The sequence below is a fragment of the Urocitellus parryii genome, chromosome 2 (genome assembly GCF_045843805.1).
Source record: "Urocitellus parryii isolate mUroPar1 chromosome 2, mUroPar1.hap1, whole genome shotgun sequence".
Classification (NCBI taxonomy): domain Eukaryota; kingdom Metazoa; phylum Chordata; class Mammalia; order Rodentia; family Sciuridae; genus Urocitellus; species Urocitellus parryii.
The window spans coordinates 150,572,992-150,645,080 of record NC_135532.1 but is presented as its reverse complement, the minus strand read 5'-3'; the positions used below and the strand labels follow the sequence as shown (position 1 = coordinate 150,645,080).

General features: G+C 37.3%; 1 protein-coding gene across 1 annotated transcript; it reads right to left on the bottom strand.

Annotated features, from left to right (window-relative positions):
* Window positions 1–15,631: 15,631 nt before the first annotated feature.
* Window positions 15,632–68,779, bottom strand: Nxpe3 (neurexophilin and PC-esterase domain family member 3). The gene is made up of 8 exons (XM_077794463.1): window positions 68,679–68,779; window positions 65,606–65,682; window positions 65,287–65,462; window positions 61,108–61,395; window positions 33,167–33,921; window positions 28,663–28,736; window positions 22,864–23,055; window positions 15,632–19,630 (listed from the first exon to the last, which is right to left on the bottom strand). Exons 4-8 carry the CDS (start codon window positions 61,198–61,200, stop codon window positions 19,080–19,082), a joined length of 1,665 nt encoding a protein of 554 aa, XP_077650589.1. The 5' UTR covers window positions 61,201–61,395; window positions 65,287–65,462; window positions 65,606–65,682; window positions 68,679–68,779; the 3' UTR covers window positions 15,632–19,079.
* Between the last annotated feature and the right edge of the window lie 3,310 nt (window positions 68,780–72,089).

Here is a 72,089-nt window from a genome sequence, read left to right as displayed (position 1 = left end):
CATGAGTTTTGAATTGTGCACCATTCTGCGTAATGTGATGAAATCTTGATCTGCCCCTTCTGTCCCATTCTGGACATGAATCATGTCTGGGTCTAGAGTCTCCTTACTTTACCCACTATCCTCTCTTAGTCACTTAGTAGCCATGTGGGTTATCACATCAATGGTATCACAATGCCTGTGTTCAAGTAACGTTTACCTAACAGCCTATAACACAACGCCTCTGAATTTCACTACTTCATCTCATCATATAGGCTGTGCACTGTCTCACCTCATCACAAAAAGAAGGGTGCGTACAGGTCAGTAAGATAATTTGAGAGACAGACAATATTCACATAACTTATATGACAGTATATTGTTGTCACTGTTCTATTTTATTGTTGTTTGTCTCTTCCTGTTCCTAATTATAAATTAAACTTTATTGTGGGTATGTATGTATAGGGAAAAAAAAAACACAATGTAATAGGGTTCAGTACTATTTGCAGTTTCAGACATCCACTGGGGGTCTTTTAATATATCCCCCACAGATAAAGGGAGACTACAGTAGTTGGGATCTGAAATATTCCAAGGCTCATGTGCTGAAAGTTAGGTCCCCACTACAACAATGTTCATTGTATCATGAGGGCACTAACCTCAGCAATGGATTAGTCTGTTAAAGGATTCATAGCTAGATAGACTAATGGAAAATGTAGGAGGTAAGACCTTGTTGTAGGATGTGGGTTCTTGGGGGTATGCCCTTGGGAACTTTACCTCTTATCCCCAGTCCCTTTCCTTCCTTCTGTGCGTGCACTGCACTCCCACCCCCTTTCTCTCTCTCCTTCCCAAGCAGGAGGTGTGCAGCAACTTTGCTCTGCCACACACTCCTGCCATAATGTTCTGACTCACCATAGCCCAAAAACAACAGTCAAGTGACTGTGGACTAAAACCCCTTAATTATGAGCCCAAACAAATCTTTTCTCATTTAAGTTGATTTTCTCAGGTATTTTGTTATAGTGATGGAAGGCCATCTAACAAATGTTAAAGACCGTCCAAATTATCTGAAAAGCTATTAAAAATTAATTTTTTATTTTAAGATTTTATTTTAAAGCTGTTAAAAATATTAATTTTTTTCTTTTTTCCAACTACCTATCTGAATAAGGCAACATTATTTTCATGTTCTTCACCAAAAACAGCACACTGCAACAAGTTCAATGCAGAAATAGACATGAGAATCCCTCTTCTGTAAAAACAGACATTAAGAGATTTGCAAAAATGTAAAATAATAGTTTTTTCACTAAACATTTTCTTCTAGTTTAAGAAATATAGTTATTTAAATGGTAAGCAAAGATTTAAATAATTTTTAATGATAGAATGTAGAAAATGTTATATTGTCCAACTAAATAGTTCCAGATTGGACTATTAGTTGTTGAATACCTGGTTCTGGAAACTTCCTTTCTACCCCATCTCTATTTCCACTGTTCAAGACAGAAGAAAAGGTTAAATTGAACTCATTGCCTCATTAGTATAGAAATAGGATATTGTTTGTTTAAATCTTCATATCTTCATTATACAGTTGCTTAATAAACATGTTTATTATACTGATTTACACATTGATTTATGTTTTTCAAAACATTCATATTCATAATCTCTTATCCCTTTCACTTTAAACACAGATAACACATATTTATCAAAATAGATGAAAGATAATCAGATAATTTTATTGCTTATATAAAAGCATGAATACTTTATGTGCCACATCTTTTTAAGAAGAATTTTAATTGTAGAAGTTTTATTTTTTATATAGTAATCTTTATCTAGAAGGACTTTGAATTCAGAATTTAAAATTTAAAATTTTTGGTTTAGGGGAGTTTTTTTGTTGTTGTTGTTGTCTTTGACATTGGTCTATAAATTATTCTGAATTTCTATCAAAAGGACAGTAGGTCCAATATAAAAAGTCCAATTATAAAAATGTTTAAGAGAAACTGATGTGATACAGCAATTTGTATACGGGGTAAAAGCGGGAGTTCATAATCCACTTGATTCAAACCGTGTAATATGATGTATTAAGAACTATGTAATGTTATGAACGACCAATAAAAAAAAAAGATAAAAAAAATAATAAGTAAATATCTGTAATTTTCTAAAAATCCAAAAAAAAAAAAAAAAGAAATCGAAATTGGCCTGGATCATGTGCAAAACAGATATCATCACTAATGAAACAATAAAAAGTATAGACCCACAATATAATATATACTTTGGCAAACTTATTGATATCACTACTGAAAGTCCACCATATACTGAATGCTATGTTAGATAACTTGTACACACACTATCTCTAGTGTTAAGTAATAACCTGGGAGAATGGTCAAAGATTGAAGTAAAATACACAGTTATGAAATCTTACCAACCACAACCCCTGAGAAGCAGATAAAATAAAACAAATATGCATAGCTACAAATGGGAAAATGTTATGATACAAAGATGATTTAACACTGAAAGTAATGGAAGAAGAAATCTGTACTCTAATATTAAACAAACTATGCAAAATTAATACACAGTTAATGACAATTATTCATTTGAACAAATGCCTCTCTTCCCATAAAATTGTTTTTGCTTAAATTTTCAGGATACTTTAGGCCAGCAATTGGCAACTACCACCTGCAGGCCAAATCCAGCCTGTTGGACAACCTATTACCTAAGAATGGTTTTTGCATTTTTTAATGGTTCTATTTTAAGTGTTTATATAAGTGGTGAAGTAAGTCAAAATGGTTAAATAAGTGCCTACATAATATCCTCCATCTTGTCTCTTGGGTCACAAAACCTAAAACAAAAATCTTGTCTACTTGGCCCACAACAGAAAAAAATCTGCCAACCCTATTTCAAGCAAAAGTGCTCAAAGGCTTTATGGTGTCATTACTTTGAAGCCTACAAACCCAACTCTAACAATTACCAATTGTATGACCTTGGGCAAGTCCCTTAACTTCTGAGCCTCATTTTACTTCTATAAATTGAGATGCTAGCTTCTAAATCAAATTGCTAAAATTACATGAAATAATGTGCAATGTATGTAATGTATTTGACATATCCTAGAAACTTAACATTAATTCCATAAATTATTATAACCACTGTGTATCTATTGCTGTGGGAAGCAGAAAGGATAGATCACAAACTAAAGCCTGGACAAAAACCTCTTGTTATAACTTATGTCTGCATAGCATTTCTCCCCCAGAGTACTTTTACATTGTGCAATCAAACTGGTTAGGAAGGAGTCCTGTGTATTTTTCATTCATAATTGTTAAATTTACAAATCAGACAACCATTATAATGAACAATTTTAAAGATGCACTAAGCTGGCAATGAAGTTTAGCCAACAGGTTCTCCCCGTAACATCCTTCCACTTTTCTCTATTTCCAACAATCATATTCAAAATTTTATCACTTAATCTTTTTCTGGATTTTACCAGCTTGTCCTTTTGCCTAGAAAGTAACTTTTTCCTGTCAGCCTACTCATCCTATACAGGATAAAAGTTCCACAAAATTCCAAACAAACAGGATCTGGGAGACCAAAAAGCAATTCTATGGTAAAGAGTGAAGGACAGAAACAAAGAAAGTCATCTTTCAGCATTTTGTGTTCAAACCTCTCAGAATCCTTGATAAATCTCTCTCTCAACCGTTTTCTTTCCAGTGTGCCCAACAAGAATGACATGCTCCCATCAGAAAGTACTGTCCAGCCACTGTGATCTTCAAAATGCTCTGCGGCTCTTGAAAACACTTCTTCAGCGACTTTCACAGTTCTTTAAGGAGGACTTCCCCACATGTTGGAGAACTACTGCTCTAAATCTAAATGACCCAATCATTCTAGGGTCATTTACACCACTCAGACTACTGGAAGACAGAAGTCATTTGTACTAGGTCTTACCTACATGAAACACATGTACAGTCAGATTTAAATTTACAAATTTACAAATGCCTATCCTATCTAAGGTTATAATTATGACAACCCCATCCCAGGGAAAAGTATGGAGAATGGTCATAAAAAGAGTTCTCAGGTTTGTGTGGACTGATGACATCTACACAGGTACCATGAGATGGGAGTCTTTAAATACAGGTATGGTGGGTAAAATCAGAAAAGATCTGACAAATAACCTTCTATGAAAATAACAACAAAAAAGTGTAGATGCAAACAGATAAGCTAAGAGTAACCAGACTGCCAAAATGCCTGAATTTTCAGAGTCACTTCTACTTTCTTATTAAGAAATGCTATAGAGAGGTAGGAGGGGGGAGGGAAGTGCTGAGGAGCTATATCAGCTAAATTTTGTTGTTGTATTTTGTGCACTATGGATATGTAACAACAACCCCCCTATAATGTATATAATGCACCAATAACAATGTGAGAAAAAAGATATACTATAGCAAAGAAGAGACTGGGTGATCTTAATCTGGGGAAGGCAGAAGTTGAGGGAAAATACGAACAAAAATTAAATTTTCAGGTTGGATATTTTGTTTTGTTTTGTTTTTTTTTAAAGAGAGAGTGAGAGAGGGAAGAGAGAGAGAGAGAGAGAGAGAGAGAGAATTTTTAATATTTATTTTTTAGTTCTCGGCGGACACAACATCTTTGTTGGTATGTGGTGCTGAGGATCGAACCCGGGCCGCACGCATGCCAGGCATGGCGCGCTACCGCTTGAGCCACATCCCCAGCCCCACAGGTTGGATATTTTGGATTCTCAAACACATTTGTCTGTATACTCATTTACCAAAAAGTTTTTGTTCAAAGAACAAAATTTTACTTCAAGAAAAGATAAAAAGGCAATGTCTGGAAATATAATTATCATCAACTTAAATTCTATTGATAAAAAAATTCACCTATTTATAGATTCATTGAATAATGAACACTCCTCCAGGTAGTAGGAGTATAGTACTAAAGAGACAGGCAGTCTCTGCCCTCATGGAATTTACATTCTATGAGAAAGATAGGCAATAATCAAATAGCTGTATGATACAATATACAATACAGTGCCAGGTTGTAATAATGTGCTATGAAGAGAAATGGCAAGATGAAGGAAGACAGTCAGAGGGGCTATTTTAGATAGATCTTTAAAAGCCTCCCTTATCACCTTCCAGACCTATGTAACAACAAAGCAGTTCAAGGCCTGGGAATCCTTGCCTCCTGTCCTTTTCAAATTCTGATGTTACTCACTCACACAGGCTCAACTCTGACCAGGGCAAAGACTCCAAATGCTGATCCCTAACTCTGGCCTCTTCTTTAAATTCTTATCCCACATTGACCAAAGTATAATTGACAGGTCTAAAACCAAACTGGCCACACTCATCCTTTGCCCCTGTATCCCCCACCAAAATACTACCTTCGCTTTTCCAGAAATCTCTAAAAGACTTGTTAAAGATTCAACTCTTTTCTGCTCCTTCACACCACAATAGAAAAGTCCTAACAGTTCCTTTTCCAAAGTGGTCCCATTCACCTCTTGGAACGCATTTGAAAAAAAATCACATTTAAGAGTAGCTGGAAGTTTAGGGAAACATTGCTCTGCTCAACCACAATTAGACCCTATACTCCCATATTAAAACTAAACCCTTATCTGTTGGTTTGCACATCCTCTAAAATCCAGCCATATCAAATTTACCAGTTATTGAATGAATTGTACCCTCCAAAATAAATGCATATGTTGAAGCCCTAATCCCCAATATCTCAGAATGTGACTATACTTAGAGACAGGACGTTTAAAGAGGTAATTAAGTTAAAATGAGGCTTAGACTGAGCCCTAATCTTTTGTTGTCAAAAGAAAAGGAAGAGCCATCAGGGATACGTGTGCAGAGAAAAGGCCACAGGAGGACACAGGGAGAAGATGGCCATGTATATGTCAATCAGAGGGGCAACTTAGGAGACATGAAACCTGCTGGCACCTTGATATTGGATTTCCAGTCTTCAGAACTATGAGAAAATTCTTTTTTGTTATTTAAGTTACCCAGTGGGAATGGGGGTACTGTGCCATGACAGCTCCCACAAATAATACTCAACCCCACAGTCCTTCCAATTATTCCTTACATGTAGATCTTATGAATGATCTTCAAAAAACACAACATTAATTTTTGCCATAAACTTTTGTCCAAGCTAGAATTCTTGTCTGTAATATTCTTTATCCCTTACTTAAACATAGTGCTATTTCTGTTTTGTGGTTTTGGTTTTTGATTTGTCGATTGGTTGGGGTTTGGTTTGGGATGGTTTGGGTAACTGGGAATTGAACCCGAGGTGCTTTTTACCACTGAGCACATCCCCAGTCCTTTTTATTTTTATTTTGAGACAGGGTATCACTAAGTTTGTGAGACTGGTCTTGAATTTGTGATCCTGCTACATCAGCCTCCTGAGTTTCTGGGATTACAAGTGTACACCACCACTCTCAGCAAAAAAAGGTAGTGTTTTGAAGTCAAACTTGGGTTCATATGCTAGCTCCTTTTACTTAATAACCTCCTACCTTAATTAACTTCTCTAGGTTTCTGTTTTCTCATCTTTCAAATGGGCATTTTAACTGCATTAAATCATTATGTAGATTCAAAGAGATGGTGTACATGATATGACTAGCATAATCCCTGGCACACTGTATAGACCCAATGATGACAAATATTATCCATTTTTCTAAGCTATGCTTATTACTTGATTTTTGAGCATTCTGGCATCTTTGGTCCACCAGCCAAATCTGAAGAGAACATTTGGGAAGGGGAGAATCATGGAGTTGCGTTTTGAGCACCATTCCATAGGGCCTTGACACTGCCTGAGAACTCTGGAGGGGTCATGCAAGGAGCCCTAGGAAGCTATTCAGCGTTTCTAAAAAGGGTAAAGACATGCTCAGAAGCGGTAGCTATGTGAATGCAGGTAACCAGGACAGAAAATACGCAATAGTCAATGGAACAGGTCATAAACAGTTGAACTGGAGTCGGGCCCATGGGAATGGAGAGGGGGAAATATTTAGAGAAATATTTCAGGCAAGTAATCTATAGGGCTGGCACCACACTGTCCGACCAAGCGAGTGAGGAGAGTCAGAGGTAGCTCCATAACCTTGACATGACTAGAGGGACAGCAGCAGGGACAGAAATAAGGAAGCCAGATGAAGGAGAACAGGGGGCCTGAATCTGATTTCAACCTTCATATTCGGTTCTCTGTTCTGCTCCCACCACTGCATCTTACTTTTTGTCTGCAAACTGATAGGGCAGTCTCTGTGTCCTTCTCCTCCAGAAAAATTTCAAGAAAGGATCTCAAAATCTAGTCACATCAAGGCATAAACAGAAACCTCTCCTAAAGGCTATTTGCATTTTAAAGAGAGGCTCCCCCAGAAAGGGAAGAACTGTAAAATTTGAGAAGTGACAAACCTAAATCAGATGTGGTGTGAAGAGAGGATGTCCTTTAACATTATTATCCCCTCACATTTCACCTCCTGCCTGTTACAAACCCTGGCTGCGATCTTTCACCATGCCCTAGATTTTAAATGAGTGTTGTTGTGTTTAAGAATCCCTTTCTTATCTTCATGCTGGATGCTGTACAATACCACATGCAAACAAACAAAACTGTTTTCACTGACTATTTAAAAGAAATAAGACATAAGCACAGAACAGCAGGGCTGGGAAGGTCCCCACACTAGCCTCTGCCATCTTTCAGATGACACTGGAGATTCCGAGGCTAAATTCAGAAACCTGGCCCAATCACTTTCAGTTTCCACAATTCTTGTCTTCTACCTTAAATTAAACCTACCTCCTTTGCCCTTACCAGAGATACAAAATAGGAAGTTCTTATATCCTTCATAGTAGCGTTTCACAGCTATTGTGATTAGAAAATAAAACCTTCTTTCACTTTTGTTTCACATTATGGATTATTTGTTCAACCAAAATTCATGGATTTTGCAGTGCTACACTGCAAAGATAAGGGAATGGAGTGGAGAAAAGGAGCAGGGCCACAATCATAATTCTCATAATCTGTATCAGGATTTTTTGGTTCATCTTCACTCACAAGTCCTAATCCCCATATCTGTAGGTCACCTTTGTAGTTCTGCCCCTTTTGAATCTCTGACAAGCCTTCTGGGTTTCTTTAAATGTGGAATTTCATGGAAAGAGGTGAAAATTTTACAAGAGGATCTGACCCATATGGAATCCAAATGCATTAACTCATGATTCTCAAAGGGATTATCTCCAACTATGCACTCATTTCAAAATGTATACTTTAAATATGCAGCCAGGCAAGGGTGTGTGTGTAGGGAAGGTTGTTTTGTTTCAATAGTTGTCTTGCTGAATCACTCAGCAAATTATTTACTCTGAACTTTGCATTATTTTCTGTCATATTCATGGTGTGCACACTTAGACTCTGCCAAACACTGTACAAACTGAGTTTAAAAAAAACAAAAACATTGTGAAACCACTGTGGAAAATGATATGGCAGTTCCTCAGAAAATTAAACATGGAATTATCATTTTCCAGCAATTTGACTTCTGATCACATATCCAAAAGTACTGAAAGCAAAAACTCAGGTAGATACTTATATGTACATATTCATAGCAGCATAATTCATAATAGAAAAAGGTAGAGGCAATCCAGTGTCCACTGATAAATGGGTAACAAACAAAATGTGGCATTTGTACACACACACACACACACACACGAACACAGAGAAATACTATCCAGTTTTAAAAAGGAAGGAAATTGTGACATACATTACAACGTCAAAGAACCATGAAAACATTATGTTATGTGAAATAAACTGGTCACAAAAGAACTTATGATTTAACTTATGTGAGGTATCTACAGCCATGAGTTAACAGAGACAAAAAGCAGAATGGTGGTTGCCAGAGCTGAAGGGGGAAAGGGAATGGGGAGTTATTGTTAAATCAATATGAAGTTTCGATTTGGGAACATGAAAGTTTCTGAAGATGAATGCTGATGATGGTTATAAGGTAATGTGAAAGTACTTAATGCTGCTGAACTATACACTTAAAAATAGTTCAGATGGTAACATTTATGTTGTTTACCACAATTTTAAAAATATATTTAAAGGGGCTGGGGATGTGGCTCAAGTGGTAGCGCGCTCGCCTGGCATGCGTGTGGCCCGGATTCGATCCTCAGCACCACATACAAACATTGATGTTGTGTCTGCCGAGAACTAAAAAATAAATATTAAAATTCTCTCTCTCTCTCTCTCTCTCTCTCTCTCTCTCTCTCTCTCTCTCTCTCTCTCCCTCCCTCCCCCTCTCTCACTCTTTCTTTAAAAAATATATATACATATATTTAAAATATTTAAGGACATAATAGAAAAAAATTTTTTCCTCAAATAAAGAAATTAAAGAAAAATTATTCTCCTTCTGGAATCCAGTATTTTTAAAAATTATGGCAATGATTAGACACAAAGCAAGACACTAAAACACAATAGCCCAGATTAAAAAAATGTTTTACATTAAATGAATAAGTACATGAAGAGCATTTATAGCAGCCTTTCTTTCACTATCAGACTCCCTCAGGAAACTTTTTACATATTTTTCCCCCTAAATATCCCTTGAGGAAAAGTTTAACTGCACAGATATACTGTGTATCCATTTTTTGTACCCTGGTTCTTTGCAAGCCCACAAACCACTGCAATTATCTTAAGATTCTTCCCCCAAGAACCAATACTTGTCCTTTTGGGGGCGACATCGCCCTCTTTGAGAATGCATGATTTAAAGTATTAGTCATTTTATAAAAACAGGTGCTGTACAAAGAGCAAATATGACTGAAAAAAAAATCGGAGGACTGAGGGTGCACATATACTACTCAATGCTAGAATGTGTACAAAAGTCTCATATCAGTATTAAAAGTATCTGAACATTGATAAACATCTAAACAAAAAGAGAAATTCATTTCTACTGTCTCCAAATATCTGGAGGTTAGCATTGTATAGTTATAGCATCTAAGTGTTTAACAGAATTTTGGTAAGTTTAATTCAGATATTTGGCATTATGAATAGAGAATGTAGCATTACCATTGTTAACATATCCATGACAGGATTTAATTTCACACATGGTAAAATGATATATGCAGAAAAACTGAATAATTTTTCTTATTAACAGAAATTTATGGAGCTTTATAATTTTGCTACTCAAAGTGTGGACCTTGGGCCAGCAACATCAGCATCACCTAGGCTTGTTTAAAAGGCTGAATCAAGCTCCTCCCCAGACCTGCTGAAATGGAGTTTGTAGTTCATCAAGATCCCTAAGTGACTCCACTCACATTAATTGAGAAATATTGCCTTAAAAGACCAATATAAAACTGGGTGTAGGAGCACATACCTGTAATCCCAACTACTTGAGAGGGTGGGGGAGAAAGATCACAAGTGTGAAGCCAGCCTGGTCAACTTAGTTAGACCCTGTCTCAAAACAAAATATAAAAAGGGCTGGGGATGTAGCTCAGTGGTAGAACACCCCAGGGTTCAACTCCACTACTGTTTTACATATATACCCTTCCTTAATTCAACGCATTTTAATCATTCAAGAGGTTCACTTATTACTCCTCTCAAATGAATTTATTTCCTATAGAGAATATAGAAAATGTAAACCAGAAAGGGATCACAGGAGACTTCTTAGAAATCACCAGGGACCTAACGCATGCAAATTACTAACCTGGGAGCTACCTCTGGAAGATTTTTATTCAGGTAGTTTATTAACTGATCCCTGCTCTGGCAGGGATGATTTGGAACAGGTGAATAGGTTTGCTAGATGTCCAAAGCTTTACTCTTTAGAAGCAGCTGTCATGGACCCTTCACCTGAGCTGTGACTCAGAATGCTCCAACATTTCACTTTCCAGCATGGAAGGAAAGGTCCTGCCAGAAGCAAGAAAAATGTGTAGCACAATACCCCTTTCTTTACAATCCTACAATTTCTAAAAATGGCTTAATAAGTAAAAGGCTGCCTTTCTCCAAAATATTAGTCCAGCCACCCATATAGTTCTAAAGCATTTTCTGTGGTCTTCTTAAAATACAGAGGGTTATGGCAGTTATCAACTCAAACTTTATTAGTAGAGTACGAACAGGGAGGAGGTGGTGGCGAAGTGTGTGATTTGGGGAGGGGGGTTAGATAATTCAGGACCCTGGGAAGAATGGACCTCTCCCTATTGTACTTTTGCCTGATAGCCAAACCAGGACTCTGCTACTTACTACCTGAAGGACCCTGAGCCAATTGCTCAATCCTCCTGAGCCTCAGTTTCCTCATTTATAAAATAAGACTAATTATACTCACCTCAAATGTTATTATGAAAGCTCAAGGCACTCTTATTAGTCGACTCCTAAAAAAAGTGTTTACAAACACTTTTTAATCCCCAGTCCACTAACTCCTCCAGTAAGATCATTTTAACCACTAAGCTTGAAAGGAAAATGTTTTTCCTCACAGAGAGCTCCAAGTTAAAGGAACAGGAAGTACTTTGATCAGAAACCACATACGCTAGCTTTAGTGAGCCTCTTCACCAAAACTCTGAGGATATGATGCTTTAGGAGCCTGTTAAAAATTACCTAACCCTGAAACCGTTGGTCAGCAGAGAGCTGAATTTCCCTCTGAGATGTATTCATATGCTCTCCCCATGAAAAATAATGGAAATTCAAAAGTTATTGAAAAACTGCTAAACCACCAAAAAGCTTTAGTTCACAAGAAATCATAGTCACATGCCTATAAAGTAAAATTCATAATAGTCTTGAAACAACTTCAAAAATTAGTTAAAAAGACAAGAATCTTAGAACCTTTAGAAAACATCCCACTCCTAATTTTGACTTTAGCAGCCAAGACTTGAGTGATACTTAGATCCTCCTTGGTTAGAAAAATCTGCCTTTCTCACCCTTGGGAGTTCAGCATCAGGCCACGGAAGTCAAAAAGTGAAGTTCAGCCTGGGCCCTCGTGATCTTCCTATTAACCTGAAGGGAAAAAAAATCAAGAGGCCACCAAATCAGCATCAGGTTAAGAGCCAAAAGGAATTTTTTTTTCCCCCCAGGAGTAATTCATGGTTGATCTTAGAAAAATCAGAAAGCCTTCCCCTTAGTAATGTTCTCAGGAGTCTGCAGCTTCTTGGAGAGTGTCTTTTGATTTCTGGAAAGGAGGACCTATTTCAAGACAAAGTATAAGGACAAGAGTTTGCATCCCTTCCCTTAGTGAGGAAAAGTCAGTATCTGAACAACTCAGTTGGGCTGACGGTGGTCCTCACCTCCACACTAGAAAGGAAGCCAAGGGTTTAATATGCTAACTCCTTCCAGATGGACTCTTCCACCCCTGCACCTGCACCTGCCCAACTGTATCCTTAGCCGGAGCAAAATGATGCTGAAGAGACTGTGGAGCCGCTGCTGGATCACACCTTATATTCTGAAGCTAATAAACAGACTTCAGGGTTACCTGCATATTTAGATGATCCTGTTGGTGGACTCCCTCCTCTATCAAGGAATACTGAGAGTGGTGAATGGGCCTTGGAAACTTTACTCTCCTTTCATTGTGAAACAACCTACTGTCTGACTAAGAGAAGCAAAAAAAATTCCACTCAGCCAGATAATGTATTTCTTCAGATGCCAGTTTCAAATTGAGAGTATATATACAGAGATATATAACCATGTACTAAAATTTACATAATAAACGTCAGCCTTTTGGGGACAACACCCTCACTTACTACAGCCAGTTTCCTATCCCTGTGAAGAAAATCTTAAGTGATCCTACATAGAAAACATACTTTTATTTGGACAAAACACCTTAAAATACTGATACAGATTGTTATGAAACTGATGATCCAGCCAAGTCATCAAATTTCACATTTCCCTCATTCAAAAACGGTCATTCATAAATTTTAATTTTATAGAGGTAATATAAAAATTTTTGAGGGCAAGCTACCAAATATTCCGATATACTTAGATATATTTTTCCATAAAAACAGTGACATGCCTGCCCTTTTTGGAAAAGCATACCTCTAAGGCCATACCTCTGACTTGTGGCATCACAGGTCTACGTCACTAAAGCTAAACCCTTTACATGAGATTTAGGCTGCCTTCGCCACTTGTCCTATCCACTTCCACCATCAGCATCTTAGTCCCTCCTAAGCCTTTAAGATAAACAGACACCATTCATGCTATTAACAAACTATAAAATCACCCCGGATCTTCCCCCCCCCCAAAAAAAGAAAACCTGCTCCACCTCACCCCCAATATTTTGCCCCAAAGCAAATATTACTCAAACATCAGAAAGTGATTCCCAAGGAAAAAATATGGGAAAAAGAAAGGGGCGGGGACTTAGCATTTTAAGACACTTCTTCATACTAAATATCAAATAATAAAAATATACCTTTGTGTTTGAAGAGTCAAGTCATACAAATACGTAAAAGCGAATCAAATGTTTCCAACTCTGTAATCAGCGATAATTAACGAAGTACGTGAGAGCATGAGAAAAGATGATCAGTTTCCTTTTTGAGGTTACATGATAAGGAGCAGAGACCGCCTTTCCTCTACCAGCTCGTCTTCTGACCTCGTGGCAGCAGGAGGCTGCCGAGTCCCCGGCCCCCTTTATAGGGTTCGCCTTCTGCTCCCCACGGGAGCGGGCGGTGGGGGCGGGGAACGAAGCGCGAGCTTTCTGAAAGGCCGAACCGGGGTCCTCCTCGGGTTCCATCCTCCGCGTGGGCACAGAGGGCCCGGGGAGGCGGGAGGGGGCAGCCGGGACTAGGTCTGTGGATTTTTTTCCGCACATTGGAAATTCCCAGACCGAAAAGGTACCGACACGAGTCCGGGACATTCCCCCCGAGGGCGGGCTCCAAGACCCGGCCTGGAATCACGCGAGGGGATCAGAGGCCACGTCTAGCAACAAAACTTTTTTCTGAAGATGCGTTTCTTGAAGGTCCCGGATGAATCTCCAGCAGGGATTGGGGCTGGCTTCTCTTTAGCGCCGCCTCTTTCTGTACGGCCTCAGTGTGGGTTGCAATGGGTATTGGGGGGGGGGGGGGCTTGCCTTCCACCTCCCAGCTTTTTAAACACCACAATCAAAAAGCAGTATCCCCGTCATGTGCTTTCATTGACGAATTAAAGGACTTGGACTCTGCAGCATAAATAAAGCGATGGTCCTGGAACACGATTATTTTCACTGGCGATGGGGGTGGGGTGGATTTAAACAAAGAATGAGCCATCGGAGCACACTGAAAGGATTTCTCCAATCACATTTAGTTTCATGGTCGCTTTTCCTTTTGGGACACTTGCTACTGTGAACTCTAGTGTTTCCTTTTTCTTTCTCTTTTTGTTAAGAGTTGTCTTCTCCAGGTCGTGTTATAATCCAGGAGATGCCCATGTCTGGTTCTGCAGTAGAAATGGGCCTATCTATAGCTACCTACAGGTCCCTTAAACTCCAGAGGCCTACCTAACCTCCTCTCACTTAATGCAAGATATTAAAGAGGAAATTGTATATTTAATGTATTTTACACTTTTAGAAAATAAAGTGCACTTTCAACCTGAAGTTGGGGCAGTGCATTTGCATTCTTCCAGTCTGTGTCCTATTAAACTTCTGCTCTCAACAACCTGCTGACCTCCATAACCTCCCATTCTCCTCAGACTGCCAGGTGCCCCTAAGCCTCACTGCATTCTCACTTTGGAAGAGAAAAAACAGCAACTTCCAAATCTTATTTCTTTATTGCACACAGCAGTGCCAGATATTGAGTGCACTGAGACTGCACTGTTGAATAAACCGGGGAGAATAATGCTTCACTCAAGAAAATGAATACATTTAAAAAAGAATTTCTGGTGTTAGTGACTAGCTAACATTTAAAAGCTGAATTTACCCAGAACCCACTAATATAATGCTAATCAGCTTTTTTGCTGGGTTGGGGAGTCTTATTTTTGTTGCTCCCTTGGGAGTGTATTTCCCTGTACTACTCAGTGATCACCATTTCCTTTATCAGATCCAGAAACAGACTCACTTCTGACATGTAACACATGACTATGTAAAGATTTACCATATTGTTCTTGTCATGAACCCTGATTTATCAGTCTGAAACCTAAGACCTGCAGCCAGGAAATGTCAGTGAAGTGGTATTTAATAGAATTATGGAATGATAAAAATGTATCATCCTGGGGGCTGGGATAGTAGCTCAGTGGTAGAGCACTTGCCCAGCATGAGTGAGACACTGAGTTCCATCCTCAGCACCACAAGAAAACAAATAAATAAAATAAAGGTAAAAAAGAAGAAAGAAGTTTAGATTTAGAAGTTTAGATCCATTTAGAAATGGATCATACTGGAACACCAAAGGTCTGTTTGCTATCTGCTAAAGGTTACTTTTAATAGGTAACTTCTGTAAAATATAATTTGCATAGAAGAGCCTTATTAGAGTTCTCCCTTTCACAATACCATTAAATCAATCATTTTAGTTCTGGAATATGAGAATTCACTAAGTTATATTAATACTGTGACTCCAAAATAAAAGTCCATATTTTAATCCAATGAAATTATATATAAAACATTGCTTTAATATTTTATTATAAGCCGAAACATTCAACCATAACGGCCAACTTAGGTAATATTAACATCATTAATATAACTATTGGGCAGATCTTTATAATTTTTAAGGCTATTTAACAGAAAATATTTATATTTTAAATTAAAAAAAACATAGCCAAATTACATATTCTCTATCAGCTACAGTTGTCTCTCTGTATTTTGGTTCTAGAACCCTTGCAAATACCAAAATCTGAGGCTGCTCAAGTCCTTAAGATGGTATTATATAATTTATGTTCATCCTCCCATCTAATCTAATAAGTCATCTCTAGATTACTTGTAATATCTAATACAATGTAAATGCTATGCAAATAAGTGTTGTTCTATGTTGTATAGAGAGTAAGAACCAGGAAAGTCTGTATGTGTTCAGTACAGATGCAATTTTTCCCAAATATTTTTATCTGAAGTTTGTTGAATCTACAGATATGAAAGGCCCACTGTATGTGGTTTAAAATCCTAGAAGAAAATATATAAAAATGCTGATGTTCATTGCATTCATGTGATAGAATTATAGATTTTTTAATCCAGATTTTTTCTTCTAGATTTTGTACTCTATGATGGCCTTAATTTTTATAATGAGAAATATAAATATTTAAAACCACTTTTGGCTGAAATGCTAATACATAGAACTATGTGATGCTGTCCTTAAATAAAATTTTCAGAAAAGTATTGTGCAGGTTAAATTTTCCTCATTCAAAATGCTTGGGACCAGGGGCTGGGATTGTGGCTCGCCTAGCACGTGCGAGGCCCTGGGTTCAATCCTCAGCACCACATAAAAATAAATAAAATATTGTGTCCAATGACAACTAAAAAAAAATAAATATTAAAAAAATGCTTTGGACCAGAAGTGTTTCAGATTTTGAAATATTTTGGATTTTTGATCATCTGCATATTTATATGAGATAGCCCAGTGACATGATCCAAGTCTAAACATGAACTTTGTTTCACATACAGTTTACACATGTTGCCCTAAAGGTAATTTTATGTAACTTTTTTGGTACATCTTTTTTGACTATCATATGAGGTCAAGTGTATAATTTTTCACTTGTGGTATCATGTCGGGTGCTCAAAAATGTTTTGGTTTGTGGAGAATTTTGGGTTTCACATTTTCAGATTAGAGACACATGACCTATGTCTAATTGTTTTAAGAAAGGTTTATGTAATATTTCAATCTCTATCAAAGTTGACACACAGTGCAGAAAGACAAAAGAGGAATGAAAGTGACTGAAACTACCTCAAGAAACTGTGTCATCAAATCTTTAACCAAATTAAAAAGTAATTAAAATATGTAAGTAAATAAAATATATAACCAAATTTAAAAGTAATTAAAAACTGGACAAGGTCACAAGAAAATCAGTTGCAGCAGCCTCACTCCAAACCCTTGGAGATACAGTGTTTGCTTTCTCCATGAAATTGCCCTGAAAAAGTGACTCCTCAGCCTGCTCCAGCAGTTCTTCTAGAGAAAATGCCAAAAAGTTATCAAAAAAGAAAACTTCTGCCAGGCATAGTACCAGTAATCCCCCACCCCAAGGAACTTAGGAGGCTGAGCCAGGAGGATCTGGAGTTCAAAGCCAGCCTCAGCAACTTAGTGAGGCCCTGGGCAACTAGATGAGATGCTGTCTCTAAATAAAATTTTAAAAGTTGGTGGGGGGGAGCCTGGGGATGTGGCTCAGTGGTTAAGCACCCTTGAGGGCAATCCCCAGTACCAAAAAAATAAAAATAAAACTTCTTTAAAAAATTGTAAGAAGCTGGTCTCCCATATACCTTAATTCAAATCTAATTTCAAGTTCTTCATCTATAAAATGGAGCTAATACCACCTACACTATTGGATCATGATTAGAATTAAGTAAGTTGTCGGGAAGCCCTTGAAATAGTAGACAAGCAGTGTTACTTTCCTGGTTCCGCCTTCCCTCTTCCCCTTCTGTGTGTTTCTTCATGTGCAGAACCCTACTGCTGCATCAGAATCACTGGCCTCTTGTCACAAACATTAATTCCCCAATTCCTGGAAGCACAGACCCCAATTCTGAAATTTTATCAAATATAACAAGCTTAAGGTCCATTAAAATTAATTTAACTCCTTTGGTCCTCTTCAGGCTCAGAAAACAAAAATGCTCTTTACCCGTAAAATGTATTATAAACGATGATCTTTAGAAGAAAAGGAAAGGAAGATCTGAGACACTAAGTTAAAAACTCAAATTATTTGACTCATTCTTCTAAGTGTGCGTACTTCTTATGCTTTAAGCATCCATCGTCATCTCTAAAACGACCTATGTTTCCTCCTGTGTCTACCTAATGACAACTAAAATTAGACATGGGACAGTACTTAGTAAATGACCCCAAATAAACTTCAATTCTTTAAAACTAGTAAAATGGGGCTGGGGTTGTGGCTCAGTGGTAGAGTGTTCGACTGGCATGTGTGAGTCACTGGGTTCCATCCTCAGCACCACATAAAAATAAATAAAATAAATGTACTGTGTCCATCTACAACTAAAAAAAAATTTTTAGAAAAACGTAAGATAAAGTCAAAGAAAATTAACAATTGAGAATGGGAGAGAATGTGTATACATATGCCTAAATAAGGAATACCTGTCATGAATTTTAATTTCTGATTTTATTAATATCTAATTGGATTCTAACTTCTAATTTTGGTATGTAGTTCAAAATAACCAAAAAGGAAACACTTGAAATTGGCAGAAAAAAACTTCTACATCTTTATAATAATAAATAGCATTCTTTACATAAAAGTCAATTCTTAAAACCCCTCAAACTTTAGAACATAAAAATAAACTTCTGGGCATAGATTTCCCCCTTTCAGTTCCAAAAGTGGTTGTTTTAGAATAAATATTCATCACACAAAAATTTAGCTGATCCAAATAAGAAACAATCATCCAATGCAAATATCAATTCAAAGCACAGATTTTATCCATACTGCTTTCATATTTCCCCTTCACTTCTTTCCTAGATAAAAGTGGGAAATTATTAATATCCCATACTATAAAATTCTGACCAAGCACATTAGCCTTTTCAAGTAATTCAGAAAAGGTAGATTAAGAGAAACTCCTGGGTCACTGCAGTCTTCAGTATGTTCACAGGAGCCTATAAGTATAAGCCCTCTTTAATTCGCCCCCTAAAGAAGGACCACTTGGACTATTCATGCAGATATATTCAATTTCCTTTACCAAATAAGCCACAAACACTTCCACTGACAACCAAATTTGTCCCTTCCATTTACATCAAAACATTTCTCACATGCTTTAACATAGTAGTCTCCAGTCCCAGAAGAAGCTAGATCAAAAAAACTCATTAGCATCTTTGGTTACAAGGGCAATATAGTGTGTAGATGCTGTTAATAAGGATTCTACCATGGTTAATTCAAGATTGGAAAAAATCCTATAGGTAGATATAAATGTAGCCTGCGTTTTCCAAGGTCCTCACAGGTCATTATATAAAGTACGGCATTTTTTGAAGTTTTATATATATTGATGGTAGCCATCTCATAATGGGGCCACCGACAAACTTTATGCACTGGAAGTCAATTGGGGAGATCACAGATGTTATTCCTCTAGTCCCCTCCAGGGCAACCTAGGTCTCCAAGGGGCACACAAAAGATAAAAACATGTCCAGCTGGTTCTTCACAATAACCTCATCTGGGTGCAGCTTGTGGGGTAGATAATGGGCCAGGGTCATCTCCCAGGCATCAACGAGATATACTCCGACCCCTGAGAACATCCTCCGAAGGATGGTGTCCAGTTGAAAGTTGTACCAGTCACTGTTGAAGAGGCTCACTTCGGGCCCCAGTTCCTGGACATTGGCTGTCCGGATGACCACCACAGTCCTAGGGCTTCGATCCAGGAGCTGGACCACTGACCGACGGATGTTCCTGAGCCGACGGATATACACTTCCAAGGGGTAGGTGCTGAAGTGAGACCACAAAGATATGGCAATCACTGTGTTCCTCCCTCCCACGATTCCATTCAGTTCATTTGCCACATAATGGAGCTCATTGCTAAAGACAGTCGTGAAGCGGATGGGTGGACCATGGCAACGGTATTTGAGCAAGATGTTGTGCTTCTGATCCACTGCAAGGAAGGGACCCACATTCTTGGGACTACCCATTTGAAACTCCACTAAGTCTGAAACAAGGAAAACTCAAATTCATAAACACATTCAAGCTATGCATGTATATATGAATATTCTTTACCAAGTAGCTTCAAAGAACAGCTTTTAAAATAAAAGTCCAGCAAAAACATACAATAGAAATATTAAAGGAATACCTATTTCACTGTTCCCTGCCCACCTTTGAATCAATCGGCCTTTATTCTGACGTATTAATTATTCAAAACACTCCACAAATGTGATGTTATAAGTAAAGCCATCAGTGAAAGATTCTACATCTATAAATATGCCTCAAAAACAACATACCTGTTTAACTTTAGGCCAAAAACTCTTGCTGTTTGCACCACTAGTTGAATATTTAAAAGTCAAATTGGCATTTACACTTTATGCTTCTAATAGGTAAATATTATATCTTCCAGGACAAGGGCTGTAACTTCTGTTTTATGAGCACAATTAGTAATCAAATAATTCTCTTGAGAAATTCTATCATTTGCAACAATATGGATCAACCTGGAGGACATTATGCTAAGTGAAATAAGCCAAGCACAGAAAGACAGACATGCATGATCTCACTTATATGTGGAATCTTAAAAAGTCTCACACAGTAGAATACAGAAACTCACCAGAGGCGGGGTTTGGTGGAGGTAGAGGGAATGAGAAGATACTCAAAGGGTACATAGTTTCAGTTAGACAGGAGTAATAAGTTTTAGGGATCTATACAGCATAGTAACTGTAGTTAATAATGTATTGTACATTTCAAAATGGCTGAAAGTAGATTTTAAATGTTCTTATTACAAATAAATGCATTTGTGATAGATATGTTAATCGATATAATCATTCTAAAATGTATATATATCAAAATATCACATTGTACCCCCAAAATATACACAATTATAAGCTTTTTTCCCCTCCCACATTTTGCAAGTACTGGGGATTGAACTCAGGAGTCCTCCACCACTGAGCTACATTCCCAGCTCTTTTTATTTTTTGAGACAAGGTCTGGCTAACTTGCCCAGGCTGGCCTTGAATTTGAAACCTTCTACCTTAGCCTCCCAAAGCAGGTGGCATACACCTAATCCTAGCCTTCCAAGCAGCTGGGATTAGAGGTGTATGCCATCACACCTGGATAAAAATAAACTTTTTTTAAAAAAATAAAATAATCTAAGTTGTAATTCTGGGGGGAGGGTAGAAAGTTCCTCTTTTTGCAATAAGTGAAAAGAAAGAAGCAACTCTGGTTTCTTTTGACTTTCAGTTTTGCCCCACGGTTGAAAAAAAATCACAGTTAATACCCTACAGAATTTTTTCTGGTCTGAGAAATGACAAAGGCAGCAGTGTAATTTAGAATTCCCTTCTGCCCCACCCCCACCCCCACCCCCCTTTATCTAAGTTGTGTTTCAAGGTCTATTTCTCTGAAATATTCTGGAGATCCAAGGAATCCATAGGATCCCTTTTTATTCCTAAAAACTCTATACTTGATCACTTGATATATGCCCCCATGAGGAAAGGGGAGCTCATATCCTTTAACATTCCCAAAGTGCCTTACAGGGAATAGAATGAACAAATATTGGCAACACAATTCCATCAGCATTTCCTAAGCATTCAGGGCTCATTTCCAGCAAGGCTTGGAGGGGTGTCACAGCCCTTGCCCTGAGGGAGTTTACAGTCAATTGTGAAGAGATAGCATCGGACTGTAATTGTCCTATATTCCTTATAAGGGTTCAAGCAGGTTTCACTTTTTTCTGCCTACAACCCAAGGTTTCTCTATTAGATTTTCCTACCAGATTCATCACTATTTAGCACCCAACCCTACTTAAACCAAATAAAAGCTCAAGCTTCTGTTTGCTTTTGATCAAGATCAAGCACCCACACAAGGCTTTCTTTCGTTCTTATTTATTTAAATATTTTTAATTGTAGATGGACACAATACCTTTATTTTGTTTAGTTTTGTTGTTGTTATTGTTGGTTTTTGTTTGTTTGTTTAATGTGGTGCTGGGGATCTAACCCAGTGACTCACATATGCTAGGCAAGCGCTGTACCACTGAGCCACAATCCCAGCCTGAGGCTTTATTTTTATTGGATGAAAATTTGTCTATAAAGGGTCTGTGGAAAACAACCAAAACAGTCTATATGATCATTGCAACTAAAGGAGACACCAAGTTAGGATGTTAGAAATTAAGAAGAAACTATAGGTATCTGAAAGGCCCAGTCTGATCAGTATCAAATCATGCTTAGCACTGTGCTATACAAATAATTTCCCTTCTGATTTTTAATTTGTTTTACCAACAAAAACTCAACTATATCTGTTTCAATAAAAAAAAAAAAACGAGTGAAAACTACAATTCACTTTTCTCCTTTTGGGGTAATATCTACTTCTTCCTATCCTTCTACATATTAAATTTGAAAGTAAGCTGTTGTAATAAATAGGAAAATGAATGAAACACACCACAAGCAGCAACTCATAACAAACATTGAGGATTTACTTTATGAAAAGCCTTTCCCATATATAATCATCCAAAACAAAACAAAACAAAAAAACCAGTTCCCACAGAACTTTCTGAATTGTAAGCAGAGTCTTTATTCTTACTACCAGGATCCATCCTTCCTCATCCCATCAATATTCCTTCCAGAAATAAGAGAACACCATTGTGAATAAGTGGTGGGTTTTGTTCTGAGTCTGGAGAGTAGCCCCAGAGAAACAAGAAGCTAACCACACTGGGACTTGCCCACATTCCCTCCAGAGGAGCCAGCTCTACCTCAGAGTGCCCCCAGTGGTAGGCCCAAAGGATGGTTTTGCTACATGAATGCAGTAAAATGAACCACAGTAAATTTCCTTCCAGTTAAATCTACTATAAATTTGAGGTTGGACCGAACAACTAGAAGAGAAACAACTGGAAATGTCTACCTCTATGTTATAATCCCGAATATTAGAAGTAAAAGACAGCTGTAAAGTGACATGATCCTGCTGTCTCATCTCACACATGGAGAAAGAAAGCCCTGAGGAGTAAATGACTTGTCCAGGGTGATCAAACAGATAATCAGCGGACAAATCTTTCTGGATTGATCAGAAATTGCACATACCTCTCCAGAATCAGGATACCTCTTTAATCCTACAGAGAAATTGCTTCTTCACCTGATGCCTTTCTTCAGAGTTAGAGTGAGTCTACGTATTTCAATTTTATGTCACTTTCTTACATAACCCAGATTTCATCCCTCTAGGATATAGTTATGAAACAAAAAGCAAAGTACCAACCTGGAACAAATGTAGTGAGGTAATCAAACCATTGCCTGATTGTCGAGTCACCAAATAAATACACCATTTTTCTTTGTAAGCATTCTGTAATGTTGTCAGGGTCATTAAAATGGCGCATCTTAAATCTTCTGGGCTTCCACTGGTCTTTGTAATAATACCCAGAAGGAAAAGTTTCTGAGCCTTCAGGTACTTCTAGATTGTTAGTTAGAAAAAGGGAAAATAAATAAATAAATAAATAAACAAACAAACAAACAAATACACACACACACACACACACACACACACATATATATATATATATATTAATTTTCCTCTAGTAATAGATGAAAAATGTTGCAGGAAACATAATAATGCCTATATATTTGTTAGACTGCTAGCATTCGGGCAACATTTCCTGTTATCATATCTCAAAGAAATCCCAGACTTTCCCCTTCATACAGAAGGTTCTCCTTTGCACAGAAGTGAGAAGATGTGAAATTGGTATGGGAGTAGAGGGACATCAGGGGAAAGGGGGACATTGAGCATTCCTTTGAGTATGCATGTTTTTATCAAAGCCAAAAAATAAAGGAAGGCAAACACCAAAGAAATGTGTAGATATAAGCACATGTCCAGCAATGTCCCAGAAAAAGCATAACTATTTTTTATCCAAATACCTGTGAGGCAAGTAAGAATTTAATATTTTATATATGTATAGTAATATTGGTCCAATGTTTCTTGGTTCATTAAAAGGAAAGTTTTAATCTGTGGGTCCTAAATTCATTGACTACATTGAGACAAATGACATATAAAGGATTATTCTCCACAATATAAAAGGTTCATAAGGTCTTTAGGCATAAAAAAGCAACACAAAGTGTACTCACCTTGTAGCCTAGCTACAAAGCACAACACAATCACCATCTACCTTTTAGAGGGAGAGTCAACCTCTATCTGCCCTAACACCTCCATTGGAAAAATGCCTCCATGGAAACAAATGCTTTGCATGCGTCAAAACAGATAGTGATAGCTAAATTTCTTGCAGTTTACTCTGCATTAGACACTATTCTGAGCAATTAAACCTAATATCTCACATGAAGCTCACAATAATTCTTTAAAAAAGGTACTGTTACTATCCCCTGCCTTTCAGAATAATTAAGCAACTTGACCAATGTCCCAGAGCTGAGCTAGTAATGATGAAGTCAGAACCAGACCTGAGCAGGTGGGCCCCAAAGCCCAGGTTCTTAACCACTGTGCAGGAGGTACTTCTCAGAAATAGGTATCAGTAGATGTCAGTCATTTCTTTCAGCTTTTTTCTTGAAGGTACATATATTTATATTTCTAACAATTATTCAAATCTCTAATCTTCAAGAAACCACCAATCATTTTATGTCACTTCCTTACATAACCCAAAGTTCAACCTTGATCATATTCCAATCATTTTACAGTGTAGTGATCTGTTAAACCACAATTTGAAATGCAAATGTTTACACCAATCAGAAATTTAAGTAAGTCCCCTAATTGTGACTATTTTCAGTTTATCTGAGTTCTTGATATTATCCACGTTACTCAAAATTATTTTGGATTTTTTATATCCTCCAAAGAAAATGCCCTATTTAACAGAGTGCAGATCTAATCATTTTTCCTTTTGGCTATCTGCTAATTCTTTATAGGTTCAGGGCCCAAATGAAAAGTAAAAGTGCTTCAAAAGCTTTACTTTGGTAAATATTATTAACAAAGAACAATGGAAGGGTGATGAATAAATATTTATTCAACTTATTAAAAAAAATTCTCAAGTCAGATAGTACCTCTAGTCCCCCACCTACTCAGGAGGTTAAGGCAGGAGGATCCTGAGGCCAGGAGTTCAAGGATAGCCTGGATACCAGAAAAAGACCCCATCTCAAAAACAAAAAAATCAAAGAATCTTTCAACAAGTTGTCAAGGGTGGCTTTACCATATAACTACACCTTGCCCAAGCTCCCTCGTTTCATCAGTACATCAAAATGGCAGAGCTAGAGAGCTACAGTGAAGACACCCAGGTCGACAGAAAACATTTACTAGAGAAAATTAAAAGTGGTTTTGAAGTTAAATTTTTAATTTGGTAATTTGACTATTTTTCTGTCAAATACATGTTAAAAAGAAATGTATATATCACACAGGAAAAATTAACATTTCAATTACAATTACTACCAGAGTTAAATCAAGCAAAGCAAATCAATTACTGAATCTGACATCCATTCTTTAAGAACTGTATTTTTTAAGGTGAAATGTACATGCCTGTGCTGCCCCCTTATGGTCAGTTGTTTCAAAAATATTACCTGACCGATTTCAAGGGGTCAGAGGTTGTTAAATTCAATGCATTTTCACATAAGGTAACTAAGATATGAAAGTATCTTAAACTGATAATATAACCCCTAATATGATATTAATTTGGAATAAGATTAAATAAAAATAAAGATTTATTACTCAATTTAGTGGTTAGTTATATTGAATACTGCTGGTAAGAGGAAATGTTGACGCCAAGGTGGTTGTAAAGGCAGATATGAAGATATTTGTACAAAATCAGGTTTATCTTTGATTTGCAAATAATGTCTAGTCATCTCTAAAATGGCCTGGCTTCTCTTTAAAGCCCATAGCTGACATTTTCCTCCAGAGGGTGTCATCCCATGCCATTGTTAACCATAAGGAGGCTATCTGGGCCAAAAAATAGGACAAATGAGGGGGGGAGGCAGTAAGATAAATTTTCCTAAACCATCTAGAAAGACCTGAACAAGAGGGATACAATGTGAATTAAGGGGGAAAGTTTGGGTATTATACCTCAGTAGAATAGGTAAGCATCCCCTACCCCCACCCCGACCCTCACCCCCTAAAAAACATGAGCTCAAGTTTCTGATGAGGTTGGTATCCATCAAGGTTGCCAAGTCTTTTAGTTATGATAGTCTGGGGACTACAGTACAATGCTAATGAAAGTTCAACAGTAATTATGACACTGGAAAAGCCTGTTAGAAACAAAACAGGCCTTGATAAGCTAGCCTACTCTTATTAAAGACTCTTTCTTTGTTCTTGACTACAATTATATCTATGCATTAAGCAGTCTCAAGAAATCCACTAGACTCAAAATAGGAATGTTGGAATAATTTTACCTTATAGGAAGTTAATTAGCTAAATCAAAAATAATAAAATTTCATAGAGAGCAAACTCTTAAAATATAGGTTTTGTAAGTGAAATGATAAAGGTGTAAAGATGATGAACACATCCAGGGATAGGGAAAAAAAGAAAAAAAAAAAAAGGAGGCTAGAGTTACTGGTGGTGCTAGAGAGTAAGAAAGTGCTCCATTGAATGAGAACATGTCAAAGGTAGAGAAAATTCCTGGAACAATTCCAATGACAAGGTTTAAAATCTGTAACAATTTGAAAGCGATGAAGCTGGATTATAACTCAAATATGAAATTATGATGAGTTCATACTGATATAAATAAAGAATTTACAAAAGAATTTCAGCTACAAGTGTTGAAGGAATGAGTGATACCATTATTAGATAACATTATTGTTATCACTAGATTGCCACAGAAATAACCACTAATGATAAAAGCTAATGGGTGCTAAAATTAAGGGGTGAAAATTGAAGCAGAAACAAAATGTTGGCATAGGAGGAAAAATATGAACTCTTATTTAAGGTCTTTGAGTGCCCTCTGTGGGTCACTAAGGTGAATTTCAATGAAGTACTGCTAAGCTGAGTTCCTTTGATCCTACATAAAGCAAAGCACCTGGCCTTCTCTTTCTTTCTAATTACCTATCTGGTACAAGATGCTTTTCTCAATAAAAGCCAGCCTACTCTGCTCCAACTGATTTAGGGTTACTTTATTCCTCTAAAAATCCATCAAAAGCCTCACTAGTTACAGAGTCTGTCTTCCCTCTAAGTAGAATAGTACACCACATACCACACCACTTCCTGGCTGATTTTTAAGATCTGTCAGGTGGAGGTAAACATAAAAGCTCCTTCCACCAACCATTCCAAAGATACCTGAGACATCAAAGGTGGGCAAGCCAGACAGGGCTGTGGAAAAGAAGAGTAAATTTGGTGTTGGGACAGGGCCTCCTGAGGATGTCAAACATGGGAGTGTTGAGAGGCATCATGTCTACTGACATCTTGGCCATGGGCTGAGATCAAGATTGATAAGTATTTCTATTAATGATGTTTCTCATATGTACCTTCTAAAACTAGTGATCCATCTGGTTCAAGTAAATCAAATGTAGCTCTTCGTTAGGAAAAGACTGACATTTCTTATGACACACAACAGTGGAGACTAGAGAGACAACCGGCAGTTCCCTGCCTGCATCACCGCCACAGACTAATTTTATTTAGCCCCCATGCTATTTTGAGAGTTCTGAATTGGATGCTAATGCTGTAAGATCTGGAAATACAACATTTTTAAAATTAACATTTCTGGGGTTTTGTGAAAAAAAAAATCTACAGATCTGGCTGCACTGGGTTTGATTATGCATGGAAACAAAGCTGTACGAACAGCAGAATTCAGGCTGCCCCACTGAGGTGGTCCTTGCTTTTCATTAATTCCACACAACCGCACAAGGTATGGCTAACTGCCCATTATGCTTGGTCCATGTATATTATATACCTCACCCCTAAGGCAAAAGGCTTTACATCTACTGTGTGGGATAATATTAATATGTTTTCAACAACTAAAAGGATCTTGCCCACCATCTGTGTAAATCTCCTTAATAATGTTCATCTTTTCTAAAAGTCATTATAACTAGCTATATCTATTCTGCAAAATCATAACACATTCCTCTGAATTTTATCCTTTTACTATTAATATCCTACATCAATGCATCAGAAAGACCTGGAAAGTTAAACACAAATTTACCGGTAAATGGATGAACTGGAGACTATCAATCTAAGTGAAATAAGCCAGACCCCAAAAGTCAAACACCAAATGTTTTCTCTGATATGTGGAAGCTAATCCAAAATAAGGAGATGGGGGATAGAAAAAAAAAAGAATAGAAGAAAGATTAGTGGAGTAGACAAAAGGGAATAAAGGGAAAGTCACTAGAATGAATTTGACCTAACTTTTCTATGTACATACATGAATATACCACAGTGAATCTCACCATCAAGTATACCCACAAGACATAAATTTTTTAAAAAAGTAAATAGTAGAAAGATCAGTAGAGTAGAGGAAAGGGAACAGGAGGTAGGAGAAACAGAAGGGAACAGGAAGTACTGGGGGCTAAATTAGAACAAATTATATTCCATTCTTTTATAATTATGTCTAAATAAATTCTGTTGCCAGCTATAGCTAAAAAGAACCAATAAAAAATTGCAAGCCAATTTTACACACATTCCTTGAGTATCTCTAGTATAACAATACCCAATGGAACTTTTTGTAATCGTGTATAGATTCTATATTAAATGCTGTCAAAACATGATCACTCTCAAGTATGTGTGACTAAAGAACTGAATGTTTATTTAATTTTAATTAATTTAAACTTACATAGCTTCATGAAGTTAGTAGCTACTATACTGAACAATATAGCTCTATGGGCTCTTGATAAGATAAATAGAAGGGAAGGGATGATGAGAAAATATAATTTTCATATAAACATAAATAGAAAAACCCAGAATTAATCACATAAGATTTAGCTAATGTTTTTAAAATCAGTTTTTAATATTTTCAGTTGTACCAGAAGTAACCAGGCACGTTAAAGTGACAAAAGAAATTTATAACATCATTGAAATGACAGAGCTTCAACCCATTTAGCAAGAAAAACAATAAATCATCAAACTCCTTTTTTTTTTTTTTTTTACCTTTTATCCTCCTGGGAACCACAGTCACCCAATCAGGTCCACTGGAATTGATTGGCATTTTGATATTGACACCACTTTAAAAGGAATAAAAAAGCACAAGCTTAGATTCAGGGGCATTTATTTTCGGGTATGCATCTTTATCTGCACATAGCAAAAAATGGATATGATTTCACAGTGCCTTATTATGGTAAAATGTAATTGTTAACCAACAATATGAATAAACCAGGTCTTTTGTAATAAGTACGTTATATGTGTATATAAACTGAGGAGGAAGTTAATGTAGTAAGTTTTCACCACACTATTTATTCTTGGCCAGTCCTAAGAATGCAAAATCCAAAATGACAAGTTCTGGCTTACATTACTTATTATTCTGGTACTCAGAATAGCTCACGCTAACAAGAATGTCTAATTGGTAATTAATTACCTAGTTATCAGGCTGTGTGTCTCTGTAGCATGTCAGATTCCTTTGGCTTTGCCAGATCTGAAATGAGTCCCACTGAGGACACTTGCCCCCAGATATGTACTGATGCAGTACTTTATTCATCATTACTATGACTCACGAATGCCTGTCGCCCTTACTAAAATACATATTCCTCAAAGACGTGAATGGCGCCTCATTCACCCTTGTGACTTCTGCACTTAGCTGAGGCTAGAATCCATGCTCAGACTTTTTTTGAATGGCTGCATGAAAAACTGAGAAAGAGTGAATATCAGAATACTAAAAACCAATACAGTTATTGTAGATACTGAGCCACAAAAATCAAGTCTATTATACTTAGATCAAAAACAAATAAAAAAAATGAAATAAATTTCTAAACTCTTGATGTAGGAACGTTCATTGTTTTTTTTTATAATTGTTTCATCAATTTCAGAATAGATGTGTTTGTTCATTCAACAAATAATTTTCAAGCTTCTACTATGTGCCAGGCACTGTCCTAGATGCCAGGAGCTATCATAGTAAACACACACACACACACACACACACACACACACACACAATCTCTTTCTTAATGGACTGACATTCTAATGAGAAAAAAAGACAAAAAAAACCCCAAGTAATGAAGAATGTATACAGGGCTGGATTCATTAGAGATAAGTGATACTTAAGGAGAACATGACTTTTAAAAGAGTCCAAATAAACTACTTTCATAAGCTTTGAGTATTATCATATGACAGTTACATAATTTTCCCATAAAAATATCTGTAGGAAAATTTCCTCTATAGTTTTCCTGCAAAAAAATATTTAACCTGAATCTAGTCATGTTGAAACAATAAAACAAATCCAAAGTAAAGGACATTCTACAAAACAACAATATTTAAACTACCATGTCATAAAAAACAAAATAGACTAAACAGATCTCCTGGATTAAAGAGATAAATAAATACACTGTGTGATCATAGATTAGATTAGCTCAAATAGATGACTACAAAGGATATTACTAGGATGACTGGGAAAACCTGAATATGGATTGAATATTAGATAATAATATTGTATCAATCATACAAGTCTCCCTTATGATGACTGTGTTATGGTGATACATTAAAGTCCACATTTTTAGATTCATATTTATGGGTACAGTTCCATGATGACTAATTTATTCTCAAACGATCCAGGGGCAAAAATTACACACACACACACACACACACACACACACACACACACACAGAAAGACAAAGCAAATGCAGCAAAACATTAACATTGGTGACTCTAGGAATAAGCAATATGGGTGTTCACTGTTATTAATCTTAAAATGTTTCTAAAGACATGAATTTTTTTAACACAAAGTTAGAAAAAAATAAAAATCATGCTAAATTAAAAGGGAAACTTTTCAGGTGATAAGCTCATTCTTTCAAACGGCCTTCCCCTTACATTAACAGGATCTTTTAAGGAAAGTACTTTTATCTTTCCAAGACAAACACATTTTTTTCCCCTTAAAGGTAAAGAACAAAGATTACATTGACTTAACTGTCCACCTGTTACTTAGGGTGTCAAATACCAAAAATAACCTTCTTAATTCTTTCTAACTTAAGCAAGGTTAGAAGCCACCAAGGAAAAGAGGTACATAAGGTATTATTTCAACATATTCAGACCAAATAAGCTCAAATAGCACACCCTAAAATTTCTCCAAAGATCAATTTCAATCTTTTTCTTTTTAGACAGTCTGATGTAATATTGCAGAACTTTAGCACAGGAAAAGATAGGAATATTAATTATCAGGACTCTGCAAATGTTTGGTTTCCAAAGATGTATGCCACCTCAAACCTTGTTTTCTCAGTAAACCTCCAGATAAGGAGAATTTTGTAATGATTCTACAATAGGCCATCAGCCAGCCTCACCCAGGACATGCAAATAAATGCAGGAACAAAGACATTATTCTTCTAGATTAACAACAGGTGCTTTTGATTGTAAAACTTAGTATCAGGAATATTTTAAAGATTATCACTAATTCTCTAGCTTTCCCCCCCACACACTATTTTCCACACAGAAATTGAGTAATTATAAAGTGTGCTTCTTTCTTTTTGCTAAGCCACCAAGTGGACTGACAACACAACTCTAAAAGGGATGGGTGGGTAGTCTTCACATATAGGCCCAAAACAGTGCACAGAAATGAAATAATCTGATAACAGTCATTGATAAATAACGTGTCTGAGATCTGAATGTAGGATTAAAAATAAAACTTCTGTTGTTTTTTTTATTGTTTTTTCCTTTCTTTAGGATATGTGTGTGTGTGTGTGTGTGTGTGTGTGTATGTGTATGAGTGTGTGTCATTTTTACTCGGTGCTAAGCTATACCTAGTCTTCTCAAGAACAGTACAGCAAATATAGTTAAGTCGGGCTCCCTCTGCTGGCCCCGTGTATGCATAGCAAGACTCCACTAGACTTAGACTGCCAGGACCTATAGCAAACTTCAATGGAAGCGGAGGGTTTGATTTCAGGAGCTCCAACAGACCACACTTTATGACAACAACTTTTCCTCCACCATGTAGAGAAGACATAAAATATGCAATCTGGGGGATGCCCAGACGTATTAAACAAAAATAACTCTCTACCAGGCAAAGTTTAAAAAGTATAGACTTCATTAAAAAGTTAAAAACAGTTATACTTTCTATCAAATAATTTATAACATGTTACTTTTTTACATTTTTTTTAATTTTTAACTGACACGTATCAATTGTACATACATACAGAGTACACTGTGACTTTTCAATACATGTATGCAATATGTAATGATCAGATCAGAGTAAAGGGCATGTCATCTCAGATTTTGTGTTAGAAACATTCAAAATCCTCTCTGCAAGTTATTTTCAAATATTCAATTAATTGTTGTCAATCATAGTTATTCTACTATGCAGGAGAATACTAGAAGTTATTAGGAATGTTCGTTTATTCAGAAATCTAAGGAATGTTAAAGAAAACATAAATTACAATTTTTACTGTTTCCATACATTTAATTCTGCCCATTACTCCACACATCGACTATTGTGCTAATTTTTTATGCTTTACATTCAAAAGAGGAACTTGAACAAAATAGTGCAATAAATTTCAATGACTGCTAACTTAAAAAATACATGGTTTGCTGTGGTATGCCTTGTAACCCAGTAATTTTGCCATATATATACTTTTCTATTCAACAAATGTTTGTTGAAAACTAATATTATGTCACTTTTTAAAAGCTGTTTTTAGTTTGACAAAAGAAAGCTAAAACAATAACCTATCCACTAGATACCACTAGAAGCCCTGTTCTCAGAAAATCTGTTCTGTGAATAAGTGAACTTGTCTCTATAGTCACTAATATGATGTGTAGTTCTAAGTAAAATACATCAGGGAAAGACCAACAATTCAAGAATAAAAGATTAATTTGAGCTTGGAGAAGAACTAATTAAAATACTAATTAAACCAGGTATTGTAGCACATGCCTATAAAATCCCAACTACTTGGGAGGTTGAGGCAGATGGATTGCAGGTTCAAGCCTAGTCTGGGCAACTTAGTGAAACCCTGTTTCAAAACCAAGTAAAAAGGGCTGTGAGTGCAGATCAGTGGTAGAGTGCTTGTCTAGTATGTGCAAGGCCCTGGGATCAATCCCTAGTGCTGGGGTAGTAGGGCATACTAATTACAAATACAAATTTGTGCCAGCATGGTGGCATATGCCTATAATCCCAGTGGCTTAAAAGACTGAGGTAGGAGGATCATGAGTTCAAAGCCAACCTCAGCAACTTAATAAGCCTCTAAGCAACTATCTCTAAATAAAGTATAAAACAGAGCTGGGGATGTGGCTCAGTGGTTAAACATCTCTGGGTTCAATCCCCTGTACCCCAAAATAAAAAAAAACAAATGAATGAATGACTAAATAAATAAATAAATACAAATTTGTATTTTTCTTCTTCACTACTTCTGAATTGGGTCAAGCTCAGCGAGATAAGGAATATATGCTCAAAACAACAAAATCTCCTAAATGTGACTAGGGCAGTAGAAAAGAACTCTTAAATTACCAAGGAGCACATACCTCTGGAAGAAAGCACTCTCTGTAGGAGTTAGAAGACCCTTCAAATATCCACCTTTGAAATGATTAATTCTGCTGCTGCAAGGGAGTTTCTTTGGTTTGAAGCAGAACCAAGGCTCTCCAGTGTAGAGATCTGTAAAGTTACACAAGGGCAGACTCCCAGGAAGACACACATTGCACTCAGTGGTTTCAGAAATCCTTCCTGAACGGAACAGGCTCTTGAAATAGACTCTGTCTGGCTTTTCTTCCTGTAGGTGCTGAAGAACTCGGATCCCTTCACTTGGGTGAACCAGAGATATGGACACTTTAACTTTGCCTGGCCAGAGCAAAGTAAAAAAAACCTTATAAAACCCATTCTTATAGTCTACTACTTTGCCCACAGCCCCTGCCTGCAGCTTGGGGGAGTGGATTTTGGCCTGCAAGTAGTCTCCACCATACTTCTTGGGTTTTCTTTGAAAATCCTGCACATGAACCAGTACCTCCAGTTGGCTTCCCACCCTGAAGAAGGCTGCGGAGTTCAAGATGACAAAGTAGCTAGAAGAAGGGTCGGTGCTCTTCACAAAGGGGACTAAGCCCACATCAGGTACCTGCCCCTGTAAGGCGGCCAGCAAGGAGTCCTCCTCCAAACGTTCCTGACGGGAGAGAGTCTGGTGTTCATAGCCACAGTAGGGATTTCGGCTAATGCCTGTAGCCTGAGATAAAACAAATTGCCCACTGCTGTCGATGAATGTGGCTGAAACAGTCTCATGGTCCAAGTACTAAAGAGAAAGACACAAAAACAGAAATCACTACTACACTAAATATCTGAATATCAATCAAATAAATCTCTGCTTCAGTTTAAATTTGCATAAAATCAACCAAGATGACACTGCTTTAAAAACCATAGCTCACAAGTTTTACAAGGCTATCTTACTGTCTTACTTTACACAATAAAGTCAATGTGAGAAATTAATTCATAGATGGGTCTCTACACTTTAGCAAATTTTACCCAGAGGAGTTCACCAGGTTCTTAGAGTGAATTATTATTTTCCCTCAATTTTTTTTATTGGTACATTACAGTCGAACATAATGGTGGGATTTGTTCTTACATATTCGTACATGCATACTATATAATTTGGCCAATATCAATCCCCAGAACTTACCCCTTTATTGTGTACTTAAGAAAGCCCATCCTCAACAATAATTATTTTACCAGATCCTAACCTGTTGGGGTTTTATCAAAGCCTAACCTACCTGGAAGGAGGGAGAAAAAAAACAACTCCAGCTTACTAGGAAAAACCAAGAAAACTAGCAAAGTTCAAAGCCAAGGGGTATATACACTCAAAGACTGAGACCTAATGACAGTAACAGAATGCATACCCTCCCCACACACCTTATTACCACACCTCTAAACTCTTGTTTACCGGAATTCCTTTCATCTTGTACATTATGCCAGTTTTCCATCAAAAAACAAAATTACAAGACAAACTAAAGGGCAAAAAATAGAGTTTGAAGACACAGAGCAAGCATCAGAACCAAATTCAGATATGGCAGAAACATTAGAATTATCAGACTGGAAATTTGAAACAACTAAGAATGTTGTTCAGCGAAGAGTGCTTGTATAGCACTGTGAGGCTCTAGGTTCCATCCCCACCACCATGAAAAATAAAAATAAAAATTAACTTTAACATAAAACTATGTGGCTATGCTAATAGTGTTAATGGGAAAAGTAGACCACAGGTGAACACAGATAAGCACTGAAAGCAAAGAGATGAGAATTCTAACAAAGAATCAAAAAAGAGGTGCTAGAAATGAAAAATACCATAAGAGAAATGAAAAATGCCTTTGGTGAATTCATTAGTAAACTGGACACAACTAAGGAATAAGTTCCTAAGCTTAAGGATCTTTCAATAGAAATCTCCAAAACTAAAAAAAGAAAAAAGACTGAAAGAATAACCAAGAGCTGTGGGACAACTACAAAAGGTATAACATAAGCATAATGAGAGCACCAGAAGAAAAAGGAAGGAACAGAAGAAATAGCTGAAGCAATAAAGACTAAGAATTCTCCCCCAAATTAATGACAGACACCAAGCCACAGACACAGGAAGTTTGAAAAACAACACACAGGGTAACTGCCTGTAAAACTATATGTAGGCCTATCATACTTGAACTGCAGAAAATTAAAAATAAATTTCAAAATGCTAAAGAAGGCAAAAGAAAAAAATCATCTTAATTACAAAGAGATAAAGGTAAGAATTACACCCCAACTTCTCCTCAAAAACTAAGCAAGCAAGAATAGAGGGGAAACGAAATGTTTAAAATAGTGAAAAGGAAACAAAAATCCATCTAGAGTTCTGTAACCTATCAAATCATCCTTCAGGGAGGCTGGGGTTGTAGCTCAGTGGTACTGGGCTGTAGCCCAGCATGTGTGAGCACTGAGTTGGATTCTCTGCATCTCATATAAATAAATAAAGATCAACTGACAACTAAAAAAATAAAAAATAAAAAAATCATCCTTCAGTAATGAAGGGGAAATAAAGACTTTTTTAGATAAACAAAAATTGAATTGAAGGAAGTTGTTGCCAGTATACTTGCCTCAGAAGAAATGTTAAAAGAGGTTCTTCAGGGAATGGGAAAATATAGGTCAGAAACTTGAATCTATATAAAGGAAGGAAGCACATCAGAGAAGAGATAATTGAACACATAATAAAAATGCCAGTTTTTATTGTTGTTTTGTTTTTTGGAGGTGGGGTTTTAAAAGTTGTGGCCTCAAACTCCTAGGTTCAAGCAATTCTACTGCTTCAGCCTCCAAAGGAGTTGGAACTATAGGCATGCACCCACACACCAGCCATTTTTTTCTTATTCTTAAGTGACCTGACAGAATGTTTTGTAACAGGTATTCATACTATCTACGAGGTGGTACAGTATTACTTGAAAGTGAAATATGATTGTATATTATAAAATCTAGAACAATCACTAAAAAAATTAAATTCAATTGATAGCTAAGAAAGGAGAAAAAACAGAATCATATAAAATGCTCAACTAAAATCACAAAACACAGGAAAAAAGTGAAAGTCAAAGCAGGAACAAAGAAAAAGGACATCAAATAGAAAACAGTAAAGATATTAAAAGATTGAATCAATACTTAAAAATGTTTAAGAAAGAATTATACTCATTTTCTACGATCTCTTCCAGGATATAAAGACAATAGGAAATACTTGCTAACTCGTTCTATGAGACCAGTGTTCCTCTGATATAAAAACTACACACAGACCTTACAAGAAAATGACAGACCAGTATCTCTCATTAATTTACATGTCTTAAAAAAATTAGCAAATTGAATCCAACAGTGTATAAAATGAATTATACACCATGACCAAGGAAGCTCTATCTCAAGTATGCAAGAAAATGCCTTAACAGGATTCCAGTGCTTCCTAAGGAGCACAATTTATATCTCCTAAAAAGCAATCCTTAATCTTCATTTTGGTCTTCCTGCTTAGACCTCTGTCTGTTGTAAGTGAAACTTCATCAAACTAAAAAACTTCTTCACAGTAAAGGAAACAACAACAGAGTAAAGAGACAATCTACAGAATGGGAAAAAATATTTACCAACTACCTGACAAGAGATTATCTTTCAGAATATATAAGAAATTCAAACAACTGAATAGCAAAAGAGAAAATAATCTGATTTTTTTAAAAAAATGTATGAATGACCTGGAAAAGGTCATTTCTAAAAAGATGATATAAAAATGGCCAAAAAGTATATGAAAAAAAAATGCCTGACATCACTAATCATCAGGGAAATGCAAATCAAAATCACAATATGCACCTCCCTATTACCAAAAAAGGCAAATACTGGCAAGAATACAGACAGGCAAACTCTTGTACTCTGTAGGAATTTAAACTAGTTCAGCCAATATGGAAAACAGAATGGAGGTTCCTTAAAGAACTATAAATAGAACTACTTATGGCCATATGATCCATCAACACAACTAACTACTGAGTGTATAGACAAAGGGACTGAAATTAATATGAAGGAGAAATATATACATCATATGCAGCACTGTTCATAACAGCAAAGACACAGAATAAGCATAGGTATCCATCCACAGAAGGATGAATGGATAAAGGGGATATGGCATATATACACAATGAAATATTCAGCTAGAAAAATAATGAAACTCTATCATTTGCAATAACATGGATGAGCATGGAGGATACTGTGTTAAATGAAATAAGTCAGGTACAGAGGACTAATAGCACATATTCTCACTTACATGTAGAAGCTAAAATGTTGATCTCAAAGAAGTAGAGAATAGAATAGCAGTTATTAGAGCCTGTGAAGAGTATAGGGGAGGAAGGGATGGAGAGGATGGACAATGGGTACAGGGGTACAATTGGATGAGAAGAATAACTTCTAATGTTATATAAGAGAACTATGATTAACAATTAATTGAATATTTCAAAATAGCTGGTGGAGGGGATTTTGAATGTTCCCAACACAAAGAAATTATGTATATCTGAGGTGAAAAATATGCTAATTATCCTGACCTGATGACACATTGTATAGATGGATTGAAATGTCACACTTTACCCCATAATTATGCACAATTACTATGTATCCATTTGCATCAATTAAAATTTAAAATACATATTTTTAAAGATATTTTAGTTATTGATAGACCTTTATTTTATTCATTTATTTATATGTGGAACTGAGAATTGAACCCAGTGCCTCATGCATACTAGGCAAGTGCTCTACCATTGAGCTACAACTCCAGCCCCAAAACACATATATTTTTTAAAAAGACCTTAGTCCTTTCTATTCTGGACTTTAATATCTGTATTTATAGGGGAAAGTATCTGTACATGCCTGAAGTCTTAGATATTCAGGAGGCTGAGGCAGAAATATCTCAAGTTTGAGGCAGCCTGGGCAACTTAGCAAGACCCTGTCTCAAAAATAGAATTAAAAATAAGGCTGGGTAGATGTAGCTCAGAGATACAATGCTTTTGAGTTCAGTCCCAAGTATCTGCCTCTCCCTCTCTCTCTTTCTCTCTCTCACTCACACACACACACACACACACACAGACACAAATTGTATTTATATATTTATATTTTTATTTTTATCCATTTGTTGTATAACACAACGAATTTCTGATATCCCATTACTCAGAGTTATCTTACAAACTCTAATTGTGAGGAATTTTTTTTTTAAAACTCCAGACTGGGATCAGGATGGCGGAGAGGAGTTAAGATGCACTTTGCAACTTCTCCACAGTTCAAAATCAAAACAGCTAGAGAATGCCCACACAGTAAGATGGATACATGGGGCAATACACTGAGGACCAACATTAAACTAACAGAGATTTGGAGAACTCAAGAAATCATGGTTACTAGGACTATGAGAAACAGTTCAGTTCCGAACTTACGTAAGTACAAGTTGCCTGGACAGGGAAAGAAGCGGGAGCACCATAATAAAGAGAAAAAAAGCCAAGTATGGTGGAGCGTGCCTATAATCCTAGAGCCATGAGGGGCTGAGACAGGAGGATCACAAGTTTGAGGCCAGCCTCAGCAATTTAGGTAGGCCCTAAACCACTTAGACTCTGTCTCAAAATAAAACATAATAAAAGGCCTTGAGGGGCTGGGGATGTGGCTCAAGCGGTAGTGCGCTCGCCTGGCATGCGTGCGGCCCAGGTTCGATCCTCAGCACCACATACAAACAAAGATGTTGTGTCCGCCAATAACTAAAAAATAAATATTAAAAAAAAATCCTCTCTCTCTAAAAAAAAAAAAAAAAGGCCTTGAGGTGTGGTTCAGTGGTAAAGCAACCCTGGGTTCAATCCTCAGGAGATAGAGATAGAGATAGAGATAGAGAGAGATAGAGAGAGATAGAGAGAGAGAGAGAGAGAGAGAGAGAGAGAGAGAGAGAGAGAATGAGAATGAACGAACACCTGCACACTGATAAGATCATTTTCAAAACAGCAGAACTTAGTGGACACAGAAATTGCTGGTGCAAGAGAAGTATTTTGTTTTGCTCAGTTTTTAAGTGGAATGCCATGACTGGTAGCCACTTTGTGAAGGTCACACCTTAGCTGGCAGTGCCAGGAAAGTTATCGTCCAGCATCTTCTCACTCCTGGAAACTGCAGCAAATGTGATATGAGAGAACAGCTCTGAATTATACAGTGAGAACTCAGTGACTAAGGGCTGTGAAAACTACTACCGGTAACCAAGGGAGCTGAGAGGAGAGCAGTGCACTTCTTGCCCAGACTCTCAGCACTCAGAGCAAAGCAAAGAGCCCTGGCTACACATACCAGCCTACCAGGTGGAAGATGTTATGGGCCAGGCTATATGGGCAATGACCAAAATTTTACCCTGAGACTTCATATCATGTAAGAAATGCTTCTCCCATAGGAGAATCTCACCTCTGTACCCATTAATAGTTACCTAGCATAACATATTTGGAAACACAAAATAGCAATTCTTATACAATGTATAATTATTCTCTTTGCTTTCCATGTTTCTTGGGCAATGTACCTTGTCAGAGATTTATTGTCTAGACGTTAGTAACCACTCTCTAACTTGTACTCAACTAGGGTAATTTTGACCCCCTTCCCTTCTGCTTGCTTGCTGCTATGACAACCTGGAAAGTCCTGTGGGAAGTATCAATGTACCCACTGCATTGTCTCACTAATTGCCCAATTCAGCCTCTGTACCTGCTTGCTTGTAGCTACGTAAACCCAGGTGTGATTTTTGCCTTTAAATATCCTAAAATGCTTGGGCTCAGGGTGTTCCTTGCAGAGAAACTTATGGGTCCTGTGAGGGGCAGTTGCCAGCTGGCCAGCTAAATAAAGACTCTTCAATTTGGACAAAACTGGGACTTGGTGTGCTTTCTGAGTGACCTGCCCCACAACATTTGGAGGCCCCAGCAAGATCTACTTTTCTCACATCCCAGAGATGGCTCAGGATCAACAAGGGAGGTACAATGGTGAAGAGATCCCCTAGGGGAAGGCCTCTGAGAGACAGCCCTGGGCCATCCCACCACCAACCCCCACCCACCTAAAACTACCAAGAGTCATCTGTGTTTCCTGGGGAAGGTAAGTCTGGTCTGTGTGGATCCATGTCTTGGAGAGGCTTGGGGAAAGCTGCACAAACATTATTTCCTGCAGTCCAGGGCTTGATCCTCTGGTCTGAGTCTGGTTTTCCTTGGTCCTCTGTCTGGTCTGGTTTTTACTCAATCCTCTGGTCTGAGTCTGGTCTTCTATCAGTTAAATTTGTCTTTGGCGCCTTATCTGTTGTGTTTTATTGTCTTGTGTTTTTGTCTTGTTTGTTGTTTGTTATTGTTTGTCCCCTTTGTGTTTTATGTTAATTTCTATGTCAGTTTGTTTCTAATGTTAAAAAATGGTTTAAAAGGTTTTTACTGTATTCACTAAAGCTTGTGTTAAAATGTAAATGGCTGCCAACAGGATTTTAAAAAAAATGTCAAAAGTAAAAGCTAAAGGTAAAAAAGCATTCTAGAGATTGCCTTCATTTAGGAACTGAGCCAGGTTGCCAACAGGGTAGACCATGTCAGTTCCTATAGAAGGCAGATTAGGACTAAAGTATTTTATACAATTATTACTTCTAAATTGTATAACAAAAAGCATAATCTTGTCTAGGAAATTTGGCTTTTGTCTCTCAGTATTTGCAAGCATGAATAACTCCCAACTACTAAAAATAATCCAAAGATTTTTCGATGTCTAAATCAGGCTAAAATTTGGTGGCCACTATCCAAGAAACCAGAAAAAACAGTTTAGAATGGGACCCCAACCTGGGGGGAACAAATATTAATGGGCTGATATAAACCAAAGTTTGAACTATATGTTAAAATGACAAAAACTTCTCAAAATATTAATTACATTGTGCCTGATACGTTTTATTCTCTAGAGCAATAAATTAATTGGAAAAATTAAGGTTTGTATATCTGTGGTTAAACAGCAACTGTTATTTTAAAGTATTGTTCTACATTACAGAATCTAGATTTTTCTTTAAAAGCTAGACTTGGTTAATATAAAAACATCAATGGAATTGTGGTACATTACTATTCTTTACATATTAAAGATGTGTTCATATCTTTCAGTTAAACAAGTCTTTAATGTTAAAGGTTTAAAGGAGCATTTTATCAGGCTGGTATTCTCCAAACTGAAGTTTTCTGTAATGTAATTTTAAACGTATAAGGATAACAGATTTTATTGGGGATTTATTTATATCATTTATATGTTATATGTTACCCATTATACTGGGATACAAAAATTGAAAGGTATTTTAAAAGATAATGAGAGGGGCTGGGGACCTAGCTCAGTTGGTAGAGTGCTTGCTTCATATGCATAACGCCCTGGGTTCAATCCTCAGCACCACCAAAAAAAACAAAGATAATGAGAACCTGATCTTTTAAACGTTAATATTGTAAAACATTTTGCCACTTTTCCATGGCCTTTCCTTGATTCACATTTTAGTTGTAATGTCACATTGAGTTAGCAAACATTCATATAGACTTAGGAAAACAATATATGCAAACTTTATAAAATGATATCTAAAAAGAGAGACAAAGATCAGCTTCAGAACTAGAACATTTACCTAAGATTTGTGAAGAGCCCTGCCATACCTGAGATAAGGCTCTGCCTCCCACTTTACAGCATGTCAGATGACTCAAAGTAGGCCAGACTTCAGCTCATTTAAAAACACCCCTGAAAGCACCTCTTCTGAGAATGCAGATGCAGAAAAGTCTGTTCAGTGAGTGAACCTACTGCAAAGCTTTCAGAATAACCTGATGGACGCGGAGAAGGGTGGGGTGAGATGTGTTAAAAGTATCAAGCACAGACTTTTCCCCCTTGAGTATGCAGAGACATTGCCTACACCAGGGTAGATTCTGGTCTCTGGGCTGCACAAACCCCAGGACCATCACATTTGTGCTACCAGAGAAATCTCCAGCCTCTGGGCCTAACATGGAGCCAATAAGTAGACTAGGACAGAGCCCTAGACATGGAAAGAAATAAATTCGGCACAATGCGCCATCCCAGCACAGAGCCTGTGGACGCAGTTGGGACCTCCACACTCAGAAACTCTTCTGAGGTAATTTTCAGTGGCATGAACACTTGCAACATCTCCAATACATTAGGAACAACAAATCTAAAAGTCCTAGGGAAAAGTCTCTTCACCTTACATAACAACACAAGGAGAAAATTTGTTTGTTTATTTTTTTGAGGTTCTGGGGATTGAACTCAGGGCCTTGTGCATGCAAGGCAAGTATTCTACCAACTGAGCTATATCCTCAGCCCTCAAGGAGAAAATTTGGTCTTATCAATTGTAATTTTTTATTTTGCTTGTATGGTTTTCTGTGGTGGTTATTTTGGATCCCCTACCTAACTGCATGCTTTTATAAAAAATTATGTTTTGTTTGGTTTTTGTTTTTGTTTTCTTAATTCATTAAGTGCATTTACTCAATTTTCTTCTTTTCTCATTTCTATACACTCCTATTTTGTCTTTCTCTTGAGATTTTTCCTTTTCTGTCCCTCTTCCCTCCCCTCTTTTTATTATTTTATATAATATATACATATATGTGTGTGTGTGTGTGTGTGTGTGTGTATAAATAATGATACTGGGAATTAAATGCAGAGGTACTCCACAACTGAGCTATAGCCCCAGTCCTTTTTAATTTTTATTTTGTGACAGAGTCTTTCTAAGTTGCCAAGGCCAGCCTTGAACTTGAGATCCTCTTGCCTCAGACTCCTGAATCACTGGGGTATCAGGTGTGTACTACCATGCTCAGCTGTTACATTCTGTTTAATTTCTTCTTTCTCTTTTCTATGTTCTATGGAGTTTAAAATTCATTGTTTTTGTTTCTGTTGAATTTATATTTTGCTTTTACTGTTTCTTCTTAACCTTATCTATGTTCTATACAGTTTAAAATTAATTTTACTTTCTATTTTTCAGAGGTTTGTTTTTCTGTCAGTATTGGGAATTAAACCCTGGAAAATTCTGCCATTGAACTGCATCTTATTCCTTTTTATTTTTATCTCTTACTTTCAAGATAGGGTCTCACGGGGAGGTCCAAGCTAACCTTGAATTTGCTGTCCTTCTGCCTCAGACACCTTAGTGGCTGGAACTGTAGGGGTGCATCACTGTGTCGGGTAAATTTTATATATATATATATATATATATATAGAGAGAGAGAGAGAGAGAGACTGAACTCATATATATACTGGGAATTGAACTCAGGGGCACTCAACCACTGAGCCACATCCCCAGGCCTATTTTGTATTTTATTTAGAGGCAGGGTCTCACTGAGTTGCTTAATGCCTCACTGTGGCTGAGACTGGTTTTGAACTCATGATCCTCCTGTCTCAGACTCTGGAGTTGATGGGATTAAAGCATGCACCACAGCACCCAACTCATTCTATAATTCTTTATTGCTTAATTTATTCAGGCTTTTCTATACTATTACTCCTCATTTCCTCCCCTTGGTTAGTAGAGTTGTCGAAAACATTTTTTATTAGTTTTCATAATATATTAGTTTATGGTTTACTGTCAAGCTATTGCTATTATTGGCGGTTATTATCTCTTCTCAAAGTAGTGCACAGTTTGAGCACTTTGAGCAGTTAATTCAGTGCTTTGATGTTGAGAAAAACTTTCAACATAGAGAACACCATAATAAGAAGGCAGCTCACTAAAAATACCCTCATACAACAATGAAAGATAGATGTGCAAATCTCAGCATAAAAACATAGGAAACTTGAGGAAACAAGATAATAAGATGCTTCCAAAATATGTAATTCCCCAATCAATGAATCCATGGACACCAAAGTGGAAAAAAATGCTAGAAAAAGAATTTTAAAAGCTAATTGTTAGGCTGAGGTTGTAGCTCAGTAGAGCACTTGCCTCTCACTTGGTTCGATCCTCAGCACCACATAAAAAAATAAACAAATAAAAATAAAGAGATTGTGTCCATCAACAACTAAGAAAAATATTTTTTAAAAAGCTAATTGTTAAAATGATCAATGAATGAAAAGAACAAAGAAAGGAACTAAATGACAATACAGGATATGAAACAACACTTCAAGAAAGAGAGACTGTGAAAAAGAACCAAACAGAAATCAAATGAAAGGCCCAATATGTCAAAAAACTTAGGTGAAAGTCTAATAGACCAGTTCAAGTAGAAGACAGAATTTAAGGGCCTGAAGAAAAGGAGGACAAACTGGAATATTCAGAAAATAATAAAGAAAAAATAAGAAAGTATGATCAGAATGTACAAGAACTCTGGAACAACATGAAGAGAGCCAACTTAAGATTCCTAGGCATCAAAAAGGAAACAGAGATACAAGCTAATGGCACGATTGACTTAAATGGTGAAATACTTCCAGGAAATTTCCCAAACCTTGAATAAGATGGAATTCACTCAGTATTCAATCAACCATTTAGAACACCAAATAGGAAAGACCAGAAAAGCCTCTTTCTACGGCACATTATTGCTAGAATGCCAAAAATCCAGAACAAATAAATAATTTTGAAAGCTGTAAGAGAGAATCACCAAGTCATTTATAAAGACAAACCAATCAGAATAACAGATATCTCAGCAGAAACCCTAAGAGCCAGGAGAGCTTTCAATTCTGAAAGAAAATGACTACCAACCTAGATTGCTACATCCAGCAAAGCTATCCTTCAGAATCAAAACAGAAATAAAAACTTTCCAAGCTAATCATAAACTTAGCTTGGAACTGCAGAAGATAAAGGAATCATACACACAGAAGAAAACGAAAGCAAGCAAGAGAACTCAGGAAAGACTAAATCTCATTGGAAGAATAGATAAGCAAATGAGAACTAGGATCAAAGCAAACATAGAAATAAAACAAAATGACAAGAAATAATGTATACTTTTCTTACACTGAATGTAAAGGTCTCAATTATCTATTTAAAAGGCTGAATTAAAAACAAGACAAGCCTGGGCACACCTATGAGAGTCTGAAGCAGGAGGATCACGAGTTCAAAGCCAGCCTCAGCAAAGGCAAGGTACTTAGCAACTCAGTGAGACCCTGTCTCTAAATAAAATACAAAAAATAGGGCTGGTGGGCTGGGGTTTTAGCTCGGTGGTGGAACACTTGCCTTGCACATGTGAGGCACTAGGTTCGATCCTCAGCACCACAAAAAAGTAAATAAATAAAATAAAGGAAAAAAAATAGGGCTGGTGATGTGGCTCAATGGTTGAATGCCCCTGAGTTCAATCCCTGGTACCCCTCCCTCCCCCCAAAAATTAAGACACAATTATATTCTGCCTATAACAAACAAAATCTTATTGGCAAAGACATCCACAAACAAACTGAAAGAACATAGAATAATTTATGGAAATATAGCAGGAATAGCTACTTTCAGATCCAACAATGAACCTTAAGCCAAAATTACTTAAAAGATACAAAAAAGGTCCCTGCATGTTGGTAAAGAAGCAACCCAATAAGATAAAACTACTGCAAATATGTATGCCCAAATGTTGGCACACCTAAATTCTACTCAACATGAAGGCTCAGATAGGCCCCAATATAATAACAATGGTTACTTTCAATACACCTAATAGGTCATCCAGACAAAATCAACAAAGGTGATACAAAGTTAAAATATACAATAGATCAAATGGATTTAACAGACACCTACAGAATATTTCAACCAATACCTAAATATATTTTTTCAGATGCTCATGGAACTTTCTCCAAAATAGATCAAATTTTAGGCCCTGAAGCAGGACTTCAAAAATACAAAAAAGTTCAGATAATTCCTTGGATATTATTAGAAAATTCCTTGGAATGAAATTAGGAATCAACAACAACAACAAAATTACAAAAACTAAAACATATAAAGACTGAATAATACAAACTTAATGTTGAGTGGATCACCAAAGAAATGAGGGGAGAAATGTAAAAATTCTTATAACCCAACAAGAATAGAAATACAACACACCCAGTAAATGGATGGCACTGGAGAAGATAATGCTAAGTGAAGTTAGCCAATCCCAAAAAAAACAAATGCCAAATGTTTTGTCTGATATAAGGAGTCTGACTCATAGTGGAGTAGGGAGGGGAAGCATGGGAGGAATAGAGGAACACTAGATAGGGTAGAGGGGTGGGAGGGGAAGGGAGTGGGCTGGGATTTAGCAAGGATGGTGGAATGTGATGGACATCATTATCCAAAGTACATGTATGAAGACATGAATTGGTGTGAACATACTTTATATACAAACAGAGATATAAAAAAATGTGCTCCATATGTGTAATAAGAATTGTAATGCATTCCACTATCATGTATTTAAAAAACAATATCAATTAAAAATAAGTAAATAAATATGGGAATGAAGAAAAAAATAAAAGAAAGAAAGGGAGGGAACAATACCAGAGTAATCCTATGAAGCCAGTATCAACATAAAAACAAGATCACCTAAGGACATCTTAAGGTAAGAAAATTACAGACCAGTATATTTGATGGACATAGATGAAAAAGTCCTTAATAAATTATTAGCCAATTGAATTAAAAACCGCTATGATCAATAAATGTAATTAAATTACATAATTACAACCAAGGACAAAAATCACATCATTATATAAATAGACAAACAAAAAAATCTGTGACAAAATTCACCAGTCCTTCATGATAAAAAAAAAAAAAAACCCTGAAGAAACTTGGGACAAAAAGAACTTACTTCAACATCATAAATACTACTACATATATCAAACCCAAAGCTAACATTGTACTGAATGGGTAAAAACTGAAAGCATTTCTCCTAAAATCAGTACAAGACAAGGATGTCCACTATCATCACTCAAACACAGTATAGTACTTGAAGTTTTAGCAACATGCAAGTATCAACAGCTCTTCTATATACCAATAATGAAGCCACTGAGAAAGAAATCAGGAAAACAATTCTATTCATAATAAAATACTTGTAAGAAATCTACTAAAAAAATACAAAACACTGATAAAAGAAATTGAAAAAGTCACCAGAAAATGAAAAAAAATCTCCCATGTTCACGGAGAGAAAGAATTCATATTGTTAAAAGGTCCATATTACCAAAAGCAACCTACAGATTCCATGCAATCTCCATCAAAATACCAGTGACATACTTCTCAGAACTAGAAAAGGCAATTCTAAAATTAATATGCAAGAACAAAAGATTCAGAATAGCCAAAGAAGGGGCTGGGGTTGTGGCTCAGCGGTAGAGTGCTCACCTCGCGCATGCAAGACCCTGGGTTCAACCCTCAGCACCACATAAAAATGAATAATTAAAACAAAGGTATTGTGTCCAACTACAACTAAGAAATAAATATTAAAAAAAAAAGAATAGCCAAAGAAATCCCAAGCAAAAAGAACAATGCCAGAAGCATCAAATATGCAACTTCAAATTATATTACAAAGCCATAGTAACAAAAACAGCCTAGTACTGGCATAAAAACAGACACAGGAAGCAATGGAAAAGAATAGAAGATACAGAGAATACCACACACAGCCAAAGTCATATGAGTCTTGACAAAGTTGCCAAAAACAGACAATGGAGAAAAGACAGCCTCCTTAACAAGTGGTATTGGGAAAACTAGTCATTCATATGTAGAAGAATGAAATCATACCTCTTTCTCTCACCCTGAACAAAAGTCAACTCAAAATGGATCATACACCTAAGTATAAGACCCCAAACTTGGCAACTATTAGAAGAAAAATAGATGAACCACTTCAACATCTAGGCACAAGCAATGACTTCCTGAACAAACCCCTATAGCTAAGGAAATAAAAGATGGCAGCAAATTAAAAAGTTTTTGCACAACAATGGAAACAGCAGAGCAAAGAGACTGAATGAGAGAAAATCTTTGCAGCTACTCTTCCAACACAGCATTAATACCCAGATTATATGAACTCAAAAAACTCAACACTAAAAAACAAAACAAAACAAAACAAAAAAAACAACCAAACCAATAAGTGGACAATTGAACTGAACAGACACTTCTCAAAAAAAGTACAAATAGCAAAAAATTATATTTTTAAAATTCAATATCTTTAGCCATAATTAAAAAGACAAACAAAATTACACTAAACTCCCAACTCACTCCAGCTAGAATGGCAATTCTCAGGAAGACAAAGAGCAATAAATGCTGGCAAAGATGGAGGGGAAAAAGCAGCTTTTCTGCACTATTGGAGAGAATGTAAATAATACTACAGCCATGATGGGATTCACCTGAAGGCTCCTCAAAAAAACTAAACCTAGAACTGCCATATAATCCAGCTATATACTTTAGAGACACATGCAGAAAACTCATGTTTTCACAGCATAACTCAAAATAGCCAAGTTACAGAATCAGTTTAGGTGTCCATTAACAGAAGAATGGATAAAAGAAAATGTGAGAGAGACGTACACCATGGGGTTTTATTCAGTCATAAAGAACAAAATTATTTCATGTTTGTATAAATATGTCAAAATAAACTCTACTATCATGTATAACTAAAAAGAATCAGACACTAGAAAGGCAATAGGTCAATCAATGGAAGGGTAACTGATGTGATTCAGCAATCTGTATACGGGGTAAAAGTGGGAGTTCATAACCCACTTGAATCAAACCGTGTAATATGATGTATTAAGAACTATGTAATATTTTGAAAGACCAATAATAATAAAAAATAAAATAAAATAAAATAAAATAAAATAAAAAAATAAAAAAAAATAAAAAGAATAAATTATGTCATTTGCAGAAAAATGTATGGAACTACAGATCATAATTTTCAGTGATAGAAGTCAAACTCAGAGAAAAAAGTATTATATTTTTTTTCTCATATGTGGAAGCTAGAGGGGAAAAAAAGGAACTCTATGATAGTAGAAGGTATCCATTAGGATAGGGAAAAAGGATCAAGGGGAAGTAGAAGGGGAGCATGGGGCAGGTATTAGGCAATTTTGTTTGGGGGTATGTACAAACATTCCATAATTAAACCTACCATTCTTATAATTAATATTCAATCAATAAAAAAGTGTTTGATAAAGAGAAAATCCTAAAAGCTTCCAGAAAGAAAAACAATGTTACCAATTTTTAAAAATTAGACCAGCATTAGACTTGTCTTCTACAACACTAGAAGACATGAAAACAAAGTTATCATGATTCTGAGGAAAAAGGACATTGCATACAGTCCAAATCTGAATTATAAAATACAAATAACAATCATACATAAGGGCAAAATAAGGGCAGTTTCAGACATGTAAGATTATTTTCCATGTGTCCTTTTAGGACACATGATAGATTTAATCCAGTAAAATAGAAAAATCCAAGAACATAAAAGGCCTTAGTAGTAACATTTTACACTTACATGCATCTATTTTCATTTGAAAGGATCTCATTAGAAGCCTCATTTTAAAGGAGTATTTGCTCATTTATACAGTGGCACAGGGAAAGTTAAACTGACTGAAAAATTCCCCTTACCAACTTATTATCTTTGAGGAAATATTCTAGTCCCATCAAAAGCCCTAATATGCAGTATAATACAAACTAAAATATTAATAAATAAGACAAAAAGAAAGCTAAAGACTATGCTCAATGAGAGCTTATCAGAGTAATGAAAGACAGCAAGACTCCCTGCAATATTTTGTTAGATGCTGCTACATACACCTTCTTCTCATATTATGTGATGCTCCTAATTAAAATAAAGCCTGGGGCTGGGGTTGTGGCTCATAGGTAGAGCGTTTGCCTAGCATGCATGGGGCACTGGGTTCGATCCTCAGCACCACATAAAAATAAAATAAAGATATTGTGTACACCTATAACTAAAAAAAAATAAATATTTTTTAAAATAAATAAATAAATAAAATGAAGCCTGAATTTTTTTCAGAAAATGATCAGACACTCCAATCACAAGAAGAGTTGGAGCAAGGGATGTAAAACAAATTAAGAAATGGAGACTTCCAAGGCTCTGAAAAGACTTTTCTACATCACCCAAAGCTTCTTTATAAATTATCATTGAAATAATAAACTGAACAGTTTAAAATTTATTATAATATTCTCATCCTGGTCAAAATGACCTCTTTAGTCAAGGTTAAAATGCTTTATCTTACTCCATTAAAAGACCCATTTATTATTTTCAATTTCAGAACTGTTGTTATTATTGCCACCTCCCTTGTCCATTATTATTCAAGGCTGTGTTCGTTCAGATAATTAGATCTTTTAACTAGCATTCAATCCAGAAGTTTCTGAGAACTACATCAGTACTAAAGGGGAATTTCCAACATTCCTTCCTGACTGCAAAACATTAATTATGTGGGACTCTGACCTACCCTCTGAAGTCTCTCTCTCTTCCTCTTTACCTTCCTCCTCATCCACCCAAGACTTACACAACTATATTTTTTCTCCATTCTTATTCTCAGGTCATTAGATATAGTGGAAATAAGCACACACACAAAGTCAATGCAGGTGAGTACCATACACTCTTAAAGTCTTAAAATTTATTTTCCCTGTGTAGCCCTAGAGAGCCAGCTCCATCTCCCAACCCTTTCTTTCAAGTTCCAATACAAACCATTTGGGCTCCACCCTCCTTCTACCTTCAACCTGCTCCACAAGCAGGAACTCCTTTGATGTCCTACTCTGTAAATGCATCTGTCATGTCATCTTTCTCTCTTAGGTTGAAGGAAGGAATGTGGCTCCTCCTACATAATTATAATAAAATAACAAGAATACTCACAAGGTACTTGCATTTCTTGTTCTATATCTGGGTATATGCTCTATCTGTGCTCTAGATTCCATCCTTTCCTCTAGATCCCATCCTTTCCTCTTCCTCTCCAGCTCTTGTATTACTTCTTGACTCTCAAATTCAAGTCCCTCAGATTTCCACTTCCAATCAGGATACAGAAACAATGTCCAAATTTATCCTCCTATCTGAAATAACTTTTCTTAAAAAGACCAAAATAAATGAAATGATGGTTGTCCAGACACTAGATTTGGACAATAAAAGACAGTGATGCCTAAGAGGCAGTAAAGAAACGGTTAACCATGTGATTGCCATTTGCATATTGCCTTTAGAGAGTTTCCAGGATGCAGAACATGAGGGGAACCCTGGTGTGGCCTGGTGAACTAAGTAAGTCAAAGAGATGGAGCTGAATCTTAACAAGACCAAGCGATCAAAATTTATAGGACAAAGTAAAAGCTACACAAAGAAGTTCAAGATCTAAAAAAGATCCCACTTGAATATTCAGCAAAGTACTGATAAGTATATTTAAGGAAACTACTAGAGGCTGTGGAAAGAACCTACAAAAATATAAGGGAGAACAGAACCTTAGATCATACCAGGCCAGAAAAGAACTTGTTCCCATAAGCCAAGCTAGAAAACCTTAGCATTCAAACGATATGAATAGAGTACTCAGCAAAGTCTTAAATCAGTAGTGAAGAATTACTCTTAAATACTGATCTGGTCCCAAATAACAAATCCTAAAATCAAGAACCAAAAGGATCAAACTAGGGGTAGGAGATACAGTTCACCAGCAGAGTACATGCTCAGCATGTGCAAGGCCCTGAGACAGATGCCCAGCACCACCAAAACAAAAAGAAAAAAGGAAAAAAGAGCAACAAGCTATTCCCAAATAAGCTATAGTACCCCAGAATGAAGCTCAAGATTATTTATAGAAGTACCAAAAATACTCACAATTCAACTAGATCTGAAATCCAACCAAAAATGTGAAGAAGAAAATACAACCTATAAGGAAGTGAAAATCAATCAAATGAAATCAGCCCACAGCTGACAAAAATATTACTAGGACAAAGACATTAAATGAGTTATTATAGCCATATTCCATGTATTTAAAAAAAACGAGGAAAGATTGAATACTACATAGAGATGTGTATAAATACAAAATATTAAGGGAAATAAGGCAGGGGTTGGGGTATAGATCAGTGGTACAACTTCAGGTACATGAGGCCCTGGGTTTAATCCTCAGCACCACAGGAAACAGAGAGATAGGAGAAGAGAAATAAATCCTCTGGGATGAAAAATACACTGAATGGGATTAATAGTAGATTAGACATTTCAGAAGAAAATTCAGTGAACTTAAAGAAAAAGCCCCAGCCCAAGGCTTTGTTTCTTGAAGCTATTATAAATGTAAATGTTTCCCTAATTTCTTTCTTAGCAAGTTCATTCTTGCTGTACTGATTTTTGCATGTTAATTTTGCTTTCCTCTACCTTGCTAAATTTGTTTAACAGTTCCAAGGATCTTTTGGTGGAGTCTTTAGGGTTTTCTAAGTATGGAATCAGTTAGATTCTATACTAAAACAAACAGGGATAATTTGATTTCTTCCTTTCCTATTTTATCCATTTTATTTATTTCTCCTGTCTGATAACTGTGTCTAAAATTTCAAGTACTATTCGGAATAAGAGTGGTGAAAGAAGACACCCTTTTCTTGTGCCTGATTTTGGAAGAAATGCTTCCAGCTTTTCCCATCAGCATGATGTATAATGTGGCTATGGGTCTATCATACAAACAGACATAGCTTTTATGATGCTGAAATATCATCCTTATCTACCTAGTTCCTTCGAAACTTTTATCATGAAAGGATGTTGAATTTTATCAAAGGCTTTTTCTGCATCTACTAACATGATATTGCAAATTTTGTCCTTGATTCTATTTACTGCCACATCATTGTGTTAAGTCATTTATTGTTGTGACCAAAATACCTGACAAGAACACTTAGAGGAGGAAAAGTTTATTTTGGGCTCATAATTTCAGAGGTCTCAGCCAACAGACAGCCAATTCCATTGCTCTGTGACTAAGGTGAGAAAGAATCCTGGCAGAAAGGCAAGGAGAAGGAAAGCACAGAGAGAATAGGAGGAGTCAGAGACAAAACATAAAATCCCCAAGGCATGTCCCTTGTGACCCTCTTCCTCCAGTCACATGCCACCTGCCTCCAATTACCAACCAGCAATACATTCAAATTATTAATCCTATCAAGTGCACTAATGTACTGATTAGGTTACAGCTCTCATAATCTAATTATTTTACCTCTGAAAATTCCTGCCAGGTCTCATACATGAATTTTGGGGGGATACCTCATATCCAAACTACAACATTCCACCTCTGACCCCCTAAAATTCATATCTAGATCAAAATGCAAAATTCCTTTAGTCCATCTCTAAGAGCCCCCAAAGTCTCAACAGTTTCAGCATTGCCCAAAATTCTAAGTCCAAAGTCTCCTCTGAGACTCAAGACAAACTCTTAGCTGTACTGCCCTGTAAAAATCAGAAGTAAGTTACATATATGTGATACATAATGACACAAAGTAAACAGTCCCTTTTCAAAAGGGAGGAATAGGGGCATAAAAAGAAAAGTCTTATAATTTTACACCCTTGAGTCTGCAAAGGTTGAGATCTAGACAATTCCTAAATCCTAAAATGCCCTCTCGATATCGTTCCCATTGTTTAGATACAAAGTATAAGGATTCTTTAATAGCACTAATCTCTTCAGCAACTACATCTTCTGTGGCCCCAACTTTACACAAGCTTCTTTTCTGGCCAAATTCCAAGTTTTTCAAATCCGTCCACTCCCTTTTTAGCTCCCAATTCTCACTATAAACCTAACTAAAAGTAGCCAGCGATACCCATGCCACTGCCTAAATGCTGAGCTACCATAAAATTTTCCCTGTCAAATAAATTAGCCTATCACCTTTACTCGCCCTCACACAAAGTCTCAAAACATGGGCAAAATGCAGACAAGTTCTTCACCAAACTGTAACAAAAATGGCCCCTACTCCCATTACAGCCATAGCAATTCCTTGCTACTGTCTAAGTTTCAGGCACATGCTTACTTCCAAGTCCTAAGTCTACATGCCTGGTTGTGCGGCCAATATCTGGCCTACAGCAGCCCTTCTCACCAACTAAACTTCATTAATATGTGGGTTACACCAAGCAAATGTACATTCAGCATGGATGTCTCTAGTCTGTGCACTTGGGGTGTGGCAAATGTTCAACTCATAGGATAGCCCTAAAATGCCTTCCCAGGTGTATGGTGAGGATCAGAACACCAAGTTCCATGCTGGGGGCGGGGTAGGGGGAACGACACATAGGAACCCCCAGATTTTCTATTCTCAGTCTCAATGCCCTCAGCCCTGGTCTCCATGTGAGACCATAAATGACTGACTGGGTCTTGCTTCTCACAGAGGGCAAGAGCACAGACTGCTATGCTCCCAACTCCCCTGTTTATTACCCACATTCCCCACTGCTGAAATCTCTCAGAGGGTGTCAGATACTCTCCCAAGCCACAACTGTTTCATGTGGATATCTTCCACACAATGTGGCAGGGTATCCAAAGGGACCCTGAATTGTGACTGTTCCATGTTTTTTGATCCCTAGTTTAGTCACTAACACTTGATCCCCTTCTCAAGATGGTTCCTGGCTGTAGCACTCTTGAGAAATGCAATGAATTTTTTCTCTGAGGCCAGTTTTTGTGCAAGAGGAGTCACTTAAAGACCAAATCCCCAATCTAGGTTTAACCCATTAAATCCCAAGTTTTCAATTCTGTGAATATTTCACTGAAATTGACATAGTTACATTAATATAGGTTGAAAATCATAACCTAGAGTTTTTATACATAATTCATCATTAAAACTATCACTAATCATTCAATTATTACTTTTCTCCAAAGAATAAAACTCTAAAACCACATTTATTTCAAAGTTACCACAAACTGTTGCTCAATTTCAATTGTACAGGTATTGCATAAATGGGACAGACAGGATTAAAGTTTATAAGAACCATCAAAGTCACCTGCAACTGCATGCTAATATGCTGCTCTTATTGTGGTTCTTTGCTCTCTTTGGCTTACCTTATGCTTGAAGAATCTGACCTGACATCATCTTTGAATCCTATATGCGAATCTCTTATAAACCACCATGATGCCCAGGGAAAGAAATAACAGCAAACCTTAAAAGTACAACTACTCTCTTAAGATCATCCAACTTTTAGATGATTATTCAAAATGCTTCAATGTTGGAGCAGATAATAAAGGCACTAGAGAGGCAGCAGATTTGCATGTCTCTCCACGGGAAATCTGTGCTGAGGGGCAAGAATACCATTATGCTCAAGGCCACCTAAGGGAAGCTGGAAAACCATCTGGTTCTGGAGAAACTATTGCTTCAATATGAGTTAACGTAGGCTTTGCATTCACAAAGGAGGACCTCACCAAAATCAGAAATATGCTATTGTCCAACAAGGTATCAGTTATCACCTGTGCTATTGCCATTGCCATGTACTGTCACTAGTCTGGGGCCATAAGATCTCTGTCTTAGCTTGGGCTGCTTTAGCAAAATACCATAGAATAAGTGGTTTAAACAGACATTTATTTTCTCATAGTACTAAAAAATGAAAGTCTAAAATAGGGGTACAAGCATGGTCGAGTTCTGGTGAGGTTCTTCTTCCTGGATTGCAGACAGCCACTTTGTGTTCATACGTCTTTTCTTTATAAGGACATTAATTCCCTCATAAGGGCTCCACCCTAACAATAAATTTTAAATCTAATTATCTACTGAAAGGACTCATCAAATTGAGGTTTATAGCTTCAACACATGAATTTGGCAGGGGACACAAACAATCTCCTTCTTTCAGGATTAAAGCATTACCACTAAAATCTCCACAGATACCACTGAAATCCTGAGTGACAGACAGCTGATTTAAGAGTTTGTAGCCAGCAAAGCCACAAATCTCCCTCTTCTCCTTTGGTCTACAAAGGAGACAAGAACAATGGCAATATCTACAAACCCAAGAGTTTGAACAGAAGAAACTACATTATCATTTCCTGGAGGGTGTGTACAGCTTTGCCAGTGTATGTGTACATACTGATTACCTATGACATCAGTACCCTACTCAATCATCAGTGGGTGCAAGCGAGTCCTGGCTTTCTCTAAAGAGACTGATTACATCTTTCCATTGACTGAAAAGATCAAGATCATTTTGGCTGACCCATCCACACCTATGGCCACGAGCCTGAGGCCATCTACAGCACTGCCGCCTCCGATGCTGCTGCTGCTGCTACTACTAATAAATTTGCACCCCACCAACTTGATGCAAAGAAAGAGTTAAAGGGTTGAGAAAAGATATGGGATTTGTCCTCTCTGAGTAATCACCAAAAAGAAGCCAATTCAACCAGCTTCTCTTGTGAAACGAAAAATAAAGACTTCTCTCTTAGAAAAATAATGGCCAAATATTTACCAAATTTACCATAAACACAAACCCAAGAACTTCTGAAACTCAAGTAAAAGAAATATTAAAACTACACCAGGTTGGGGTTCAGCTCAGAGGTACAGCACTTGTGTAGTATGCATGAGGCCTTAGGTTTGATTCCCAACACCTTAAAAACAATACACCAAGGCAAGTCAACATTAAGTTGCTCAAAACAAGAGAGGAAAAAAATTGTAAAACACATGGAAAGACAAGAAATTACATAAAAAGAAACAAAGATAAGCCTCAACTCATCAAATAAAATCTCATATCACAAGGTGCTCTATAAATATATAAATATTATGTGTCAATTTTTAAAATAACAAAAAAATAGGAGAAATACCAGAAGCAACCACATGCTTAAAGAAAGAGAAAAGATCACTTGCTCCTCCTGAACTCTGGAATGACAGTTTTATGGTGAATTCTAGGAAACCAAGGCCTTAAGTCATTTCCAGATGATGAGTCTCAGGTATGAGCATCACAATATTAGCATCTGAAAATGATTTGATGTTTTCCTATGTACACCTACAGCATTTGTGTTTTGTGCCTTTTTAGCTTTCTGGGAAGATGGAGAACATTTTATAATTGCAAATCAGGAAACAGACTCAGGAGAATTAAGTGACTTTTACAAAGTCACACAGCCAACATGTTGCAGAAGCATAGCTATAACCTCAACTACACTACGCTGATACACCAGATTCTGCAAAATGCCTAAGTATCAGCCTGGTGTAGTGTTTCATGCCTGTAATCCCAGCAACCCAGGAGGGTGAGGCTGGAGGATCATAAATTTAAGGGCAGCCTCAGCAATTTAGCAAGATTGTGTCTCAAAATAAAAAATATCAGCTGGGCATGGTGGGGCACGCCTGCACTTCCAGAAGCTTGGGAGGCTGATACAGGAGAAATGTGAGTTCAAAGCCAGCCTCAGCAAAAAAAAAAATGAAGAGCTAAGAAACTCAGTGAGACCCTGTCTCTAAATAAAAATCCAAAATAGGGCTGGAGACGTGGCTCAGTGGTCAAGTGCCTCTGAGTTCAATCCTCATTACCCAAAAAAACAAATAAATAAATACATAAACAAATAAATAAATAAAATTAAAAACATGGGGATGTAACTCAGTGGTAAAACTCCCAAAATCAATCCCCAATAACAAGGAAATTAAAATAAGAAAGAAAATATTAAGTATTGGCAAAGATGTGAAAGAACTGGAATACTTGTTCAGTATTGGTAAGAATGAAAAATTTCACAGGTGCTGTGAAAAACTTTCCGGTGGTTTGTAATTAGGATTACTACCCAAAATTAGAATTACTGCTGGGCATTGTGGTATCTGCCTGTAAATCCCAGCTACTTGGGAGGCTAAAGGAGGAGAATCACAAGGACAACTTGGCAAGACCCTGTATCAAAATAAAAAATAAAATAAGCTGGGGCTGTAGCTCAGTAGTACAGCATTTGCCTGGCATGTACAAAGTCCTGGGTTTAATCCAGAGTAGTGCAGGGGAAAAAAATTAGAATTATCACAATTCAGCACTTGTAGTTGGGGGTACATATCCAAAAGAATTGGATATGTACACCTAACTTCATAGCAGCATTATTCATAATAACCAAAAGGTAGAAATAATCCAAATGCCCATGAATGTATGTATATTATAGCATGGGTCAAAATGGGTTATGTATGTTATAGCATGGGTCCTTTTATAAGGCTAAATAACGCTTCTCTCTCTCTCTCTCTCTCTCTCTCTCTCTCTCTCTCTCTGTGTGTGTGTGTGTGTGTGTGTGTGTATGTTTGAATGTACAGAGGAATGTCTGTGCGTGTGTGTACAGAGGAATATTACTTGCCTTAGGAAGAAATTTCTGATCCACAATACAACATAAATTAACTCTGAGGGCATCATGCTGCCAAAAATAAAACTAAGCCAGTTGCAAAAGACAAATACTGGGACTGAGGTTGTGGCTCAGTGGTAGAGTGCTCGCCTAGCATGCACAAGGCACTGGGTTTGATCCTTAGCACCACATATGTAAGATAAAAATATTGTGTTCACCTAAAAAACTAAAAAATAAATATTTAAAAAAGATAAATACTATATGATTTCATTTATATGCAATACCTAAAGTCATCAAATACAGAGGCAGAATATAGAACAGTAGATGCCAATGGCTGAAGGGAGGAAGAAAGGGTAATTATTGTTTAATGCATACAAGTTTAAGTCTGGTAAGATAAAAAAGTTCTGGATATAGATGGTGGTAGTAGTTGTGTTATGGGCCAGGCTATTTGGGTAATGACCAAACAGACTCCATTTTACCCTGAGACTCCATCTCATGTAAGAAATGCTTCTCCCATGGGAAAGCCCCACCTCTGTACCCATTAATAGTTACCTAGCATAACATACTTGGCAACATAAAACAGCAATTCTTACAGAATGTAAAATTGTTCTCTCTTTGGTTCCCATTTTTCTTGGGCAATGTACCTTGTCAGAGATTTATTGTCTACATGTTAGTAACCATTCTCTAACTTGTACTCAACTAGGGTCATTTTGACCCCCTTCCCTTCTGCTTGCTTGCCGCTATGGCAGCCTGGAAAGTCCTATGGAAAGTACCAATGTACCCATTACATTGTCTCATTAACTGTCCAGTTCAGCTTCTAATATCTGCTTGCTTGTAGCTACATCAACCCAGATGTGTTCTTTGCAGTTTTTGCCTTTAAATACCCTAAAATGCTCAGGCTCGGGGCTGTTTTCCACAGACAACTTGGTCCTATAGGAAGCAGTCCTGGCAGGTCAAAATAAAGACCCTTCAATTTGGACAAAACTGGGACTTAATGTATTTTCTGAGCGACCTGCCCCACAATAGTTGTACATGTGAGCTGTACTGTACAATGAAAATGGTTAAAATGGCAAATTCTATGTTATGTATATTTTCCTCAAACAGGAATTTCTTAAATATCTAGATATATCATTGACAGCTTCCAGGTAGAAGATACTATCAACATGGAATTGGCACTGCCTTACCTGCAGCAAAACATGCAAGAACAGTTTAAGCAAAGAAAAGGAAGTGACGTAGGTTTCATGCTTTTTTTTTTCTAAAGGAAATCTTTAACAGAATTACTTCGCATTCTTCAAAATACCAACAAATTTTATTAATGGCTCACAGGGGGGAAAACAAACAAACAAACAAAAAGGGACTCTACAGGCCCATTTCATAATAAGATTAGGTGTTCTGCTGAAAAAACACAAAGTGAATTCCAGCCAGAGAAATGAAAAAGCCTGTGTGTTACACAATGTAAGAGGCTGGCTTTGAACTTGTGGTCCTCACTGCACCCTCAGTGACTATCACAGTATATGACCACCAGAGGCACTCAAATACATCTTGCATCTTGTGCTAATAAAACCCAATAAGAAAAAAAAAGCTATAATTGAATCAGAATTAGCACCACTAACAAAATTAAAAGGGCAGCATCCTTTTTACTAGTCCATAAATTTTGGTGACATATGAGTTCATATATCAATATTACCAAGTACCTTCTTAGCATAAAGCACTTGTGAGGGTTCAGTAAGACATGCTCCCTGCTCTTCAGTGTCATACAATACTCTTCAAAACAAACTCTTCAACTCCCTACCCTTGCATACTACTTCAGTTTTTTGCCAGGAATCACTAAAAGATTCTTTTTTTTTTTTTTTTTTGGTACCAAAAATTGAACTCAGGGGCACTTTTTGTATTTTATTTAGAGACAGGGTCCCACTGAGTTGCTTAGGGCCTTGCTAAGTTGCAGAGGCTGGCTTTGAACTTGTGGTCCTCCTGCCTCAGCCTCCTGAGCTCTGGGACTACAGGTGTGCACCAAAACATCCAGCTTAAGATAGCTACCTTTTTCTTCCTCTCCTAAAGCTACCTTGGAATTCCTCCTTTATAGCACTTTTCACAATCTCTAATTAACATTACTACTATACCATGTGATTAAGATTACTACTTATTATTACAAGGTAAGCATCCCTAGTCTAAAAATCTGAATCTGAAACGCCCAAAATCCAAAACATTTATTTATTTATTTGTTCATTTATTTTAATTTTTTTAGTTGCACTTGGATGCAATACTTTTATTTATTTATTTTTATGTGGTGCTGAGGATTGAACCCAGTGCCTTACATGGGCTAGGCAAGCGCTCTACCACTGTGTTACAAAACAGTTTTATTTATTGATTGATTGATTGATTTTGGTGGTGCTGGGGATAAAACTTACGGCCTTGTGCATACGAGGCAAGCACTCCATTAACTGAGCTATATCCCCAGCCTCCCCCAAAACATTTTTAATGTTTAAGTTCTGAACATTTCTGATTCCATATTTTCAGATTAGGGACACTCAACCAATAGTTACGCAAAATTGAAAAAACTCAGAGCTAAAATAAAGCTCTTTTTGTCATAAAATAAAACAAAAACCTCCAAAATTTGAAATTTTTCTGGTCCCAAACATTTCAGACAAGGGATACTCACCCCATATTATTTTCTCCCATGCACAATCAGAATGTGAACTCCATAAGTAATGAAATCATCTCTGTATTCTTCACTGCTGCACCCTCAGTGACTATCACAGTATATGACCACCAGAGGCACTCAAATACTTAATGAATAAATGAAAGGAAGAATTGTAACTTGGGATAAGTTTCCTGATGACAGTACTGCCTCAGGCTAGTTAATCCTTAGTCCCCAGATCTGGCTGCTTTAGTTGTGGGTACTTACCTCTACCTCAGTAACAATGATGACCAGCACCACCACCATCAGCACTGCAAGCAGACAGCAAAAAATCCGCAGTTTGAAGAAATTGGTCCACATTGTCTGGCTGTGTCCTGATCACCCATGGCCGACATCATAATACCTTCACTCCTCAAAACTCATGTCTTTGTTTTTCTGAGCTGCAAATGAGTTCTCAATGTAATTTGCTTCTATCCTGTTAGTAGCCTTAAGAGCTCTTTGTGTAGAGGAGAGACTGCAGATGATTCAAGAAGCACATTTTTCTTCAACAAACTCCTTCAAATAGAAGAAATAAAGAATACATCACCAAATGCAATATCCTGGAGTGGAGGTAAAAGAAAAAACAGATTTCCTTTTCCTGAACCTTATCTAAGGCCCAAAGTCACAAGAAGAGAGCAAAGAGCCAGAGCACAGTAATATTCCAATTACCAACAATCGCCCCCCATTTCCTATCCCAACTCTAGGCTGTACCTTTGCCCTACTACCTTTTTAGGTTTTAACTTTTAAGAGAGCAAAAATGAATGTATTCAAACTCAGAAACTGCAAAATAAAAATTTTCAAATTTAAATTTTATAATTGTTAAATATGTGTTATGGGCCAGGCTATATGGGCAATGACCAAACAGACTCCATTTTACCCTGAGACTCCATATCATGTAAGAAATGCTTCTTCCATGGGAAAGCCCCATCTCTGTACCCATTAACAGTTACCTAGCATAACACACTTGGAAACACAATATAGCAATTCTTATACAATGTAAAATTGTTCTCTTTGCTTTCCATTTTTCTTGGGCAATGTACCTTGTCAGAGATTGTCTACATGCTAGTAACCATTCTCTAACTTGTACTCAACTAGGGTCATTTTGACCCCCTTCCCTTCTGCTTGCTTGCTGCTATCCCAAACTGGAAAGTCCCGTGGGAAGTACCAATGTACCCACTGCATTGTCTCACTAACTGCCCAATTCAGCTTCTGTACCTGCTTGCTTGTAGTTACGTTAACCCAGGTGTGATTTTTGCCTTTAAATATCCTAAAGTGCTCAGGCTTGGGGCTGTTCCTTGCAGAGGCATTTATGGGTCCTACAAAGAGCAGTCACCAGCTGGCCAGCTAAATAAAGACTCTTCGATTTGGACAAAACTGGGACTTGGTGTGCTTTCTGAGTGACCTGCCCCACAACACATGAAGATGTAAGTAAATAAAATCATTTCCCTTCCCTTATAGCTTAAGTTATACAATATTATCATATAAATTATATCTAAAGGGCATTAAGAGAAAACCCTGTGTTGTTTTGAGGAACTCCGAGATATTATACAAACCACTCTGATAGTCTTCTCTGGAAAACAAGGAGGGCTACCCACTGAAGGGTAGGAGACATAAAATATCCAGCTCCCCCCACCTTAAATGTGGTCCTTGTTCTCCCTCAGCTAAGAAACAAAGTACAGGAAGAAAGATACCTGTCCTGAAGAAGTGGAGGAGCACATTAAGCTGGAGGAGTGGGCAACAAGATCCCCCATTCTCCATCATACCTGTTACAGGCAGAGGACTTCAGAGGCAGCTACTCCTAACAATTTTCCACATAACAAATTCAAAATACTTTCTCCAGTTGTTATTTGATGCAGGTAAACAGAGATGATACTGGTATTTTGCTGCTAGAGAGGCTTTCAACACGGAGGGCAGTGTTGAGGTAAGGTGGAAAAGGTGCATAATCATACTGCAGAGTATCTCAGAATAGATCAACTGCATCAACATCCCCCTCTGCTTTATGCTAGAATACCTGGCAGGTATTCTATTCTCTCATTTATCTACTCCACCTGTCTGAACCATTCCCATCCCACAAGGACCATTGCCAAGCCTTCCACTACCCAGCTTCAGAAAGGAGACAAGACTGACAACATGCTCTCTAACCTCACAATTCCCATAGTGCTTATTTTCACTTCTCAGCTGATCTCTACTAGTATGTATTTCTTGTCTCTCTAACAAGACTATCCTAATTATGACTATATATTTTTTAAAAAAAACAGTAACTATATTTCAGAGAAAAAGCAACTTAATGATAATGCATCATACTTTTTCAATTTCCTCTTAGAACTTAATTCTTTACATGGTATACAATGATTCAAAAGACTACATTAACAAATAATTATAGTGGTCTACTCCATAATTGCATTGTACTGTCAGAAATTCCCCTTGAAGAGTTTATACTCATATCCTTCACTCTGGAAAATAAGGAATGCCATCCCTCTATATGGCATAGGAGGCAGGAAGCAGAAAACTCCTTTTCCCCCAGCTAAGTAGCAAGTATGGAGGACATCTGCCTTGAAGGTGTGGGCAATTGTCTTCTTAAAGATAAGGTAGCTCCCTTTCCAGAGGAATAAAGGCTGGGAGTGCAGCTCAGTGTTAGGGTGCTTTACTAGTATGCACAAGGCCTCGGGTTCAATACCCAGTACCACAAAAAAAAGGCAGGGGGGAATAAAAGAAAGAAATCTATCACTCCTGTATATCTCCACCAGATGCAGGGACTATGAAAGACTTCACCTAACATCTCATATCCCCTGACACCATCCCTCTCTAATACCAAGGCACTCATCCACCCTGAAGTACCTATAAATTTCATAGCACAATTCTATGAAACAGAGGAAAAATCTCTCATCAAGACCCAAACTTTTCTGCTACAGAAATTCTCTCTCAGAGTCGGCCATAAAAATCATAGGATTCCCTAATGGACAGAGTGGGAGAACAAAGATGACAATCCATAGGAATTTAGCTGCACATGGGCAGGCATGGTCTATGAATCCTGTGGATGCCAGTCATTTGGAGAACATTAGAGTACTTCAGAAAGTCAGCAGCAGCACAGGATGATCAGTGATGCAGAAGGACAGCAAGGGGAGCAGACTCCAAAGCTAAAAGAAGTTCAGGGCCTCAGGCAGCAAAATAAGAAGCTCTCATGGCTAGAGATTTCTGCTGACATTAATCATGAAGAGTCATGCCAGGAAAAGACCTGACTTCCTGCTGTAAGTAAGTAGATCACTGACATTTCAGAGACTCCTTTGTTCAACTAAGTAGATATTGTTTGAGGCACACTAGATAGATCTCTCTTTGAAAGACATACTAAAATGTTCTCAGGAGTCACCTCTGGGCAGTTTTTGTTTTCTCCTTTATCTATCTGTCTTAAATTTCCACTAAGAAATAAAAATCTAAAACATAAAGAATTAAAGCTGAGGGGCTGGGGATGTGGTTCAAGTGGTAGCACGCTTGCCTGGCATGAGTGCATCCCGGGTTCGATCCTCAGCACCACATACAAAAACAAAGATGTTGTGTACGCTGAGAACTAAAAAATAAATATTAAAATTCCCCCCCCCTCTCTCTCGCTCTCTCTCTCTCTTAAAAAAAAAGAATAAAGCTGATTTCTAAGAATAAAAATTAAAGGCCAGGTGGGGTAGTGCATGCCTGTAATCCCAGTGGCTTGGGACACTGAGGCATGAGGATTCCAAGTTCAAAGCAACGAAGTCTTAGCAACTTAGTGAGGCCCCCAGCAACTTAGTGAGAACCTGGCTCAAAACAAAAAATTTGAAAAAAGGGATATGGTTTAGTGGTTAAGCACCCCTGCACTCAATCTCTGGTAAAAAAAAAAAAAAAAAAAAAAAAGAAAGCATTAAACCATATTTGGAAAAATAATTCAATTTTAAATGAAAGATTTATTTGGGAGGGGGAACCAGAGATTGAACCCAGGGGTACTTAACCACTGAACCACATTGGCAGCCCTTTATTTATTCATTCATTCATTTATTTACTTATTTTTGAGACAGAGTCTCAACAAGTTGCTTAGGGCCTCACTAAATTATAAATTGCTGAGTTTAGCTTTGAACTTGTGATCCTCTTGCCTCAGCCTCCTGAGTTGCTGGGATTACAGGTGAGTGCCACCATGCCTAGCTTAAATGAAAGATTTCTAAGAAAAAGAGAAAGCTGGTAACAGATTTCAGCTGTTTTCCTACAAATACGAAACACAGACACTATCACAAGACAGCTATTTTGCAAAGTGAACAAAAAACTATCAATCGATACCTCAATCACTTTGGAATCAAGTCAGAACAATAGTACTGGATGGGAAAAAAACGCAATAAAAAGTTAAGATCAACCAAAAAATGAAATTTATAATTCACTGTAATTTACCTTTTTTGGAAATTTCCCAAGAGATATGTATTGGAACTATGAAAATAGAATTTATTTCGAATTCCTTCCAGGGTGAAATCCTGAACCCAGGCAATTGTAAGCAGCAGTCCTTATTCTTTTCTTGCCATATTTGAAGCATACATTGATGTTTTTTCATTTTTATATCATTCTTCCTACTGCAACAGAAATAAGCACATGATATAAAGGTTAAAGATATTGAAAATAAGATAAAGGAAAACATGTTAGCAATTAAGACTACAATATTATAGGCAGAAAGATATGCATAGATTTAAATACAATGTAGTGACTTGGTACATACCTGCAATTTCAGTGACTCAGAAGGTTGAGGCAGGAGGATTCCAAGTTCAAGGTCAGATTTAGCAACTTAGGTACATACTGATGTGAAATAAAAAAAGGAATAGAGATGAGGCTCAGTAGTAAAACGCCTTTGGGTTCAATCCCCAGTACCAAAAAAAGAAAAAAAAAAAGTATGATGTAGTGGGAAGAGTAGTGAGAACATTTCTTTTTTTTTTCCTACTAATAAAAAACAGAACTCACTGTTAACCAGTTAACTTTAACCTTGAAAATCACTCTAAGAACTTAGCTGAAGGTCAAAACTTCAAGAAGGAGCATAACTGAAAAAATATAAACCAAAGATAAAAACTCCAAATATTATTTTTCTTAAAGACTACATAAATTATGTAGTTCAACAATCCATTTTCCCACTATAGAAAACAACAGGTATTTGTATAAATTTTTAAATAAAAGTTGTAATTCAAGGAATCTAAACTTGAGCAGTCTTGTTTTCAAATCTTTGTATAATGTTAGAACTCTACTTATTCATGCTTTATTTTTATGTGCAAAGGACAAGCAAAAAACAAAATATAGTCAGGCATGGTGGCACATACCTATAATTCCAGCAACTAGGGAGATTGAGGCAGGAGGATCACAAATTCAAGGCCCGTCTAGGCAATTTAGTGAGACCCTTCTCAAAATAAAAATAAACAAAACTGAAAATATAGTACAGGGATACAGTGCCCTTGGGTTCAATCCGTAGTATTGGGGAAAAAAATAAAAAAGCAAAATGTAGAATCTGTCTTGCAGGTAGAACCCAGTATTTATTGGGATGATTCTGCCAAATTCTGATTAAGACTGTTTCGAAGTCTAAGACATATATTAAGCAATCTTTCTTTAGTATTTGTAGTAACAGCCATAGAATGACTTTCTATCCCATTTTCACAAGAGAATTACCAGTGGTTGCTCACATTACTAGGAATAATAAATGTCAATGACATAAATGAAATACCTGAGTTAACTACTAAACAAAGAAAATTTGACAAGAACACCACCCTCTGGAGAGGTCACAAAGACAATATATTACTAGACAATTGCACCTCTCAAGTCTCTAAAATGGTCCCTATCCTAAATATTCTGACCTGTTATCCACATAAATGTAATTCACTAGTTAGAGCAAGTACCTGGAATTTTAATTCAGAATGTATTCTCCCCTACTTATGAGACACAAGCAGAGGTTTACATGGAATATAACCAAACATAAATGGTTATATTTCAAATTTCCTAAAGAGCAGCTGTATTTCATCTAGAAATAATGGAGACCTATTGAGGACCATGATATTGATTAGTCAATCAGAGAGTTTTAATTTTCAATAAAGATTAAGCAAGGGAATTTTGGATTGTGCAGAGGGGAGTGATGGGAGGGAAAGGGATCTGGGGATGGGAAGGCAGTGGAATGAGATGGACAGTATTACCCTATATACATGCATGATTACTCTTTCAGTATGACTCTACACCATCCTCAGCCAGAAGAAGTTGTGCTCCATTTGTGTATAATGGGTCACAATGCATTCTACTGTCATTTTTTTTTTAAATTTAGAAAAATTAAGGAAGGAGGGTAATGTGTAGAATTTGTTTCCACAGATTTCACTTCTTTCGTGTACCTTTCTTCCCACCTCATATGCCCAGTGTTGATGTATCCACAGAGATTATGTGGCAGGTAGAGAAGTAACCAAATTAAATAAGTCTCATAGTAATAAGTGCTATAAGAAAAAACTAGGGCATTTGGTAAGTCATGGGCCTCAACCCTGCATGCACATTAATAATTATTATGGAAGCTTTTTAAAACACCAATGCCTGGGTCCCACTCACCCAATTACATCAGATTCTGTAGGAGTAGTTAAGAAACATTAAAAAAAAAAAAAAGGTACCCTGATGATTATAATGTACAGTCAAGTAGGGGAACCACTAGTATAGGTTGGATCAGTTGGTAAGGGATGGCCTTTCTGAAATGAAATTTGAATTGTAACTTATCTTGCCCTCTCAAGACACTCGGATTCCGGGGCAATGAAGGTAGCAATCCCTACTTTAGTGATCTATCCCTTCTTTTCATTTCTCATAACAAATAACAATACTTTATCAGCCCCAGAGAGAGACAGTAAGGAAAAGAGACATTGATAAGGTGTAATAAACACAGTCAAAGGGAAACAGAACCCAAATACTATGGAGCAATAGTATGTGCTTCCTCCACCAAGCAGAATTAGACAATTATCAGGACTTAGGAGTCCTGCCAGATTCAAACACACCCTCATGTTCCAAATGATAATTAAAGGCAGTGAGGAGGGGTAAGGCCCACTAGAACAGTGTAATTCCTTATCTTTGGGCAATGTGGCAGCAATCCCCCTTTAGCATAATGAAAAGCAAGGAAAATTTCACAATTTCATAAAACGTTGCATAATCCTTCCAGAGAACCGTCTTCACTGCCCCTGACCTTGGGTCAAGCAGAGATGGGCCATAGGCCAGGGTCTCCACATTATCCTTGAGAAGTCACACTCCACATTTGACCCAAATCTGATGTCCCAAAACTGCAGCTCAGTAATATGAGAGCAGTCCACTGTGTGACAGCACCACTGGCCAAGAGGCAGCTGGCTGGTACTCAGAGCAGCGATGAGACTGGAGATAGGGGCAGACCTGGCGGCATCGCCTAGCACGCCACATCGGGGAGGGGTCGGAAGAGAGGGTCTGAGCTGCGTTTTCCAGGTCAGGACACCGCGCTGCCACAAGAAAGACCGCTGAAGAGGGGGCTACTCATGCCCCATCCCGCCCCTCCCTACCGTGGTGTCGGTTCCTGTGGTGCGAGGCTGCAGCAGCCCGGGGCTCCAAAGCTGCCTTCCCCTTCGGCCCGGGCCTCAACTTCCTGGCCCCAGCGCTCTCAGCCAGGACCCCCAAGACTGCACCTCCTCTGCACCGGGCCAGGGACTGCGGAGCCAGAGAGCGCGGAGGGAAGGGCTCCGTAGCCCAGAAGTGCTCCTGAGAAGCCAAGCGAGGGTCGCTCCGAAAGCTGGGACCTCGCACATAGTCCGCAGCCCTGCACTCACCTCTGGGTTCCGCCGCACCCCATTTGCTCCCCAGGGGCGGGTTCCTGACACGGGGGTTTGCTCGGCAGCGCCAGGCCGTTCACCCCCTGCTTCCTGACCCAGCAACGTCTCCTCACCCCCGACCCCCGGCTTCTATTGGTCGAATTCCTCCATGGGCGGGCCTAGGATGTTGATTGACATCCAAGCGTTCGAAGCCCAGAGCCTTGAGGCGAGGACGCAGAGTTGGGGCTCTTTTACCTCTGAGCCACTAGGCTCCAGCGCACTAGGTGACCCTGCAGCTTTTGGTCTCCTGCCAGCGGTGGGTCTGACCCCTGTGGCAACCCAATTCCTTTTTTTTTTTTTTTTTTTTGCATTTTATTCTAATTTGTTATACAGGACAGCAGAATGCATTTCAATTTATAATACACATACAGAGCACAATTTTTCATGTCTTTGGTTTTTCACAAAGTAGAGTCACACCATTTGTGTCTTCTTACATGTACCTAAGGTAATGATGTTCATTTAATTCCACCGTTTTTCCTATCCTCATGCCATCTCCCTTCCTCTCCCTCCCCTTTGCCTTATCTAAAGTTCATCCGTTTTTTCCATGCTCCCCATCCTGTCCCCATTATAAATCAGCATCCTTATATCAGAGAAAACATTCAGCATTTGGTCTTTGGAGATTGACTTACTTTTTTTTTTTTTTAAGAGAGAGAGAGAGAGAGAGAGAATTTTAATATTTATTTTTTAGTTCTCGGTGGACACAACATCTTTGTATGTGGTGCTGAGGATCGAACCCAGGCCACACGCATGCCAGGCAAGCGTGCTACCGCTTGAGCCACATCCCCAGCCTGAGATTGACTTACTTCACTTAGCATAATATGCTCCAACTCCATCCATTTACCTGCAAATGCCATGATTTTATTCTCTTTTAATGATGAGTAATATTCCATTGGGGGAAAATATATATATATACACACACACACATACACATACATGCCACAGTTTCTTTATCCACTCATCTACTGAAGGGCATCTAGGTTAGTTCCACAATTTAGCTATTGTGAATTGTGTTGCTATAAACATTGATATGGCTGTGTCCCTGTAGTATGCTGTTTTTAAGTCCTTTGGGTATAAACTGAGGAGTGGGATAGCTGGGTCAAATGGTAGTTCCATTCCCAGTTTTCCAAGGTATCTCCATACTGTTTTTCATATTGGGTGCATCAATTTGCAGTCCCACCAGCAATGTATAAGTGTGCCTTTTTCCCCACATCCTTGCCAGCACTTATTGTTGTTTGTATTCTTAATAGCTGCCATTCTGACTGGAGTGAGATGAAAACTTAGTTTTGATTTGCATTTCTCTAATTGCTAGAGATGTTGAACATTTTTTCATATATTTGTTGGTTGATTGTATATCATCTTCTGAGAAGTGTCTGTTCATTTCCTTGGCCCATTTATTGTTTTTTTTTTAAATTTATTGTTCCGTGTACCAAACACACACAATTTATTAAGTATAGAGATGGCAAGACCTTGAATCTTTCCTTGCTTTGAAATTAATCGACTTCTATTCACACTTGAAGCCATCCTGTTCTTTTTACTCTCATAATATATGACACAGGTCTCCTGGCAAAAAATACCAGAATCTTCTTTGCCCTTCAATTCTCAGTTATCCTGTTTTGAACATTATTCTAACTGTGAAACATCAGTAGCAATTGTGTGAAATTGAGGAACTGAATCAGATGCACTCTCAGGAAGCTGGAAGGAATTGCTGGCTTCTTAGTTTCTCAAAAGTGCTCAGAGCACAGTGGTGTTATCACAGCAAAACACAAGTTCAAAAAGTGTCCCGCCCCCAGACTGTTATCCCATGGTTGAAGGAGAAGAATTAATATAAATTACAACTGATCTTATTTTTTTCATATATTGATCACAGTGGACTCGATGTGCTCATTCAGATGTTTTCATGGCAGCCCTACATGCATGAATAACCAGACTCATGAATGGAATAATGGGTAGCTCTGCCCTAACTTCTAGAGTAACAATTTCATTCTCCTTTCTGGAGGAAATAAAGCTTTCCAAGGCCTTTTGTAGTCATAAAAGGTAGCTTCCATGTCTCTGTTCTTAAGGAAGAGACTGCCCTCTGCCCCAGGCTGAACTTCTGCTCTGATTAAGCTTTATCTCCCAATAGGTGAGCCCAGTCTTCACAGTTTGGCTCACAAGTGGCAAATACTTAGACAAGACATGACGATTTGTGATTCATTGACACCATTCACTCAGAGGCACTCATCACCCAGAAGCATTTGAGTGAAAAGAGGAAGAGCCTCAGAATGAGCTAAGGGGAACTTCTCTGTACATTTAAAATAAATGAGGCCTTTGAGTAATCGTGCACATGTTTTACAGTTATAGTCTCCCAAAAAGCAGTCAGGGCAAAAAGACCTGTCCGTCTCTACTCGATTCTTAAAAGATTTCTCACTGCAAAGTCATCACACTTCCAACTCAGCATATCCAACACAGAATTTATTTCTCTTAGGAAATAGACTGTGGGTATTAAGGGTCGATAAGTAAAAGCAAATTAAGCCCATTTCTGATGCAGCTATTTTGGGATAATTCACTAGCAAATCTGGCTCCATCTCTGATGGCAGAAGCTTGGGGTACAGTGCTCTGGAACCTAAGTCAGTTCTTAATTTGGTGCCTTTGCTTCATCCCTTTGAACAAGTGATGAGTTTGCACCCTGGGGCTGGGATTGTGGCTCAGCAGTAAAGTGCTCACCTAGCAGGTGGGAAGCCCTGGGTTCGATCCTCAGCACCACATAAAAGTAAATAAAATAAAGGTATTGTGTCTAACTACAAATAAAAAATTATTTAAACTAAATAAATAAAATAAAGATACTGTATCCAGCTACAGCTAAGAAATAAATATTAAAACAAAAAAAGTAAGCGTTCGGCATAACATTTCATACTAACCACTAATTCCAAAAACATGATGAACCATAATGAACCAGTGCACAGGAAGAGGTATTTGGTGCCACTACTGTGTTGTTCCATGCCCTCAAATTAAGGGTCAGATTTTCTTCTTTTATTTAAATATATTTTTAATTGATACATAAAAACATAGAACATAATAACTATGTATTTATGGGGTACCATATGATGTTGCAATACATGTGTAGAATACGTAATGCTTAGATCAGGTTAAATGTGTCTATTTTCCTTTTTTTTTTTTTTCCGGGAATTGAATTCAGGGGCACTTAACCACTGAATCACATCCCAGCCCTATTTTGTATTTTAATTAGAGACAGAATCTCACTGAGTTGCTTAGTGCCTCACCATTGCTGAGGCTGGCTTTGAACTCCTGATTCTCCTGCCTCAGCCTCCGGAGTCACTGGGATCACAGAATGTGCCATCGAGAGCCCGGCCTTTTTTTTTTTTTTTTTTT

What these genes read in the sequence shown, in the direction of transcription:
- Nxpe3 (XM_077794463.1), bottom strand. Translation starts at nt 61,200, where the DNA reads ATGTGGACCAATTTCTTCAAACTGCGGATTTTTTGCTGTCTGCTTGCA. An exon ending in GGTTCCCAGGAGGATAAAAG is followed by an intron (nt 23,056 to 28,662) that starts GTAAAAAAAAAA and finishes CTAACAATCTAG; the next exon opens with AAGTACCTGAAGGCTCAGAA. An exon ending in CCTCACTACATTTGTTCCAG is followed by an intron (nt 19,631 to 22,863) that starts GTTGGTACTTTG and finishes TCCTTGTTTCAG; the next exon opens with ACTTAGTGGAGTTTCAAATG.